This window comes from Zea mays, chromosome 9, assembly GCF_902167145.1.
Source record: "Zea mays cultivar B73 chromosome 9, Zm-B73-REFERENCE-NAM-5.0, whole genome shotgun sequence".
Taxonomy (NCBI): Eukaryota; Viridiplantae; Streptophyta; class Magnoliopsida; order Poales; family Poaceae; genus Zea; species Zea mays.
Genome location: NC_050104.1, coordinates 147,171,620 through 147,243,708, shown reverse-complemented (window position 1 = coordinate 147,243,708; position 72,089 = coordinate 147,171,620). Strand labels below are relative to the sequence as shown.

The window sequence follows — 72,089 nt, the reverse complement described above, 5'->3', positions numbered from 1 at the left end:
TAACATGAAACACTTCGATATCTCCCTTTTGCTGGTGGTCTCTCAAAAAGTGATGCCGGATGTCTATGTGCTTTGTGCGGCTGTGTTCAACAGGATTCTCCGCCATGCGGATAGCACTCTCATTGTCACATAGGAGTGGGACTTTGCTCAGATTGTAGCCAAAGTCCCTGAGGGTTTGCCTCATCCAAAGTAGTTGCGCGCAACACTGTCCTGCGGCAACATACTCGGCCTCAGCGGTGGATAGGGCAACGGAAGTTTGTTTCTTAGAGTTCCATGACACCAGGGACCTTCCTAAGAATTGGCACGTCCCCGATGTACTCTTCCTATCGACCTTACATCCAGCATAGTCGGAGTCTGAGTATCCAACTAAGTCAAAGGTAGACCCCTTTGGATACCAGAGCCCGAAGCAAGGCGTAGCAACCAAATATCTAAGAATTCGCTTCACCGCCACTAAGTGACACTCCTTAGGATCGGATTGAAATCTAGCACACATGCATACGCTAAGCATAATATCCGGTCTACTAGCACATAAGTAAAGCAAAGAACCTATCATTGACCGGTATGCTTTTTGATCAACGGACTTACCTCCTTTGTTGAGGTCGGTGTGTCCGTCGGTCCCCATCGGAGTCTTTGCGGGCTTGGCGTCCTTCATCCCAAACCGCTTTAGCAGATCTTGCGTGTACTTCGTTTGGGAGATGAAGGTGCCGTCCTTGAGTTGCTTCACTTGGAACCCAAGGAAGTAGTTCAACTCGCCCATCATCGACATCTCGAATTTCTGCGTCATCACCCTGCTAAACTCTTCACAAGACTTTTGGTTAGTAGAACCAAATATTATGTCATCAACATAAATTTGGCACACAAACAAATCACCATCACATGTCTTAGTGAAAAGAGTTGGATCGGCCTTCCCAACCTTGAAAGCATTAGCAAGTAAAAAGTCTCTAAGGCATTCATACCATGCTCTTGGGGCTTGCTTAAGTCCATAGAGCGCCTTAGAGAGCTTACACACATGGTCGGGGTACTGTTCATCCTCGAAGCCAGGGGGTTGCTCCACGTACACCTCCTCCTTGATTGGCCCGTTGAGGAAAGCGCTCTTCACATCCATTTGGTACAACCTGAAAGAATGGTGAGCGGCATATGCTAGCAAAATACGAATGGACTCTAGCCTAGCCACAGGAGCAAAGGTCTCCTCAAAGTCCAAACCTGCGACTTGGGCATAACCTTTTGCCACAAGTCGAGCCTTGTTCCTCGTCACCACCCCGTGCTCGTCCTGTTTGTTGCGGAACACCCACTTGGTTCCCACAACATTTTGCTTCGGACGAGGCACCAGTGTCCAAACTTCATTGCGCTTGAAGTTGTTTAGCTCCTCTTGCATGGCCAACACCCAGTCAGGATCTAGCAAGGCCTCCTCTACCCTGAAAGGCTCAATAGAAGAGACAAAAGAGTAATGCTCACAAAAATTAACTAATCGAGATCGAGTAGTTACTCCCTTGCTAATGTCACCCAGAATTTGGTCGACGGGATGATCCCTTTGAATCATCGCTCGAACTTGGGTTGGAGGTGCCGGTTGCACTTCTTCCTCCATCACATGATTATCTTGTGCTCCCCCTTGATCGAGCGCCTCCACTTGAGGTACCTGTTCGTCATCTTCGGTTGGGGGATGCACCATAGTTGAGGAAGAAGGTTGATTTCGTTCATCTTGTTCCTGTGGCCGTACTTCTCCAATCGCCATGGTCCGTATAGCGGCCGTCGGAACATCTTCTTCATCTACATCATCACAATCAACAACTTGCTCTCTTGGAGAGCCATTAGTCTCATCAAATACAACGTCGCTAGAGACTTCAACCAACCCCGATGATTTGTTGAAGACTCTATACGCCTTTGTATTTGAGTCATAACCTAACAAAAACCCTTCTACAGCTTTGGGAGCAAACTTAGAATTTCTACCTTTCTTCACTAGAATGTAGCATTTACTCCCAAATACACGAAAGTACGATACATTGGGTTTGTTACCGGTTAGTAGCTCATACGACGTCTTCTTGAGGAGGCGATGAAGGTAGACCCTGTTGATGGCGTGGCACGCTGTGTTCACGGCTTCCGTCCAAAAGCACTCGGGGGTCTTGAACTCTCCTAGCATCGTCCTCGCCATGTCGATGAGCGTCCTGTTCTTCCTCTCTACCACACCATTTTGCTGTGGTGTGTAGGGAGCGGAGAACTCGTGCTTGATCCCTTCCTCTTCAAGGAACTCCTCCACTTGAAGGTTCTTGAACTCGGACCCGTTGTCGCTTCTTATCTTTTTCACTTTGAGCTCAAACTCATTTTGAGCTCTCCTGAGGAAGCGTTTGAGGGTCCCTTGGGTTTCAGACTTATCCTGCAAAAAGAACACCCAAGTGAAGCGGGAAAAATCATCAACAATAACTAAACCATACTTACTTCCCCCTATGCTTAGATAGGCGACGGGTCCGAAGAGGTCCATATGCAGTAGCTCCAGGGGTCTTGAAGTGGTCATCACGTTCTTGCCGTGATGCGCTCCTCCCACTTGTTTACCTGCTTGACAAGCTGCACAAGGTCTATCTTTTTCGAAATGCACGTTAGTCAAACCTATCACGTGTTCTCCCTTTAGAAGCTTTTGAAGGTTCTTCATCCCCACATGTGCTAAGCGGCGATGCCATAGCCAGCCCATGCAAGTCTTAGCCATTAAGCATGCATCTAGACCGGCCTCTTCTTTTGCAAAATCAACTAAATAAAGTTTGCCGTCTAGTACACCCTTAAAAGCTAGTGAACCATCACATCTTCTAAAGACAGACACATCTACATTTGTAAATAAACAATTATATCCCATTTGACATAATTGACTGACAGATAGCAAATTATATCCAAGACTTTCCACTAAGAATACATTTGATATGGAATGCTCATTAGAAATTGCAATTTTACCTAGCCCTTTTACCTTGCCTTGATTCCCATCACCGAATATAATTGAATCTTGGGAATCCTTATTTTTGACGTAGGAGGTGAACATATTCTTCTCCCCCGTCATATGGTTTGTGCATCCGCTGTCAATAATCCAGCTTGAACCCCCGGATGCATAAACCTGCAAGGCAAATTTAGGCTTGGGTCTTAGGTACCCAACTCATGTTGGGTCCTGCAAGGTTAGCACAAATGTCCTTAGGGACCCAAATGCAAGTCCTGTCTCCCTTGCATTCTGCCCCTAACTTCCTAGCAACTATTTTCCTATCCTTTCTACAAATAGCAAAGGAAGTGTTTAAAGCACAATAAATTATAGAAGGTTCATTCACTACTTTCCTAGGAGCATGAATAACATTCTTTCTAGGCACATGAGCAATATTTCTCCTAGGCATATCCCTATCATGCTTATAAGAAGAACTAGAGGCAAACATGGCATGAGAATCATAAACATGTGAATCAAAATCATTATAAGCATTTCTAGCATTTCTCCTATCATAATACATAAAAGCATGGTTCTTTTTAGCATTACTAGCCATAGGGGCCTTCCCTTTCTCCTTGACGAAGATGGGAGCCTTATGGCTTGTTAAGTTCTTGGCCTCTCTCTTGAAGCCAAGACCATCCTTAATTGAGGGGTGTCTACCAACCGTATAGGCATCCCTTGCAAATTTTATTTTATCAACTTCATTCTTGCTAGTCTTAAGTTGAGCATTAAGACTAGCCACTTCCTTATTTAATTTGGAAATTAAAACTAGATGTTCACTACAGGCATCAACATCGAAATCCTTACACCTAGTGCAAATCTTAACATGTTCTACACAAGAATTAGATTTATTTGCTACTTCTAACTTAGCATTTAAATCATTGTTAACACCTTGTAAAGTAGAAATGGTTTCATGACAAGTAGATAGTTCATAAGAAAGCATTTCATTTCTTTTTACTTCTAAAGCATATGATTTTTGTGCCTCTACAAATTTATCATGTTCATCATACAATAAATCCTCCTGCTTTTCTAAAAGCCTATCCTTTTCATTCAATGCATCAATCAATTCATTGATTTTATCTATCTTAGATCTATCTAAGCCCTTGAACAAGCATGAATAATCTATGTCATCATCACTAGACTCACTATCACTAGAAGAAGCATAAGTGGAGTCTTGAGTACTCACCTTCTTCTCCCTTGCCATAAGACATGTGAGACGCTCGTTGGGGAAGAGAGCCGATTTGTTGAAGGCAGTGGCGGCGAGTCCTTCATTGTCGGAGTCGGACGAGGAGCAATCCGAGTCCCATTCCTTGCCTAGATGCGCCTCGCCCTTTGCCTTCTTGTAATGCTTCTTCTTTTCCCTCTTGTTCCCCTTTTCCTGGTCACTATCATTTTCAGGACAGTTAGCAATAAAATGACCAAGCTTACCGCATTTGAAGCATGATCGCTTCCCCTTGGTCTTAGTCTTGCTCGGCTGTCCATTGCGACCCTTTAGCACCGTCTTGAATCTCTTGATAATGAGGGCCATTTCTTCATCGTTGAGTCCAGCCGCCTCAATTTGTGCCACCTTGCTAGGTAGCGCCTCCTTGCTTCGTGTTGCCTTGAGAGCGAGAGGTTGCGGCTCGTTGATCGGACCATTCAAGGCGTCGTCCACATATCTCGCCTCCTTGATCATCATTCGCCCGCTAACAAATTTCCCAAGAACTTCTTCGGGCGACATCTTGGTGTACCTGGGATTTTCACGTATATTGTTCACCAAGTGAGGATCAAGAACGGTAAATGACCTTAGCATTAGGCGGACGACGTCGTGGTCCGTCCATCGCGTGCTCCCGTAGCTTCTTATCTTGTTGATAAGGGTCTTGAGCCGATTGTATGTTTGCGTTGGCTCCTCGCCCCTTATCATTGCGAACCGTCCAAGCTCGCCCTCCACCAACTCCATCTTGGTGAGTAAGGTGACGTCGTTCCCCTCATGAGAAATCTTGAGGGTGTCCCAGATTTGCTTGGCGTTATCCAAGCCGCTCACCTTATGGTATTCATTCCTGCACAAGGAAGCTAGAAGAACAGTAGTAGCTTGTGCATTCTTATGAATTTGTTCATTAATGAACATGGGACTATCCGAACTATCAAAATGCATTCCACTCTCTACAATCTCCCATATACTAGGATGGAGAGAGAATAGGTGACTACGCATTTTGTGGCTCCAAAATCCGTAGTCCTCCCCATCAAAGTGTGGGGGCTTGCCGAGTGGAATGGAAAGCAAATGTGAATTTGAACTATGCGGAATACGAGAGTAGTCAAAAGAAAAGTTAGAATTAACCGGTTTCCTTTGTTTGTCGTAGTCGTCGTCCTTTTGGGAAGAAGAGGACTCATCGCTGTCGTAGTAGACGATCTCCTTGATACGTCTTGTCTTCTTCTTCTTCCCATCTCTTCGCTTGTGGCCCGAGCCCGAGTCATTGGACTTGTCATCCCTTGGCTCGTTGACGAAGGACTCCTTCTCCTTGTCGTTGATCACAATTCCCTTCCCCTTAGGATCCATCTCTTCGGGCGGTTAGTCCCTTTCTTGAAGAGAACGGCTCCGATACCAATTGAGAGCACCTAGAGGGGGGGGGTGAATAGGTGATCCTGTAAAAACTTCAAACTTAAGCCACAAAAACTTGTTAAGTGTTAGCACAATTATTGCCAAGTGGCTAAGGTGAAGTCTCAACAAAACACAGTACCACAAGAGAATCAAGCACAGAGTGACACAGTGGTTTTATCCCGTGGTTCGGCCAAGACCAACGCTTGCCTACTCCACGTTGTGGCGTCCCAACGGACGAGGGTTGCAATCAACCCCTCTCAAGCGGTCCAAAGACCCACTTGAATACCACGGTGTTTTGTTTTCCTTTCACTATCCCGTTTGCAAGGAATCTCCACAAATTGGAGTCTCTTGCCCTTACAAGTATATGATCACAAATGAAACACAGAGTAAGGGAGGGAAGCAACACACACAAATCCACAGCAAAAGCGCACACACACGGCCAAGAATCGAGCTCACAAGACTATCTCAGAGTTCTCACTTAGAACAGAGCTCGAATCACTTAGAAACACAAACGAATGCGCAGAGACTTAGTGTGGATGATCAAGAATGCTCAAAGGTTGCTTGTGTGTCTCCTCCATGCGCCTAGGGGCTCCTTTTATAGCCCCAAGGCAGCTAGGAGCCGTTGAGAGCAAATCCGGAAGGCCATCCTTGCCTTCTGTCGTCGGGGGCACCGGACAGTCCGGTGCACACCGGACACTGTCCGGTGCCCGATTTGTTTCCTTAAACGGCGAAGACGACCGTTGCAGACCGTTGGCAGATCTGGCGCTGTTGGCGCACCGGACATGTCCGGTGCACACCGGACAGTCCGGTGCCGTCTTCCGACCGTTGGCTCGGCCACGTGTCCCGCGCGGATTGCGCGGCCAACCGTTGGCCCTGGCCGACCGTTGGCTCACCGGACAGTCCGGTGCACACCGGACAGTCCGGTGAATTTTAGCCGTACGCCGCCGGCCAATTTCCCGAGAGCGGCCAGTTCGAGTCGCGCCAGCCTGGCGCACCGGACACTGTCCGGTGCACACCGGACAGTCCGGTGCTCCAGACCGAGCTGGGTCTTGGCAGCACACAGCCAAGTCCCTTCTCCTTTTCTCTATTCTTCTTCTTTCTGTTTCTAACACTTAGACAAATATATTAGTACTTAAAACCAATGTACTAAGGCTTAGAAACATACCTTTACTTCATGATTTTCACCTTGTTCATCCATGTACATAAATTCACATTTAGGCCCTTGTGTTTGCACTCAATCACCAAAATACTTAAAAATGGCCCAAGGGCACATTTCCCTTTCACATCCCCAATGGACATGTTCCTTAGCGCGATGCATGGGGCCTCTTCAATACCTGTCTCATCAAGATCAACTTGCTCTACTTGAGAGCCGTTAGTTTCATCAAACACAACGTCACATGAGACTTCAACTAGTCCAGTAGACTTGTTAAAGACCCTATATGCCCTTGTGTTTGAGTCATAACCAAGTAAAAAGCCTTCTACAGTCTTAGGAGCAAATTTAGATTTTCTACCTCTTTTAACAAGAATAAAGCATTTGCTACCAAAGACTCTAAAATATGAAATGTTGGGCTTTTTACCGATTAGGAGTTCATATGATGTCTTCTTGAGGATTCGGTGAAGATATAATCGGTTGATGGCATAGCAAGCGGTGTTGACAGCCTCTGCCCAAAACCGATCCGAAGTCTTGTACTCATCAAGCATGGTTCTTGCCATGTCCAATAGAGTTCGATTCTTCCTCTCCACTACACCATTTTGTTGTGGCGTGTAGGGAGAAGAGAACTCATGCTTGATTCCCTCCTCCTCAAGGAAGCCTTCAATTTGAGAATTCTTGAACTCCGTCCCGTTGTCGCTTCTTATTTTCTTGATCCTTAAGCCGAACTCATTTTGAGCCCGTCTCAAGAATCCCTTTAAGGTCTCTTGGGTTTGAGATTTTTCCTGTAAGAAGAATACCCAAGTGAAGCGAGAATAATCATCCACAATAACTAGACAGTACTTACTCCCGCCGATGCTTATGTAAGCGATCGGGCCGAATAGATCCATGTGTAGGAGCTCCAGTGGCCTGTCGGTCGTCATTATGTTCTTATGCGGATGATGAGAGCCAACTTGCTTTCCTGCCTGGCATGCGCTACAAATCCTGTCTTTCTCAAAATGAACATTTGTTAGTCCTAAAATGTGTTCTCCCTTTAGAAGCTTGTGAAGATTCTTCATCCCAACATGTGCTAGTCGGCGATGCCAGAGCCAGCCCATGTTAGTCTTAGCAATTAAGCATGTGTCGAGTTCAGCTCTATCAAAATCTACTAAGTATAGCTGACCCTCTAACACACCCTTAAATGCTATTGAATCATCACTTCTTCTAAAGACAGTGACACCTACATCAGTGAATAGACAGTTGTAGCCCATTTTGCATAATTGAGATACAGAAAGCAAATTGTAATCTAAAGAATCTACAAGAAAAACATTTGAAATGGAATGGTCAGGAGATATAGCTATTTTACCAAGACCTTTGACCAAACCTTGATTTCCATCCCCGAATGTGATAGCTCGTTGGGGATCTTGGTTTTTCTCGTAGGAGGAGAACATCTTCTTCTCCCCTGTCATGTGGTTTGTGCACCCGCTGTCGAGTATCCAGCTTGAGCCCCCGGATGCATAAACCTGCAAAACAATTTTAGTTCTTGATTTTAGGTACCCAAACGGTTTTGGGTCCTTTGGCATTAGAAACAAGAACTTTGGGTACCCAAACACAAGTCTTGGAGCCCTTGTGTTTGCCCCCAACAAACTTTGCAACTACCTTGCCGTATTTGTTAGTTAAAACATACGATGCATCAAAAGTCTTAAATGAAATGTCATGATCATTTGATGCACTTGGAATTTTCTTTCTAGGCAACTTAGCACGGGTTGGTTGCCTAGAGCTAGATGTCTCACCCTTATACATAAAAGCATGATTAGGGCCAGAGTGAGACTTCCTAGAATGAATTTTCCTAATTTTGCTCTCAGGATAGCCGGCAGGGTACAAAATGTAGCCCTCGTTATCCTGAGGCATGGGAGCCTTGCCCTTAACAAAGTTAGACAAGTTCTTAGGAGGGGCATTAAGTTTGTCATTGTCTCCTTTTTGGAAGCCAATGCCATCCTTAATGCCAGGGCGTCTCCCATTATAAAGCATGCTACGAGCAAATTTAAATTTCTCATTTTCTAAGTTGTGCTCGGTAATTTTAGCATCTAGTTTTGCTATATGATCATTTTGTTGTTTAATTAAAGACATGTGATCATGAATAGCATTAACATCAATATCTCTACATCTATCACAAATAGACACATGCTCAATAGTAGATGTAGACGGTTTGCAAGAATTAAGTTCAACAATCTTAGCACGTAATATATCATTTTTATCTCTAAGATCGGAAATAGTGATATTGCAAACATCAAAATCTTTAGCCTTAGCAATCAAATTATCATTTTCTATTCTAAGGCTAGCAAGAGAAGTGTTTAATTTTTCAATCCTAGCAAGCAAATCATCATTATTATCTCTAGGATTGGGAATTGAAATATTGCAAACATGTGAATCAACCTTAGCATTTAAACTAGCATTTTCATTCCTAAGGTTGTCAATCATCTCACGACAAGTGCTTAGCTCACTAGATAATTTTTCACATTTCTCAATTTCTAGAGCATAAGCATTTTTAACCTTAACATGCTTTTTATTTTCCTTGATTAGGAAGTCCTCTTGGGAGTCCAAGAGATCATCCTTCTCATGGATGGCACTAATTAATTCATTTAATTTTTCCTTTTGTTGCATGTTAAGGTTGGCAAAAAGAGAGCGCAAGTTATCTTCCTCATCACTAGCATTATCATCACTAGAGGATTCATATTTAGTGGAGGATTTAGATTTAACCTTCTTTTTGCCGTCCTTTGCCATGAGGCACTTGTGGCCGACGTTGGGGAAGAGGAGTCCCTTGGTGACGGCGATGTTGGCGGCGTCCTCGTCGTCGGAGGAGTCGCTAGAGCTTTCGTCGGAGTCCCACTCTCGACAAACATGGGCATCGCCGCCCTTCTTCTTGTAGTACCTCTTCTTCTCCTTTCTTCTCCCCTTCTTGTCGTCGCCCCTGTCACTATCACTTGATAATGGACATTTAGCAATAAAGTGACCGGGCTTACCACACTTGTAGCAAACCTTCTTGGAGCGGGACTTGTAGTCTTTCCCTCTCCTTTGCTTGAGGATTTGGCGGAAGCTCTTGATGACGAGCGCCATTTCCTCATTGTCGAGCTTGGAGGCGTCTATAGGTTGTCGACTTGGTGTAGCCTCCTCCTTCTTTTCCTCCGTCGCCTTAAATGCGACGGGTTGAGCTTCAGATGTGGATGGATCATCAAGTTCGTTGATCTTCCTCGAGCCTTCGATCATGCACTCAAAACTTACAAAATTCCCGATAACTTCCTCGGGGGTCATTTTAGTATATCTAGGATTACCACGAATTAATTGAACTTGAGTGGGGTTAAGGAAAATGAGAGATCTTAGAATAACCTTAACCATTTCGTGGTCGTCCCACTTCGTGCTCCCGAGGTTGCGCCCTTGGTTCACCAAAGTCTTGAGCCGGTTGTACATGTGTTGTGGCTCCTCCCCTTTGCGAAGTCGGAACCGACCGAGCTCCCCCTCGATCGTTTCCCGCTTGGTGATTTTGGTGAGCTCATCTCCTTCGTGCGCGGTTTTGAGCACATCCCAAACTTCCTTGGCGTTCTTCAACCCTTGAACTTTGTTATACTCCTCTCTACTTAAGGAGGCGAGGAGTATTGTTGTCGCTTGAGAGTTGAAGTGCTCGATTTGGGCCACCTCATCCTCATCATAGTCTTTATCCCCTACGGATGGTACCTGTGCACCAAACTCAACAACATCCCATATACTTTTGTGGAGTGAGGTTAGATGAAATCGCATTAAATCACTCCACCTAGCATAATCTTCACCATCAAAAGTTGGTGGTTTGCCTAATGGGACGGAAAGTAAAGGTGCATTTTTAGAAATGCGAGGGTAATGTAGGGGGATCTTACTAAACTTCTTACGCTCTTGGCGTTTAGAAGTTACGGAGGGCGCATCGGAGTCGGAGGTCGATGTTGATGAAGTGTCTGTCTCGTAGTAGACCACTTTTCTCATCCTTTTGTGCTTGTCCCCTCTCCGATGTGGCTTGTGGGAGGAAGATCTCTCCTTCTTCTCTTTGTGGTGCGAAGAAGATTTCTTCTCCTTCCCTTTGTTGGAGGAGCTCTTCTTCTTCTCCTTCCTCTTGGTGCGGGACTCTTCCGATGAAGTGCTCCCGTGGCTTGTAGTGGGCTTTTCGCCTGTTGGGGTCGTGCTTCGGTACGCCGAAGGTCTCACACGAAGAAGCAGCTTCGGCCAAAGTCGTTTCTAAGAGATGGCCGAAGGTCCCTTTTCATGGAGCTTCGGCGTTTTAAACCGACATAGAGGCAGAATGACCTTTTTATACATGTATGTCCGAGTCAATGTTGTAAACTTCCGCAAGGGGCATAATTGTAATTTGTCACAGGCTGCGACCTGTGTCTATAAATAGATGAACAGTACCTCTGTACTGTTCACGCGAACCTGCTTTTTGCCTTCGCATCACATTCGTACTTTTTGCCTTCCGCAAGACCGAAGGTACATTTGTACTTCAAAGTCATTTATATTCATTAATACAAGTAGAGATAATTCTATGATAATATTTACATGTTTATTTCATGATTTATGTGAATGCTTTATTCTTCGTTGTTATGCTTACGAAGGTATGTTCTTTGTAACCTTCGTCCGAGATGCTATATATCCCGAAGGGATATATCGTTATGAAGGACGAAGGACCTTAATACTTAACATTTTCCGTGTTGCCTTGTTCTTAATTCGAAGCATTTGAGAACAAGTCCCCAACATTGGCGCCCACCTCCGGTCAACTCACTTCCACCTTTCTGAGCTGATGGCTTCGTTCAACACTCAAGCTGGAGCTGCTTCGGCTTCGAAGCTGGTGCTCCCGATAACAGGCGGTTCTTGCTCAGAGCCAGCTAACAAAAAGCAGAAGAAGGAGGCTCAGAGAAGGGTGCAGCATGTTGGAGTGCAGGGACCCTTCATTAAGTCAAAATGGTCTCACATTCCAATTACCTTCTCTCAGGAAGATCTTCAGCTCAAGGACTATCCTCACAATGATGCTATGGTCATTTCTTGTGTGATCAAAGGGTTTCTGGTTCACAATGTCCTAGTTGACACAGGCAGTGCAGCTGACATTATATTTGCCAAAGCCTTCAGACAGATGCAAGAGCCTGAAGACAAGATTCATGATGCTACGCACCCTCTTTGTGGCTTCGGAGGGCGGCAGATTGTGGCACTCGGGAAGATTACCATGCCGGTAACCTTCGGATTTGTTAATAACACAAGGACTGAGCAAATTGTGTTTGATATTGTTGACATGGAATACCCCTACAACGCCATCATTGGTCGTGGTACCCTAAATGCTTTTGAAGCAATTCTTCACCCAGCTTATCTCTGCATGAAGATACCTTCGGACCAAGGGCCTATTGCTATTCATGGGAGTCAGGAAGCTGCCAGAAGGGCCGAAGGAAGCTGGACTGATTCCAAGGCAATCCATAATATAGATGGAGTTGAAGCTTGTGAACAGTACAAGTTCAGGAGGGAAAAAGCAGCTTCGGCTGATCAGCCGAAGCCCATGCTGCTGTGTGAGGATATAGCAGAGCAGAAGGTGCTATTGGGCTCGCAATTATCTGAAGATCAAGAGAAAACCTTGATAAGGTTTTTATTCAACAATAAAGATGTTTTTGCATGGTCAGCCAATGATCTTTGTGGAGTGAATCGGGATGTTATTGAACATTCGCTCAATGTTGACCCATCCTTCAGACCCCGCAAGCAGAGGCTTCGGAAAATGTCTGATGACAAGGCCGAAGGGGCTCGCAACGAAGTAAAAAGACTCCTAAGTGCAGGAGTTATCAGAGAAGTGAAGTATCCAGAATGGCTAGCTAACACTGTTATGGTGAAGAAGGCCAATGGAAAGTGGAGAATGTGTATTGATTTCACAGATCTCAACAAGGCTTGTCCGAAGGATGAGTTCCCGCTGCCAAGGATAGACTCTTTAGTTGATGCAGCAGCTTCTTCGGAACTCATGAGTCTCCTGGATTGTTACTCAGGCTATCATCAAATCTGGATGAAAAAGGAGGATGAGCCGAAGACTAGTTTCATAACCCCAAGTGGTACATATTGCTATCTTCGGATGCCTGAGGGGCTTAAGAATGCTGGAGGGAGTTTCAGCAGGATGACTGCGAAGGTTCTCCAATCTCAGATAGGCAGAAATGTGTTGACCTATGTTGATGACATTATTGTAAAAAGCACGAAGCAAGAAGACCATATTGCTGATCTGCAGGAGACCTTCGCCAGCTTCAGACAAGCTGGTCTGAAGCTGAATCCAGAAAAATGTGTCTTCGGAGTAAAGAAGGGTAAGTTCCTTGGATGCTTGGTTTCAACAAAGGGAATTGAAGCTAACCCAAATAAAATCGAAGCTATACTTCGAATGGAGCCACCAACCACAAGAAAGGGGGCCCAAAGATTGACAGGAAGACTGGCATCTCTTAACAGATTTATATCCAGATCAGCGGAAAGAAATCTACCCTTCTTCGAGGTGCTAAAATCAGCTGAAGTCTTTCAATGGGGCCCAGCTCAACAAAAAGCTTTCGAAGAACTCAAGCAATACCTGATAGATCTAACAACATTAACTCCACCAATGCCAGGGGCTCCTCTGTTGTTGTATGTGGCAGCTTCGCACTCAGCAGTAAGTGCGGCACTTGTGCAGGAGAAGTTTGATGGACAAATCAAGAAGCAGGTCCCAGTATATTTTGTATCTGAGGTCCTTAGTGTCTCAAAGAAAAATTATACAGAACTGGAGAAGGTGTTGTATGCCGTTCTAATGGCATCCAGGAAGCTTCGGCATTATTTTCAGGCATATAATATTATTGTTCCTTCTTCGCAGCCGTTGAAAGATATCATGAGAAATAAAGAAGCTACTGGCCGAATTGGAAAATGGGCTGCGGAGCTTAATGAATTTTACATTGATTATGTGCACAGATCCTCGATCCAGTCTCAAGCATTGGCAGATTTTATTGCCGACTGGACGCCAGGGGCTCAGGGCGAAGAAGCGAATAAAGATGCCGAAGCATGGACAGTGTTTTGTGATGGCTCCTGGGGAACCTTCGGAGCAGGAGCAGCTGCTGTTTTGGTTTCACCGTCCAAGGTTAAAACTTGCTATGCAGCAAGACTGGACTTCAGCTGCACGAACAATATTGCTGAGTACGAAGCCTTGCTCCTGGGTCTTCGGAAACTAAAGGCGATGGGGATCAGGAGGGTGATCCTTAAAACTGATTCTCAGATTGTTTCGGGTCATATTGACAAAAGTTGCAAGGCTAAAGACCCGAAGCTTGAAAAATACCTAGACACAGTCCGAAGGATCGAAGCTTCCTTCGAAGGATTTTCTGTTAAGAATATCCCTCGAGGGCAAAATGAACATGCTGATTTGTTAGCCAGGTCTGCAGCACAGGGGCTGCCGCTACCTTCGGATGTATTCTTCGAAACAATAAAGGCACCTTCAGTGGAGTTACTTGAAAGAGCAGTTCTTACTATTTCTCCTGTGTACAGTGAAGATTGGAGAACTGAAATAATTTCTTACCTTCAGGGCAACTTCCTATCAGATGACGAAGCTTATAATAAAAGAATAGAGGCAAGAGCTCGTCCGTATATCATTATAGAAGGGGAGTTATACAAGCATGGAGTTTGTGCCCCGCTGCTCAAGTGCTTGTCTAGAGCCGAAGGTATAGAGTTGATGAAGGAGATACATGCAGGCCTTTGTGGATCCCACATCGGATCCAGGCCGTTACTTGGAAAAGTGTTCCGTCAAGGATTTTATTGGCCGAAGGCAGCTTCGGATGCAGCTGAGTTAGTTCAAAAGTGCGAAGGTTGTCAGAAATGTGCAAGAGATCAAAAACAACCTTCGTCTTTGACACAGCTAATACAACCCATCTGGCCATTGCAAAGGTGGGGCCTCGATTTGCTGGGCCCATTACCACCGGCTCAAGGCAATCTGAAATATGTTGTAGTTGCTGTGGAATATTTTTCCAAGTGGATTGAGGCGAAGCCATTAGCTACAATAACTTCGGCCACTGTCCAAAAATTTTTCTGGCAGAATATTGTCTGTCGCTTCGGAGTGCCGAAGGCTATAACTGTAGATAATGGAACACAATTTGACTCCGAAGAATTCAGAAATTTTTGTGATCAAATTGGCATGAAGATCCACTTTGCGTCAGTCAGGCACCCGGAGTCGAATGGGCTTGTTGAAAGGGCCAACGGCATCATAATGACAGGAATAATGAAGCTAATCTTTAATCAACCAAGGGGAAAGTGGCCAGATCAGCTTACCAAAGTGGTATGGAGCCATAACACAACAACATCAAGATCTACAGGCTTTACCCCATTTAAGTTGTTATTTGGTGACGAAGCAATAACCCCGGAAGAAGCCAAAGCTGGATCAATAAGAGTGGTAGCTTCGGCAGAATCAGGTCCCGAAGATACTTGTCTCGTGGAAAAAGATGCCTTAGAAGGGATCAGGCTTCAGGCCGTGGAGAATATCAATAAGTACCAGGCTGAAACAGTTAAATGGCGAGATAGAAAGGTCCGGCTAAAAAATATTGAGCCAGGACACTTGGTGCTTCGGAGAGTGGCCAATCCGGATACAGTGGGCAAATTGCAACTGAAATGGGAAGGGCCTTTCTTAGTAGCATCTTCGTCAAGGCCTGGTTCGTACAGACTGAAGGACATGGATGGCAATGAAATTCCAAGATCTTGGAATGCGGATGAGCTTCGGCGGTTTTATGTATAACTCGATGTAATTTTGACTTTTCTTTTCTTTTTCATGGCACCCTTTTCCTTTCTAAAGGGGGAGAAAGGTTTTTAATGGGGCCATCATATGTAATTTCCTTTTTAGATTTATAAGAGCAAAATCCCCCAAAGAATGTAAATGTAAAAGCTGAGAGCGCACCATCGAGTGCCGAAACTAAAAAAGAGAAGAAGCTCCAAAGACGTCCCTAAGGGGATGCAGAGCTCACAGCGAAAAGTCAACGCTGATTCCGCCGAAAGTAAAAGGCGAAGAAGCTCCAAAGTCGTTCCTAAGGGAATGCAGAGCTTATACCGTCTAAGTAAAAGACGAAGAAGCTCCAAAGACGTCCCTAGGGGGATGCAGAGCTTACAGCGAAAAGTCAACGCTGATACTGCCTAAGAAAAAGGCAAAGATGCTCCAAAGTCGTTCCTAAGGGAATGCAGAGCTGACGTGTGTTTGCTCCTAAGAAAATGATGGATGAGTGTGGCTTCGGACATACGCTTCGGACATTCATTTGCACATTACATCATGGCATTTGCATGCATAAGCATTCATTCATAGCATTTGTGTTCCTAAATGGTTGCTTCGGCACAGAGAAAAGTTTCGGATAAATGGTTTGTTATGATTCGTTATGTAAAAGAAAGGTTTCGAAGAAGTGGTTTTTTATGAATCGTTGTGTATAAGAGTAGCAGTCTTTTATGTTTTGTTATGTAAATAAAAGCTTCGGCAGATAAGAGTAGCAGTCTTTTATGTTTTGTTATGTAAGGAAAGGCTTCGGCAAAAAGAGGAAGCGGCCTTTTATGCTTCGTTGTGTACGAAAAGAAGGGAAGGTGTTTTTTCGCCTTCGGCTCAAAAAACTGATTTCGTCCACATCAAAGCACCTCAATCGAAGGGTAAGAATATATTACAAGGTATGTACAAAGTTCCTTGAAGAACAGTTTAATTCTATTTACAAGAGTTGTTACAAAATTATCCTGAGTTTTTCTAAAGCACACTTCTGCTAGTCTTCATTAAGCTTCAGCTTCGACGACAACTTCGGCGACATATCCTAGGCATCATCTTCACCTTCGTCATCCTACATGAGTCAAGGAATCATAAGAATCAAGCCCAAAGGAAAAGGTAAGCACGAAATGTCATTTCTTACTGGTTCAAGATGACTTCGGGCTTCGTCTCCAGCTTTCTCTCGCCCGCCCTTTGTCCATACCATTTTTATAAATCTATTGGAGATACTTCGGGCGAGGTCGGGCATATCATCCAGGATTGATGAAGATAAGGTGAAGTTGGGCCTGTTGACAACCTTTCCATGTTCGCAGCCGGCCTTCAGAAATGCAGCAGCGGTACCCCGAGAAGCTACCCAGGCACAGAAGTCGCCGTGCCCGGCTATAACTTCGTCAAGCTCTTCGATTTCAGCTTCAATATGATCGAAGGCCTGGGGTAAATTTTCCGCCGAAGGGTTAAATTTCCCACTGCTGGCTCCAACAGAGTAAAATATCTTCTTTAATCGTCCAATACAATTATTGCCAAAGTTCAAGCATTTGTCTTGAAGGCTTGTTAATGCTTTCTTCAATTCTGAGCTGGTCTGGACTTCGGCTTTAAGCTTCGAATTCAGTTCTAGCTTCTCCTGATCAAATTGTTTTGATTGATTGATAAGCTTCGAATTTAACTCTAATATTTTAGCCTCAGTTTCAGCCAGCAAGCCTTCGGTCGATTGGAGCTCGAAGTCTTTCTTTTCAATGATGGCAGATTGCTCTTTTATTTTGCTTTCCAAGTTTTCAATTATAGCTTCGTGCTTTTTGTCCTCCAAGTCTTGTTGCATCTTCAGAGCTTTGCTCAGTAGCATGCTCTGAACAGAAACAACTTATGTTAAGTAATATTTTCATTGTTAACGGCAATAAAAACCAGAGAAAAAGGTTGTTTACCTTGAAGTTAGAATAAAACAAGCTGCCGACGATATGTTGTCGTCGGTAGCGGCTGATGTCTGTCTCTAACTTCGGAAAACCGATACTCTTCGATAGAGTACAGATTACCTTAGCTCCAGTCTGGTCTCGAATACAGCCTAGTTTTTCATCATCTACACCCCCAAATAGAAGGGCTCCTGGCTTGTAGCCGCAAGATTTGGCATAGTCTTTGAGTTCTTCTATTTCGTCCTTCGTCAGTTTCTGCCCAATTAGATTCTGGAAAGAATAGGCTTCGTCGTCCGGAGTTTCTTCGACTATTTCTTTCCCTTTCCCTGGCACTGTGGCCAGGATTTCTTCAGTAACGGTGGCAGCTTCTTCAATGTTTTCCGTCAAAATTTTGTCAATATTTTCAAGAGTAGTTTCTAAATTTACATCTTCGGGTGTGGCAGCTTCGGTAGCCGCGACTTCCGAAGCTCTACCTTCAGCAGCTGCCGTTTTCTGAATTGACAACCTAGGTGGAGTTTTGTCGATAACCTCAGTTACCGCAATAATTCTTTGCCGTTTGGGTTTGTTTATCTTCGGTTGATCCGGCTCGTCCACCTTTTCAAAAAGCTTCGTCAGTTGGAGCCCTAGTGGACTTAGCTTCGTAGGCATGGGTTCAGTCATTACCTTTAAAATTTCCTCCACGTCGCTGGTAGAAGGCGGTGTGGGGGTCTCCTCTTCTTCGGGTGATTTGCGCTTCGGAGCAGATATTTTTCTTTTCTTGAGAACTTTCTTCTCCTTTGCTGGTATTTCTTCATCCCTGATCAGAGCTTCGGCTACTCTTTTTCTTTTGAGGCCCTCGGCGCCCTTGTTCAATTGTTCGTAGTCTGGGTATTCGAAGCCTAGGGCGTCAAGCACTCGGTTCAGCCTTCGTTTCGGTCGGGCACCGAAGGCTGCTGTCATTAGTTGATCCTCTTTTTTGGAGTAATTCCCCAGGATTTCGTTGCACATCACCTCAACAGTGTCTAACCATTCTTTGCAGGGTTTTTTGAAGAACTTCTTGAACTTGAAGTAATAGGGAAGCCGGACAAGCTCCCCCTTCTTCTTCTCTCCCTCCAGCTTCGGCATCTCCCACTCTTTTAGAGTAGGGAAAACTCTGAATGCCAAGAACTCTTGAACTAGATCCCTGGTGCCAATATGTTCTGAGATAATTTCAAATTCACCCAGAGCAGCCCAGGTGGGACCTTTTAGGTCGCCAATGCGGCATTGTGGCCTTGTCTCTCCGAAGATTAACTCCAGAGGGCTTTGTACCAATTTTTCTTTGTCTTCATCGACTTTTACATAAAACCACTCAGATTTCCAACCTGCTGGCCATTTGCTTCGGTAGCTGATGACAGGACACTTTGTTGTCTTCCGGTAGGCAAAATTATAGCAACCGAAATTATCATGTAGCCCATCTTTTCTGGCCTTTGTTTGGTAATGTAATTCGTGAGCTCGGCAGAAGCTGTCAGCAAATGGTTCCACAGCTTGGCTTCGGAGGGCCCAGATATAAACATTGAGCCTAACGATGGCGTTAGGAGTCAATTGATGAAAGTAGATACCAAACCTCCTTAGTATCTCCGCAACAATATCGTGGAGAGGGAATCTAAGCCCGGCTTTTAAAAAACTCTTGAAAATAACAATCTCATCCTTCCTTGGCTTCGGGGTGGTTTCTTCTTCCCCGAAGCGGAGTAGCTTCTTCTGGTCCTCATTGAAATAACCTGCTTTCACCATCTTCGAAAGGTCAGCTTTTGAAACAGTTGATTTCCCAAAATCCAGGTGACTGGGCTTGCTGGGCATAGCAAGGTGATAGTCATCTTCGGAGTCAGTCCCTTCAATGTTTTCTTTTCCTTCGGCAGTTGTTGGGCCTGCTTCAGCAGCAGGCATTTCTTCTGTAGTCAGTAGACCGGAACGCTGCATTGCTTCGGAGATGGGCACAGTGTCTGAACCTTCGGCTTCGTCTCCCTCACGTACAACTTAGGCAGTAGATCGTATTCTCGCCATTTGATTCTAAGTTTGGGAAGTCAAAAACTTTTTCCTTTTTTCTTTTCTCCGAAGCTCTTCTTTCTGACGAAGCGGACGTTGAGAAGCACCTTCGTTCGATTCTGAGACTTAAGCTTCGGCTATGGTGAAAAATTTTGGCAGCGAAACAGTGCAAATAGCAATGAATGCTGTGGTAACTTCACACCCACCTGTTTGTTTATATAGTGCTGCAGGTAGGAAGGCGAAGCGGTGGAACTGTTACACCAGGCGCGCAGTAACTCATACCCGCTGTGCAGTGGACCGCAAAGACCAAACAGTAACTCTACAAAGTGGGCTTGGCACGCGCTCGGAAGTCGGATCGTTTCTCCGCAACGAGCTCAGGGAAGGTGTTTTTTGGACCTTCGGCTTCCCGAAGCTGAAGAGGTTTTTTTTCACGGGCCAAGCTCGTTACGAAGAACGATCTAGCACCGCGAAAGGGGCTACTGTTGGGGTCGTGCTTCGGTACGCCGAAGGTCTCACACGAAGAAGCAGCTTCGGCCAAAGTCGTTTCTAAGAGATGGCCGAAGGTCCCTTTTCATGGAGCTTCGGCGTTTTAAACCGACATAGAGGCAGAATGACCTTTTTATACATGTATGTCCGAGTCAATGTTGTAAACTTCCGCAAGGGGCATAATTGTAATTTGTCACAGGCTGCGACCTGTGTCTATAAATAGATGAACAGTACCTCTGTACTGTTCACGCGAACCTGCTTTTTGCCTTCGCATCACATTCGTACTTTTTGCCTTCCGCAAGACCGAAGGTACATTTGTACTTCAAAGTCATTTATATTCATTAATACAAGTAGAGATAATTCTATGATAATATTTACATGTTTATTTCATGATTTATGTGAATGCTTTATTCTTCGTTGTTATGCTTACGAAGGTATGTTCTTTGTAACCTTCGTCCGAGATGCTATATATCCCGAAGGGATATATCGTTATGAAGGACGAAGGACCTTAATACTTAACATTTTCCGTGTTGCCTTGTTCTTAATTCGAAGCATTTGAGAACAAGTCCCCAACATCGCCGGTCTCCATCTCCTTCTTGGCGTGATCTCCCGACATCACTTCGAGCGGTTAGGCTCTAATGAAGCACCGGGCTTTGATACCAATTGATAGTCGCCTAGAGGGGGGGGGGTGAATAGGGCGAAACTGAATTTTACAAATATAAACACAACTACAAGCCGGGTTAGCGTTAGAAATATAAACGAGTCCGCGAGAGAGGGTGGAAAAACAAATCGCAAGCAAGTAAGAAGTGTGACACGCGGATTTGTTTTACCGAGGTTCGGTTTTCGCAAACCTACTCCCCGTTGAGGAGGCCACAAAGGCCGGGTCTCTTTCAACCCTTCCCTCTCTCAAACGATCCCACGGACCGAGTGAGCTTTCTCTTCTCAATCACTTGGAACACAAAGTTCCCACAAGGACCACCACAAGTTTGGTGTCTCTTGTCTCAATTACAAGTGAGTTTGATCGCAATGAAAGAATCAAGAACGGAGAAAGCAATCCAAGCGCAAGAGCTCGAAAGAACACAAGCAAATCACTCTCTCTAGTCACTATTGTGTTGTGTGGAATTTGGAGAGGATTTGATCTCTTTGGTGTGTCTAGAATTGAATGCTAGAGCTCTTGTAGTAGTTGGGAAGTGGAAAACTTGGATGCCATGAATGGTGGGGTGGTTGGGGTATTTATAGCCTCAACCACCAAAAGTGGCCGTTGGGAGGCTGTCTGCTTGATGGCGCACCGGACAGTCCGGTGCACACCGGACAGTCCGGTGCCCCCTGCCACGTCATCACTGCCGTTGGATTCTGACCGTTGGAGCTTCTGACTTGTGGGCCCGCCTGGGTGTCCGGTGCACAACGGACATGCACTGTTCCTTGTCCGGTGTGCCGGAGTGGGCGCGCCTGACATCTGCGCGCGCAGAGCGCGCATTTAATGCGCGGCAGAGAGCCGTTGGCGCGGAGATAGCCGTTGCTCCGGAGTTGCACCGGACAGTCCGGTGCACACCGGACAGTCCGGTGAATTATAGTGGACTAGCCGTTGGAGTTTCCCGAAGCTGGCGAGTTCCTGAGGCCGATCTCCCTTGGCGCACCGGACACTGTCCGGTGTACACCGGACAGTCCGGTGAATTATAGCGGAGTCACCTCCGGAAATTCCCGAAGGTGGCAAGTTGGCGTTGGAGTCCTCTGGTGCACCGAACACTGTCCGGTGTACACCGGACAGTCCGGTGCTCCCAGACCAGAGGGCCTTCGGTTCCCACTTTGCTCCTTTGTTGAATCCAAAACTTGGACCTTTTACATCTGTGTAATCTATACACTTGGGCAAACTTAGTTAGTCCAAATGTTTGTGTTGGGCAATTCAACCACCAAAATCAATTAGGGACTAGGTGTGAGTCTAATTCCCTTTCAATAATTACTGCTCTAATTTGATCAGAAATGTTTTATTTCTTTTGGTCGGAAAATAGTTCGAAAGTGTTGAATTGCATTTCTTAGCATAGTTCAGAATTAGTTTCTAGTCAACAATTATTTCACATCAACTGAAAATTGTTGTTTAATAGCATCATTGCATATGATTATATAGTTGCATTGATCACAACTCATTGTTTTGAAGTAATCATTTTGTCTCAAACTTACATAATGTGTCCATCAGTCTGAAGTCTGAAGTCTGAACTAAAACCGGTTTCTTTTCAGAAATATACATAGGTATGATCTTCTGCGTGTTCCTGACGGAGTCGATGCGGCTGCGGAGCTCGCGGAGGGAGCACCACACCACGAGGCCCGTGCGCGAGGCGGAGCGCCGCTGGGTTGAGGAGGCGCCGCTGGCGAGCGCCGATGAGGACCAGGCGGTGGAGAGGTGGGAACACGACATGACTACTAGCCCCCGGCAACGGGGGAAACGGAAGTGACAAGGAGCGGGCGGAACGGGATGCCACCACAAGCAGCTCCTTGCCGCCACCTCCTACTTCGACATGCTCAACGGCGCCTCTCGCAACCGCGCGTACCGCCTCGCCATCGGCGCGACGGTCACGGACCCCACATCCCATGTCCTCGACATCAGGTGAGCTGTGTCCCATGCAAAGTTTGCTGAAAATTACCGTATGTACTCCTGTAGCCACTTTGTTAAAGGACTGGAATTCTTGATATTTATATCACCAATATAGTATTAGTGTTACGGTGATATTTTGCCACGGATTTTGCATATCATATTGATGTTTGTCGTTCCGTATCTATGTTTTGTACTAATTTATAACTTTCGTGGCAACGCACGGGCACATTCCTAGTGCCCTAATAACTAAACAACGCCGTTTCCATCGTCGCCTAACAAGTAACAACTAAACAACGCCGTTTCCACCGTCGCTGACTTGGACTTGGACTTGACATGCGTCTTTCTTGTTGTGTCGGCTACGTGGGTTTTCGGAATCCTGACTCACTACAACCTGTCTATTTCGCACTTGTTGGTAGTCGGAGGCCCAAACAAAGGCATTTCTGAGGCGCAAACGACTGCTGCATCAGTGCAAAGCGGTGGAAATTGGCTCGGAGCCTCACATGGGCACTTTTGGCCTGTTTGGGTTTGGCAGTGCGTAAGGATTTTAGCTTGTGTTTGGTTAGCAGGTTAATGTGGGTAGAGATAACAATGGATACCTACTACTGGATTTTTGCTTTATTAGAATATGGGTTTGGATCAATTTCTTTATCCATGGGTTTATTAATAGGTTCAAATGGAAACTCAACGGGTACGTGGGCATAAGTTTGTTCTTTCACTACTCGTACCTGCAAACCCATGAGTTTTTAAAACCCGTCTTAAAATCAACACATCTTATAAATATGTATTATAATATTATTAATTGAATATATTTAAATTGAAATAAACTCAATGTAACAAAGTATAAGTTAAAATTAGTTATCATTTGTTCCTTTTATTCTGGCTTATTAATACATTGACTATCATTTACATGATGAATTATTTTTGTGTTGATGTTAGTGGGTATGGGAAACCCGTTGGGTACCCGAAACCCGCATGGGCATGGGTTTGGACAAAATTTTATACCCGTCATGAGTATAGGTTTTTTAGCGGTCATATTTTTTCTTCGCGGGTATGGGTTTGGGCAAGTAATATCCAACGGGTTTTTACCCATTGCCATCTTTAGATATGGGTTGAAACGGGTTCGACCCACAACAACCCGCGTTTTGTTCAAAAGGCTCGCGGGTTAGGCTAGTTCTAGGTTGAAATACTTTTTAAAAATGTGGGTTATAGGGATTCCTCAAAAACAAGCAAACCATTTCGACCCACTTCCTCTCCACCCTCCTGTCACACATGTCTTATCCACTCAAGACCAGCATAGGGACGCACTGCCGACGTGCTAGGACGAGGGACCCCACCGACCTACCCGCCGATGTTAATCCCCCGCCTGCCTCCCATCGTCAGTCCCCCACTGGCCTGCCCTCAAGCGTGCTAGCCTCTGTCAGTGCCATCGGACTCTTCCACCAGCTTACTGTGCCTCCCACCGTCGGTCCGCCGCTGGCCTGCCCTCAGATTTTGGCATGTTCTCCCCTAAACCCTAAACCCGTAGGCACAACCCATGAGCCTTGCTAGTGCTATCATCGAACAGGTAAAGGTTAGTGCTCGTCATCGCCTAGATAAGCCTGGTAGTCATGACAAATGTTACAAATTCACTGAAATGTATCTTGACTGAAATGTAACAGTGAGACCTCATCACTAAAAAATTATGACTTGGTTAATAATGGCTTTAATTTATGTATATCTTGTGCTTATGGATTTCTCAAATACTATAATAGTGTCGGTTTTATTTACTTTGAATGATGTCATCTTATTGAATTGAAGATATCATCCTGAGTGTGGTAATATGACCAGGAAGGTGACCATATTCAGTTCATCCCTCATCACAAAACAAACAAGAGATGGTGTAGCTCCAACCCACTTTAACCCTGTAATCAAACAAGAAATTAGGTTTAACCTATCACTGAAACCAAACAAGAAACGAGTCTGACCCAACCTAGAAAAATGGTGTTGGGGGCCTTCCTCTTCCGAAGGTCCTCAAAAACGTGACTAACCATATGTTTTCAGTATGACATAAACTATTATAGGAGGCTTCAGCTTTGGGATGAAAGCTCTCTCATGATAAAGGCGTGCGTGATATGAAGATACAACTCGAAGGTGACATGGATGGATGCCGAAGCTATGGCTAAAGGAGCTTCGGCTTGGCATGATAGCAAAGATGAAGGACGAAACCAACCTAAGGGGGGAAAGACTATGTTGGGGCGAAGGCGAACACGCTACCCTTCGCTGATGCCTTCGCGTCCCACCGCACTGACGAAGACCATATCCACAGCGCGCCCGAGCAAGCCGGAGGCACCGATCGGATGAAGACCGGCGCGGACCCCCTTCGTCCTCTCCATGGCAAGGCGAAGGATCTGTCGAAGCCTACTGGCCCCGCGCCCTCACCGCGGCCGGGAAGCCCAGGTGGGATCCGGCCCACTATGACGGCCCCGCGCGAATAAGTGTATTACGGGCCACGTCTGTAATAGCCTTTTGCGTAATGATAGTCTGTAACCCCCACTTGTGGGAATGTTCTGGGGATAAACCGGGTGCTCGAGGGCAAGAACGTCTTTGGCAAGGGACGGTTGGCCGCTCGAGCGCCTATAAATACCCCCGTACTGTGCCCTTGAGAGGGCAGATTAACAGAGCTATTGGCGTTCCCTGTTGAACATTGCAAACACTCTCTCCATTTTCCTGTTGGATCTACTTGCTCGAAAAATCAAGTGCCAACATTTGGCGCCCACCGTTCGTGTAATACTCAAAAGTGCAATAATGAGAATAGAGATAATCTCAGTAATTTGTGTCCTCTACTTATCATCACATGTGATCAACCCTAGTTATAAGTGGATAATTAACACAAAGAACACATAGATAACCTGTGCATCATGCTGGAGTTTATTTGATTGTGCATTTGTGGATAATAAAAATAAAAGCGTCAATAGCAATGTAATAATGTGCCCATGACATCCAAACCCTAAATTGAAAACAAAACCATGAAAATGGAGAAGGGAAGGAATAAATATTGTACAATGCAAAATAAATATATAAATAAATAAATTCCTCTCATTTTTGGGTATGTTAAAATTGCACTTATAATTTGTGGATAAACTTGACACAAGTTTGAATTCAAAATTTTAACTCAAATTGAACTAGGAAATAGAGAAAAGAGGATAGATAATAAAATAGAAAAGAATAAAGGACTTCATGGGCTGACAGACCAACATTCCAGCCCAATTCACGTTTTCACGCGCGTGGCCCAACTCTGACTGTGCGCGGCGCGCCGACAGAAGGGCCCCACCGGGCAGTCTGACGCGCTCGCACTCCTCACCGCTCCGCCACTTACGCGTAGGGCCCGGGGTCAGTCGCTCGTGTTTCTTTCAATGGGTCGCGCACACATCACTGATTTGCGGGACCCAACGGTCAGCTCATCTTCCCCTTCCTTCGCCGCACAACTCGGGCACTCTGTTGTCGCGCGGAATCCGTGGCAAGCGCCACCATAGAACTTGCCAACGCGGATACGGGCGTGGCCGTGCCCGTGGACCATAAAACGCTCATGTAGCCTTCTCCTGTTCCCCTCTCCTACCCTCTCACGCGGACCCGAGCATCGAAATTAGCCGCCGCCGCGCGCAGTTAGCTAAGCCGGTCCCGCCGCCGTTGCCGCACGCCGTGGGGTCATCCGAGGCCTGTGGATCGGGTCTAGGGTGATCGTTGGACCACGTGCGAGCCATACGGGCGCTCGGACCAGAAAACCACTACTCGGCGCAACCGGAATTCCTCGTCGTACCTCGCCACCGCTGTAACTCCGCCCCGCGCCGTGGACTGGGTACCGTCGCGGCCAAATCCCTGGTGAGCCATCCCCTATCGCACTCACGCTAGCTGCAATTTCATTTTTTGCACATCACCGTAGGATAGCTTCACCGGATCGACGGATTGGGTGGCTCTCCGGTGAGCGCGCCGTCGTGGGGGGAATGTCGATCCGCCGTGACGAGTTCTCGGGTTAGGGAGAAGCAGCGTGCGCCGTCAGATCTTGACGGGCGGTCAGGATTAGGTCGAGCTGTATCCTTCCGCGCGATGCATTGTGACCATAGATCTGGTAGCGTACGTGTAGGATTGGATCGCCCTTCATAAAATCTGATCCGTTGATTTAGTATTGGACGGCGTGGATTAGGTACCGGTTCGCGAAGGCGCCGATCTAATCTGGGCCGCCAAGGTTCGATCGGATGGTGGACATATCACGATACCCCTTCACTCGTCCGTTTTGCAGAAGACTCCTCCGAGATTTCTGAAAATAACCCGCCATCCTGCGCTGTATGACTTAGTGTCTTAGGAAGAATTACCCTGTGACCCCTGCGTTTCTCTGTTTTAGTGCACGCAGTCCAGAGAGCAGTAAAAATAAATAAATAATTATAGAAAATGATTTCTAGTATATAAATAATTCCAGAAACTCATTTTATTCATAGAAAATTTATACTAACTCCTTTTTAGTCCATTCCAGTTCCTATAATTTTGTATTAATATTGTCTACCAACTAGTAGTACTGTTTAGCCGTGAAACTTGAATTAAAATTATTCATTTGGATTAATCTATTCTAAGCACTAAATAATTTCTGAAATTCATAACTTGGTAACCGTAACTCCGATCTTAGTGGTTCTCGTTCCCACGATCTCGTAGCGACACGTAGATCATCATTATTTAGTTTGTACTTATGTTTGGTGTGATGTTAATTTTATCTATACCATGTTTGTTTGTATTGCTACGACTAGCGCGAGGACACGTGTCATCTGAAAAGCAAGTTGGTACCTGGAATCTCAAGTGCCAGGCAAGTTGTGCCCTTGATCACTTACTTTTCCCAGCCATATTCTTATTAATTTTAATGATCTGCATAGGTTAATTTTGATGGGATCCTTTATGTTACCCCAGTTTTGATTACCTCTATACCTTGTTCACCCCTGAAATATTTTTGGGTAGTACTTGCTATTGCTTTATGTGGTTTGGGTATGGAGTTACACTACACATGATTACCCTGTTATTATCTTGTTATTATTATTGTTCATGTTAAGATCATTAAATTAATGGGAACATGGAGCGACCACCCGGGAAAACAGTGCTACCACAAGGGTTTAATGGGACGCCCTTGGCTGATTAACTAGGAAAGCTAGTGGAGGTCTTCCTTACTCGAAAGGGGCAAGGGCAGTAGGGGAGTGGTCAGTGTAGGGAGGTCCTTGGTTGATTTTGCTGCAATGGCGGTCAGGCAAGAACCCTGCACTGGAGCTTCCTATAAACTGTAGCAGGATTTCTGAAGCTAGTGGAACTTTGTAAAGGCCTCGTAGTGTTACCCTGCCTCGCCTCCTCGGTAGAGGTGTATGGGATTGGCCGTCTCTTGGCAGATGGGTAACATGACTTGTGGGTAAAGATGCGCAACCTCTGTAGAGTGTAAAACTAGTATACTAGCCGTGCTCACGGTCATGAGCGGCTCGGACCCTCACATGATTAATTATGGAACTTAAATTCAATTTGACATTTGCATCACATTTGGGATTATTTTACTATTACTGTTCTTTATTATTATTAAGGTTTGGTATTTACTTACACTTAGTAATTGCTAATAAAATTTTGACCAACTTATAAAAGCAATGCTCAGCCTCAGCCTTTATTTTATTGATCAACCTTACACCTCATGAACTCCCACCTTTGGTGAGTTCATGTCACATTATTCCCCACGACTTGTTGAGCTATGAACGTATGTGAGCTCACTCTTGCTGTCTCACACCCCCCCACAGGAGAAGAACAGGTGGTCGAAGAGGAGCCGCCTAACACTGAGGAGTTCGATCTGATCTAGGTGGCGTTTCTCAGTTGACATTGGCGCCGACGATCCTTAGTTCGGTTTATATTTATCTTTATTTTGTAATAAGTCTTCCGCTATGTAATAAATACTCTGATGTTTTATGACATTTATCTCTATACACCCTGTTATTATATATGTTGTCTTCTTGGCGCATGTATGAGATGCACCCGGCTTTGTCCTTTAAAGCCGGGTGTTACAGTTCGTGCTACGAACAAGCAACCCGCGATGGCCCCCAAGCGAGCTAGTTTGAAGGCAGCCCCATCCATCGACGAAGCAGCGAAGGTAGCACTGCTAGCTGAGAAAAAAAAGGCAAAGCCCTAGCGGACAACACCCCCTAAGAAGCCTCCGAAGACGAAATTGTTAGCAAAAGACAGCGCCAAGAGCACCCCACCCCCGAAGGCACCGTACACACCTACAGCTCTGGAGGACTACCGCAAGCACCACCAGACTTCACTCCACCAGAGGGCGAAGACGCAATAGAGTACGGTGAAGTCATCGGCATCTTAGCTGAGGAACAGCTACAGCTGCGGGCCCTACGCCTCAAGAACCACAACCTCCAAAAGCAAAAAGACATCCTCGAGGCCAAGCGCCAACGTGTCACCGTGTAGGCCAAGGTGCGCCAGATGATATGATATGAGGAGCAGAGAGCTCAGGAGCTCGAGCAAGAAATCGTGCTCATGCAGAGCGAAGGCCAGTACGATTTGCAGCACGGACCACCCCTCCAGCGGCGCGTCCCAGCCGAAGACCCATTCATACCTCAGCGCGGGCCCTTCCCTCTGCATGTCACAACTTTCCAAGGGATCAACTACCTTGATGAGCGAAGCCCCCTGGCTCTGCAACTCCAAGCTTCACCTTGGCCTGTCAACTTCAGGGCAGGCACCTACCCCAAGTACAACGGCAGCACTGACCTAGCACAATACATCATGAGCTACCAAGTCGCCGTCGCATCGTCCGGAGGGGACGACGCCACGATGGCCAAATCGTTCATCATCGCGCTCGAAGGCCTGGCCCTAACCTGGTACACTAGGTTACCACCTCTGTCCATTGACTCCTAGAAAGGACTCCGAGACAAGTTTCTGCTCAACTTTCAAGGGTACCGACCCGATACCGACGCCCTGGCCGAGCTGTCTCTCTCCAAGCAGCCGGAGAAGGAAACTCTTCGCGAGTATTACAGAAAGTTCTTGACTCTCAAGTCTCAACTGCCATCGGTCGACGACCACATCGCAATCCATTACGCCATCAGTGGCCTTTGGGCTAGTGTCCTGTACAGTCACTGCATCAGGGATCCACCTAGAAATCTCCAAGAGTTGTACCAGCTATTCGAGAAGTATGCCAGGTCCAAAGAGTTACATCAACGAAAGGTTGAATCTTAGAGGAAGCCCAAGGACCCTCCGCAGTCCAGCAGAACCTAGACTAGGCCTTCACAGCCAGACTCCAGTCGGGATAGCAGAAGCCAACAACAGGTGCATAACATAGCCAACCAGCACCCAGCCGGAGAAACCGCCCACCGTCAGGAATTCCCCCCCAAGTTCACGGCAACGTCACAAGAGGGAGAGGCTGGGGACAGACGCAACAGCCGCGCAGATTCTACTGCCTGTTTCACGGTAAAGACTATGCGCACCCAACAAGAGACTGTCCAGAAACGAAGGCCACAAAGGACAGGATGTCCAGAGCACAGCCAGCCGACAACCAGCAAGTTGTTGCGCACACATACCACCACCATCAACAACAACCTTATAACGACCACGTCCAGCACCCACCCAACAACGCGTACCAACACCACCAGGAAGTACAAATCCTCCCACCCCCGCCTCCACCTCCGCACCACCCAAATCAACACCACCATAATCACCCCAAGCACCAAAGCAGGAAGACTTCGCCAAACAACCATATCGCGGAGTCATCCATATGATCACCGGAGGGTCCAGCGTGGACTTCGAAATGAAGCAACAGAAGAGGGACCACTACCGAAGTGTCAACCACGTCGCCCTCACCGGCCCAGTCGTACAGACAAGGTGGTCTCATGTGCCACTCACCTTCGACACCAGAGACGTTGATCTGCGCAGTGCCCCTCACGTCGATGCCATGGTGATCAACTGCAGCGTAGCAGGCTAGGACCTACACAAGGTCATGGTCAACAACGGCAGCCAAGCAGACATCATTTTCCTGCACGCCTTCGACCGCATGGGCATTAGCCACAGTCTGCTCAAGCCTTTAGACAACCCCCTTTATGGCTTCGGCGGGAAAGGCACCTTTCCCGTTGGCAAGATTGAGCTACCCCTGTCCTTCGGTGTAGCACCCAATACCTGAAGTGAGCAAGTCACCTTCGACATAGTCGACATGGTATACCCATACAACGCCATAATGGGCCAGGGCTCCATCAACAAGTTTGAAGCGGCCATCCATGGACTTTACCTATGCATGAAAATCCCGGGTCCGCAAGGTGTGATCATAGTCTACGGCAACTAGCAGACCGCACGCAACATTGAAAGAGACTTCGTCCCATGGCAACGGAACGTGCACTGCCTCACGGCACAACGCTGTTCATGCTGGATGTAATCTTATCCAGGCTAACTTGGATTATAATTAAGAGTAAATGTCAGGGGCATGGATGTAATCTTATCCGGGCTGCGTCCCGTGCCCATAAATAGATGAACAGTAACATCGTACTGTTCATGCTGGATGGTAATCTCTCTCGCGTCATCTTTGTATTCCTACCTTCTGGTGAGCCGAAGGTATCATTGTATTATAAATATCATCAATGTTAATTCTTATATGTGAATATAAATATGAATAATTGATGAGAGGATCTGATCATTATCTTTCGTTCTTTAATGTCCTTTCATATTCTTGTTTATATTTATATTTACACTCATACTTATATACCGAGATGATGAAGGTACATCCTTCATGACCTTCGTCTAAAGATCATTATATCCAAAAGGAAATAATACTTTGAAGGACGAAGGTATTTAATCATTTGCAATTGTGTTGCCTTGTTCTTCATCTATAGCATTTGAGAACAAGTGACCAACAAATGGGTTGGCTCCGACCCGACCCACGTCGTTCTGAAACCAAACACATGCTTATTAAGCTTCTGTTAGCGGGCAGAGTATCCAATAATATACTACTGTCTTCTGTGGTTCTGTCATGCCATCTCTCTGCACATGAGACATGGCTAATCAGTGGATTAGCTAGGATTTTAGTGATAGATGATCCAATTTATTTTTTCATAATATAACAATTGACAAATAAACATGTAATAAAAATTACTAAATATAATAATATGATATGATCAAATTAAAAGCTCCTACAATCATCTAACATTTTAGAAATAAAAAAGTATACAAGTTATTTCACATCTCAAAAACAAAAAGTATAAAAATTAACAAAAAAGATTGTATGTACTGTGAACGTACTTATAATTGTATAATAATTGATTGATCAGGTGTTGTCGATTAAATTCATGGTACTTGCCGGTGAGCGTAACTTTCTACTACCTCTAAGGTCATCTCCAGTAGACTGTATAAACGGTCGTGCAAAGTACCGTTTTATACTCTATACTAGGTGAGTACCCGTGCGTTGCAACATCAACATATAATACCATGATGAATTATGTACAAATGTGTGTTTCATTGTTATAGTACTATGTCCGTGCTTTGCACACAATCATATTTGATACCCATAAAAATATATGTTCTATACACATTTGGATCTTCTATACACATTTAGATCTCGAGATGTCTCATTCCCTCCAACGAAATAAGTCCATGAAATTCTGTTTGAGGCCTAAATGACCTCAGAACAAATGTTTACATTCTGACAAATCTTTTTAAGATGCTAGAACAATTCGATCTTTAAAAATAACCATAGATTCCAATCTTAAAAATCAGCTTGCTGACATTGCCTTGGCTCCACGGTGTCGTTGTCACCGCCACATAGGAACATCGGTCCCTCGTAGCCGCCACAATACGCCCTCCCTACAACCACGTGCACAACAGCGCAACAAAACGGCCCGACATATAGCAATAAAAGGCAATAGTCAAAGACATTTACTAAAAACAATGTTGATGCACTAAACACTTTTGAAAAAAAAGAATGAAGGTAGTAAATGAAAGGCATAAACGTTGAGCAATTAGATCCTGAACAGAAAAAAAATATCAGTAATAACTGGCTTTTTTCATGAGAATGCTAGTCTTCACCTTTGATTGGGGTGAAATACTTATTCTCCATTATCTCCTTGTCGTTGCACTCTAGCTTCTCTAATCACCAGTCATACGATCCACAAATCACCAATCAAATCCCATTCTTCCAAATGCAAACCTTTCCTGAAGCACAATGAAATGCAATTTTAAATGCTAATAGCACAAGGAAAGATATACTAAAATAAGATAAGCTGCTCATGTTATAGGGTAAATCTACTGAATGACTCCCCTCTAAAAAGCACAAACCTGATTTTTTTCATACAACATGTGGTTTTTTATGAAATATTTGTAGGTGTGGCGTCCCTGTGCAAGCATAGCTTGTTCTATGGAGCCAATGGTGCCCATCACACGAGCAAGTAATGTTGTAGGCGAATCATTTTGGAAAAGGGACTAAAAAGCATATAGAACACACTCATCAGCTTCCATGCACCATAGAAGCATATGACAGAAAATAGATAAAAACAAATATCTTGAAATCATAATAAAAAACAAGATACATAGTTTCTAAGCATCACCTTCACTATGTCCCAAGTCCCTACTCTAACTATCAGTATCCTGTTGTACGTTACCATCTTAGCAATGGTTGCACCTTCATCTTTCTGCAACAGAACTATAACTTCATCCAAGACTAAGGCCAGATTCTGACAATGGCCACACCATGGCGCATAAAACTCAAGCAACACTACATAAAAATATATCAAGCAATTATAGAATAGTTGATGCTCCCTCCCATCTACAGATTCTGAATAGCTGATAGGCTAAAGCTAATGTTCCCTCCCGTCTGCTGATATCTACAAACAAATATCAGGCACAACCAAGGAAAACATACAGCAATGGGTACAAACACAAAGATACCAAGAATGAAGAGGCTAAACGCATCCACGCCCACCAGCTGCGCCACCATCGCCACTTGCCCGACCAGAGCCATTATCGTCCTCCGTTCCTTCTTTCTTGCTTTGGACCTGTGGTAGTAGGAGCGGTGAGCAACAAGACAGGTGTGGTGAATGACATAATGAGCACCCATAAAAAAGATACCAAGGTCTGGGAGTGGCAGAGAAAGTCCAAGACACTGACCGATGTGGAAGCTGACTTGGTTGAACAAACCCGTAGAGGAGGGGCGGTTTCCAGGAAGCTTCAAGCTTGTACACAATACCAATGATTTGAGAGAAAAAATTGGAGACTGAACTGTCAAACTTTGAAAGATTCAACTTATCATTTGTCTGGTTCCTCACCAGTCATCAGTCTTTGCCGCACATTCTACATCAATGCTAGCCTGATATTTGTCTAGCACCAGCAGGGAGGTGAACCACATGCCCATGGAGTCAGTCACTTCATCTCCAACTTAGACCAAATTAACAACACCATGGAGCAATTTGCATTCCAACCAAGCACAATTTATTAGCCACAACGTTCAAGTAAGGTGCATGCCAAATATTTCACTGACTAATCTCCGTGATGTTTACACAATCATGCATGAGAATGCACATATTATCTCGCCTACGCAAGGGGAAAATAGTTGAGTAGAGCTCATTAATTAGTTCACACTTCCATCATTCACATCTATCCCTTTGTGGGTCTTGCAAAGCTACAACTATCCCTTTGATGCTGCCATGCTAAGCATGGTGACAACTTCTAACATGATAGGCCGATGCTTGGCACGATATGGTCAACGCATAACTGCGCCACCCTCACACATTCCATAATCTGAGCCCGTTCATGCTTGTCCACGCGCAACAATGGATCAACAAGCTTGTGCAGCGTCTTTGGGTTGGGTTGTATTTGTGTGCCTGAAACAAAAAAGAAATAGCGGGAATTCCATATTGTTAGCATTAGTGACTTTGGAGATTGTAAGAAAACCACTCATTAATGACATAATGAAAGAGACATATATGATTGAAGGGAACAGACGGATGGACAAAGGAGGTTATACTATATGGCCCTATGCACGGAAACAATGCTGCCATAAGCAGGGTATGGTAGCTCTCGAGTGCCCTCTGCCTTCATATAAGAATGGATCAACCTTCCACTTATTATCTCAAAAAGTACTATGCCAAATCCATATATGTCTGCCTTCTCCGAGATTTTTCCAGTAGCAATATATTTAGGATCTGCATAGCCACTAATGATGCAGAGGATTATTATACCAATATAATGCGCATGCTAAACACTTGAAAACAAAAAATAAGATGGTTGATTATATAACTTCATTTTTGTATCAAACAAGCTCTTACTATGTGCCCATAACAAGAACCTCTGCAGTCGATTTTGGAACCAACATTAATGTCAGACCAAAATCAGTAATCTTGGCATTCATTTCATGGTCCAGCAGGATGTTGCTTCAACACACTAAACGATCGTAAATAGCCTCAGCACTATGCGATCAACATAACCAATATAACTACAAATACTCGAATTGGATCATATAAACAACTAAAGTTCCCGGTGGCCAGGCGAGTAGGAACTAAATCGAAAGGAATTTGAGTTGTAGAGGAAACCACTCGCTGCTACTGCTAGTATCTAACGAGAGGGAGAGAGGGTAAATTAGACCGTGGCACTCGCTGCTACTGCTTAGACCAAATTTGAGTTTTATGATAAAGCTTAAACAACTTATGATTGGAATGGGCAAGTTAGACCGCGACACTTTCCATAATTTTATCTGTCCTAGCCTTAGTTGATGGAAACAAAAAACCGATGAATTAAAAACAGTTTGAAAGAAAGCTGCTGCAGAAAAGTTAGTCGTGTATGAGGGGGAAATGAGTCAACACTGTTTCACTATCTTGAAGGAAAACTGCGAAAGTATAATCTCCATAAGTATATATGAAATGAGCATAAAAATTCTAGCAAATCATTGTTTTTTGAATATAACTGTGCATGTATACCCAACTAGATGCATTTATATGTATTGAAAAGTTTTTATGTCTTTTTCTCTATATCAAAAAAATCGTGTGACATTTGTTTCTGCGGGTGTTTAATAGTGCTTAACTCTGTATAAATGCATTAGGTATCATTTAGTGAATGTCAATAACAATGTGTTCGTATACATCAGTTACCTGCCTCAAAAACCTGCTTATTTGAAAGAGAAGTGGTTCAATGAGATTGTTTTTGTTCTAGCCAAAGTATGACATATAGCTTCTCAAAACTGAAATGGGTTTTAATTGACAAATTTTCATCAGGTTTTCGCGGGAGCAGTAGTGGGCCTCGTGTTCATTTTATGTTTGAGCGACAAATTGACTAACATATCGTAGGCTACTAAAGAACAGTTGCAGCAACAAATTCGCTTGAAAGCTTACCTTGGCCTGAGAAGCTGCGGTAGCCGTCGTTGCGTTGCAGCGAACCCCTGACTATGTCCTGCCATCCGATCTGGGTCAACCAAGCGCCTCTCCCTTCCTTCTTCCGCACCCGCTCGCTAGCTGAAACAACAGGTTACTAAAGAATGAACTGAAAACAAAAAAGGCATACAATCTACCACATCTGGTGTGCAAACAGTGGACATTGAAAAGAAGTTAGTTCCTTTTAATTTAAAATATGCCCTTGTATATATACATTTGAAACCATGAAAGGAAGATGACCTCTCGATCAAGACAATGATACTCAGGTGGATTATGATTTTAATAAGTTTGTTTGTTTTTCCTTACTGAAGGCATTGTCCAAAATTATAGCTATTTGTGGTCCATACCATCGACTGACGGCTAATCTCTTGGTCCAAATCTCTTAGTTACATCGACTAACGGCTATCATCTTTGTCTAGATGAAGGTTGATTACCTACAAACCTAGCATGAAAGTGGCAGTGCAGCTAGAGATGATGTAATCATCAGAACCGATTCACTTGCCTACAAAAGAGTCAAGTTCGAAGGGTAGTTCAACATGCCTGAATATGATCGATACCAGCGCAGAATTAATTTTGCAGAGAAATATTTGCGCTTGCGCTGTAATATTGATAAATTGCACCAAGGTTCAGTCTTGAAAACTACTGGAAACTTGTCAAGACTGAACCACAGTTCCTATGAGATCAGTGGAGTATCTTAGAATACACTGCATGAGAACCATGTAGTGCCTGTAGCTCATTCCACTTTAAGTCTTGAGAAACAGTATGGACAAACCACTGGAAAAATATGGTAAGACTTTCATATGTTTTGCTTCTCTAAAAGGATTAATTAATATTGGGTGGTTCTGATCTGTGCAATATTTGGTGATATATTGTGTAGAAGTCACTGCAAAATGAGTACAGTGCAAGTGTGCAATAAGTAATAATGGCTTCAGGATTCGAGATGCTACATGCCTGAATATGATGGATACCAGTGGAGAATTAATTTTACAGAGAAATATTTGCGCTTGCACTTTAAAACTGTACAACATCAAGTTAACATTATGTATATCAAATTCACTTGACAAATGTAGTGACTTAACAAATGTCCGAATAACTTGACAAATGCAGTGAAATACATAATGAACACATCAGCCAATAAAAAATGGGATAGTCTCATGACAGAGAGAAGCATTAAAATGGTATACTAATAAACATTATGTATTTCAAATTCACAAGACTCCCAACATAAATCAGTGTTCATATTTTTGCAACGACATAGTCTCGTATTGTCATTTAACAAAGGAAAACCAATGAAACATTAGACAACATAAAAACTGATATACACATTCAGGCATGTTGAAACACTCAGGCTGGTACACGCAACGCAGAAATTCACGCAACACAGGTACCATCCACGCAACACTTACAACATAATAACTGATAAACAAATGAAATATTCAGGCATGTTGAATCACAAGATCTGAACATATCTGGCAGAGAACTGACCTCACTGGCGAAGGCGTTGAAGCCCACTACGATCGTAATGGGTGCTGAACAGACAACGAACGTCGAAGTTTGATGGGGGATTTGTCTACATCCCTCACAGTGGTCGTGTATTTTAATAGGAGTTGACAGCGTTGAGGGAACCGAGTCTGCACTGGAAGGTGGGACTCGACGATGAACGCTGATTGCGGTGGGGATTTGGGTTTCCATGTTAGATGGAATGGGGTGGATGTAGGTGAAAGATACGCGTGCTGATGTAGGATATTGGGGGCACATGGATGGAGGACGAACCAACACAAATGTGCGGAGATTGCTCGTTCCCAGATCCAGAGCATGGGGATTGCAGGATGCTGGCACATACCAGCCTACATCGCGCCATGGAGCGGAGGTGGAGGGGAGAGCGGTGCATCGCGCAGAAGATTTCGACGATCCAAGGTCTGAGGGCGAGCAGAGAAGAGAGAGGGGGGGCACAGAGATGGCGGTGAGAGAGCGCGCAGATGGCGGGCGAGAGAGACAGCAGAGAGGAGAGCGGGGTCGGACCTTCCATGGAACCACACAGACCTTCCCTGGTTGGAGATTCTCCTTCCATGATGGCGGGCGAGAGAGCGGGGCCGCGGGAGAGGAGAGCGCGGGTCTGGCGGCGGACAACAGGGGGCGCGAGAGAGGAGAGCGGGGGCGACGGCAGAACCGCAACCGTGCACTAAAAATTGTGGACGCCTACACTAGCGGCTTAAGTAGTAGTAAAGATTATACTGTTTACAGGGTGAAATTTGAAATAAAGAGTGAGATAGAGAGTGGGATAAAGAGTATGTTAGAGATAGTTTAAGCGACTTGACGCGGACAACAAACATACAACATGTAAGAACACGCGATAGACATAGTTATGCTAGATCTTTTTGAAGCGTCACTTGGTACATTTAGAACTAGTGCGGCTAAGGCTAATATTACCGGAAAAAGCTGGCTAAATTTTAATTTTGTGACGTACTTATATCTCTACTACATATTAAGACTGCAAGAGTAGTCTGCCATTCCGTGTTCTGCCACCATTTCTGTTCTGCCATTCCCGTTCTGCCACCATTCTCATTCCTTGTTCTGCGTTTCTCATTCTCATGTTCTACCATCATTCTATGTTCTCTCATTCCCATTCTTTGTTTTGTCTTTCTCATTCCCCCCTCCCCGCAAAGGCCATTCCCATTCTCATTCCCCCGTACAGCCCACGTCTAGCTAAAATTAAAAAAACACATATGTCCTCAAGGGGATTTGAACCCGTGACCTCTCAAGCAAAGGCCAAGAGTAGCTACCTCTAAACCACATGTGTGTTTATGTCTACATCTATGACAGGAAACACATCTACTACATCTCTCACCAAGCTCACTTGCTACCCTTGCACAATGCGTCTTGAATTATATTTTTGGATGGAGGTAATATTATTTAAAGAAGAGCTTTGTATGCAATTTCTTTTGTTTGAATAATGTATTATACTTAAATTCCCTTTTTTGCATGTGTGACATTTGTTCTTCATAATATTTTTTTTCATGGATCAGACTTGTGAGTCATTTTTATAAACCAACGCCAAGCATGAATCCATGTTTCTTACTTGAAACCCCGAACAAACACCATGAGCAGGAGCACTCGCGTTGGCGTCGCTCATCGATGACGAGAAGAAGCTTGGCGACTGTCAATTCGACCTCTAGAAGCAGTCTTACGTGGTTGCATGCGCCGCTGTGTACGACAAGCTCCCGCGAAGCCGCCGCTTGGACGCGGTCTAGAGCAGCTACACCACGCTGTCCATCGTTAAGCAGGGGGCCTCATGGTTGGCGCCAACGTCGATTACTCTCGAGTTGTTCTGGACACCGCATCTGACGACGACGCCATCACGCCGTCTAGCTCATCGTCCACCTGAAGCCCAACCTACCACGTAAGTCACTACTGACCGGACATGAATTCTTGTGCGCTGGGACGATGGACGTTGCTGACGTTGTGTGAGTGTCCTCAAACATGATGTATGTAGTGGAGTAGCACATCTGGTGGTGCAACGGCCAGGGGTACTACCTCACTGATGAGCCCGGGGTGCACTTCGTTTGGCAGCCCAACCAAGAGTCATCGGTACTCGTCATGACGCGTGCGTTCGGCGACTACTATATTGAGGATCGTGGCGTCATCTTGGCGCCGGAGGTAACGCAGAGGAGGATCGACAACAGTGACCAGTTTGTCATCCTCGCCACCGTCAGGGTAGCTTTTGTGCCGGTCTGCTTTTAATTCTCTTCGCAAACACACGCACACTTACCTTTTTGTTTAATCAAGAGTGTATGGTGGTGCATGTCTAATGACTAACGATGTACGAGGGAATTTCTTCCGGCATGTGTGGAACGTGCTCACCAATGATGAGACCATACAAATCGTGACATATATCGAAGTCTGCATGATACTGATGATTGCAATGTAGTGGTGAAACAACTAGATTAAAATAACAAAATTTATGTATGGCTAGGTTCACAAATTGATTATGAAACATTTTCTCATAACAATATAACACACATTTTGTATATAAGTTATCGTAGTATACTGGTATTATATATTCCCGTTGCAACGCACGGGCATTCAGCTAGTATATATATTAAGACAGTAAGGGTCTTTCTCATTCCTCCTCCCGCGAAGCTCATTCCCACTCTCACGTGCATCCCACGCCTAGCTAAAATTAAATTAAAAAACACAAATGTGACCCCAATGGAATTCGAACCCGTGACCCCTCAAGCAAATGTGCTTGTAGCTACCACTACACCACATGTGTGTTTATGTCAATAACTGTTACAGTAAAAATATCTACTACATCTCTCCCAAAGCCCACCTACTACCCTTGCACAATGTGTATTAGTAGATAATTATCAACGAGATTCCTGAATTATATTTTTGGATGGAGGGAGTAGTATTTAAAGAAGAGCCTTGCATGCAATTTCTTTTGTTTGAATAATGTTTTCAACTTAAATTCCTTTTTTATATGTGTGACATTTATTCTCCGTAATATTTTTCCATGGATCTGACTTATGATTTATTTTCATAAACCAACGCCAAAGATGAATCCATGTTTCTTACTTGGAAACCCCGAACAAACACCACTGGCAGGAGGCGCTCGCGTTGGCATCGCTCATCGATGACGAGAAGAAGCTTGGTGACTGCCAGTTCGACCTCTGGAAGCAGTCTTACGTGCCCGCATGCGCCGCTGTGTTCGGCAAGCTCCATCGCAGCCGCTGCTTGGACGCGGTCTAGAGCGACTGCACCGCGCTGTCCATCTTCAAACAGGAGAACCTCATGGTCGTCGCCAATGCCGGTGACTCTCGGGTTGTTCTGGGTACCGCATCCGACGACGGCGCCGTCACACCGTCCAGCTCATCATCCACCTGAAGCTCAACCTGCCACATAAGTCGCTACTGACCGGCCATGAATTCTTGTGCGCTGGGACGACGGTCGTTGCTGACATTGTGTGAGTGTCCTCGAACAAGATGCATGTAGAGGAGTAGCACATCCGGTGGTGCAACGGCTAGGTGTACTACCTCGCTGATGAGCCCGAGGTGCACTTCGTTTGGCAGTCCAGTTAAGAGTTATCAGTACTCGTCATGTCGTGCGCGTTCGACGACAACTATATCAAGGACTGTGGCATCATCTTGGCGCCAGAGGTGATGCAGAGGAGGACCGACATCAATGACCACTCGCCATCGTTGGGATAGCTTTTGTGCTGGCCTGCCTTTAATTCTCTTCGCAAACACATACACTTGCCTTTTTTAAGCAAGCGTGTATGGTGGTGCGTACCTGATGACTGACAATGTACGAGGGAACTTGTAACGGCAGTTGTGGCACGTGCTCTTCAATGATGAAACCATACAAATCATGGCATATATCGAAGTCTGCATGATACTGATGGTTGCAATGTAGTAGTGAAACAACTAAATTAAAATAACAAAATTTATGTATGATCAGGATTACAAATGAATTATGAAACATTTTCTTATAACAATATAAGACATATTTTGTATATAAGTTATCATGTTATTATATGTTCCCGTTGCAACGCACGGGTACTCACCTAGTATATATATAAGTATATATATATTGTGTTAGAATGTTTTACAATTTAGAATAAAAAGAAATAACAAATTAACTATTAGTCCATGCATGTTTATACTCATTGGGTAATTGGTGTATGTATGCATGCAATTTTAGTTTTGGATAAGTATTTTTTCTAAATTTAATCAAGTTTTATAAAACAACGTTTATATATTTAATTAAATTACTATAATATATACATATCATAATTTATCTAATAATATTTATTTAATACATAAATATTTGTGCTTTTCCATATTTTAATTGATTTATAATTGTTTGATTCTTTGAAAATGAAAATTGTATGTATTGGAGGTGGGAAAGGGGGACACAGGGAGTAGCTAACTGTCGAGTATCATAATTAAGGGTACCCATACCACAACCTAGAAGTGCCTATACGCTTGGGTACGGGGTATACCTTCCACAGTGGACCGGTCTGTTGGGCGGCACGTGGCCCGGCACGCCCCCTGTGCTGTGCTTGAGCCAATATGTCGGCCCACGGTGATGGCACGAGCACAGACCTGGTAAACGGGCAGGCCCGACAAGGGCCTGACTCGGCGATGGGATATTTCCTAGTCCACACCACGCCTAGTCGCCCCCTCGCACATACGTCGCCCTTGCCTTGCCGATTCACGAAACCCTAGAGGCTCTCCCCTCGTATACGCCGCCGCCTGGTAAGCGCTCCACTGGTCGTCTTCGTCTGCTCCATTGCCGCCACCTTCGCCTCACCTCCGGTCCCGGTGTTGATGATTGGTGGCGAGTCTTCATCGTTGTACCGCTCTCTGCCTCTGTCGTTCTTTTCTCTCCATATCGTTTCCGTGACCGCTCGTCCACTGCCCTCATCTCTCGATATGCTCAGGTTCAAATGTTATGATCCTTGGTGGCTTGGTTCGGTACTCCGGTGACTGGTGTCCTATGGCCGTAGTCGGTGGATATGTTGCTCCCTCACGTTGTTTCCTCTCTGGCTCTCCTAGTCATTTCTGTAACCGACAATTCGCTCCCGGCTCCCCTCATCTCTCAATCTGCTCAAGCTCAAGTGTTGTGCCATGACACCATCCTTGGTTCAGTACTTTGGTGTCCCATAGTCGGTGGATCTGGTGCTCCGGCACTGCTGGTTAAACGTTCGATGCCCTAACCTTCTAGATCTTATACCTTTAGCCCCATATCCGTTACTCATTTGTTTTGCTTTGATTTGGTCTTTGGATGAAGATCTCGGTTCAGCGCTTACCGTGAGGTAGCCGGAGACGCCGCCTACATGGGTGGTCCGGTGCCGGTGGCAATGTCCATGGATGATGATTCCATGGACGACGAGTTCGCTAAAGCCGCAGAGGCTGAGGAACGGCTACTTGAAGCTCAGAATGTGCAAGATGATGCCCAATGTTTCCTAGTTGGTAGTAGTTCAGTTGCTGCCATCGAGGTTGATGGCACCGGTGCCGATGAGGGAACGGAGACGGGATTGGGCACAACGAATATGTGCAACGGATCCACTAGCCCGATGGCGACGACCGATGCTAGCACATCTATTGTTGCCTCTAGTAAGCGCTCCAGGAGGAGGGAACCTACCTCCAAGGTTTGGTCGCATTTTGAGGAAGTTACTGAGAAGCTAGGAGTTAAGGAGGTAAGGATTTCCGCCATTTGCCTTCACGGCAAGCACACCCTGTGTGCTAAATCTTTTTTTTGGATAAGGACATTTGAGGCGTCACCAAAAACTTTGCCCTGCTAAGAAAGAAAAAGAAAGAACCAGTAGATCTCAATTCCTACTTAAGTTTAACGCTGATAGATCTGTTGTGCACTGGGAGTACTCTCCATTTGTTGCAAGGACTGAGTACTCTCCAGTGTTTTCTGGTTACATTGGCCATTTGATTACTATGCCTAGTAGAAATGAATATGATTTGAGTGATATTTTCTTGCATCAGTGTTGTGGTTGCCACATAGTTAATTTGATTGTTAAGAGTTGTTTGAAACATCTGCAACCATATCTTGAAGATTTTAGGACTGCAATGACATCCTTGAATGCTTCAAATCAACGTATTGCTTCTTATAAACAATATAGTGTTGGTGTCCGCCCTCATAAATATGGAGTGGACATGGATGTAGATGGAATTCCACTTTTCTTTTGCTCAAGCATTTGGTTCCTTGTCAAAGTACTTTCTCCGTTTGGATGAGAACCAACCATCCTTGCATAGTTTATGGGTCATTTTTACTGAGCGATAATCACTGGTCTATTACAAAAAAGTTGTTATCTTTTCTTCAGTTATTCTATGATTCAACTGTGCCATTGTCTGGCGTTTATTACCCTACTCACCCATGATGTTGCATCATATTCTAAAAATTGCTAGGCATCTTAATGCATATGAGAACCATGAATTGTTAAGAGATGCAGATGTTCCTATGAAATCAAAGTTTCTAAAATATTGGAGAGAAATACCCATTCTCTATGCATTTGCTTTCATTCTTGATCCTAGAGCTAAGATCAGAGGGTTTCATAAAGTTCTTCAGAGGTTATCTACTCTAAATGGTACAGATTATAGTAGATTCCCATCATCTATTCGTACCAAACTAACTAAGATGTTTCCGATTTATGAAACCAAATTTGGTGGAATTTGTTTGAATACTCAACCAATGCTAGGTGCTGGTTCAGGTAAGGCCACAAAGGCTTGGGATGATATATATGGTGATGATGAAACTTACAATACTAGTTCTGGTACTTGTACTGGTTATATACCTGGTGTAGGTACACCTGGTAGTTCATCTTCTCTATCTGAGCTCACTTCTTACCTAGATGGTGATAATGAAACTAAGTTTGGTCTAGATTTTAACATACTTAGCTGGTGGCAATGCCATAATCAGACTTATCCAATTCTTTCTATACTTGCTAGAGATATTATGAGTGTCCTTGTCTTTACTATATCTTCAGAATCCAGTTTCAGTCTAGCTAGCAGGGTGCTCGAGGAGCGGCGACGATGGCTGACAACGGACATGGTGGAGGTGCCCTCATGCATCAAGGACTATGAACTAGCTGACCAACACAAGCAATATACCGTGGAAAAGGATACCAAGGACCTTGAGGTAGATTTTGAAGCTATGTATCTCGATGATGAGCAACAATTACACCTAGGAGCAAGAGAAAGGGTCAAGAAGGAAGAAAAGATTAGCAAGGGGAAGAAGGAAGGAAAAAGCTTGAACTTCTTTTGGTTTTATATCTATGTATGCTATCTTGTAATAAACATGAACATGGACTGTGAATTGGACTATAAACTTTATGAGGAGCTGGCTGTACTCTTTTCCTTCCTAGGGTTTTCTCACGAGGTGTGAGTTCTTACCTAGGAAGGTTTTTAATGAGGCAACATTGCACTAAGGCTCCAATTAAATTTTATATTACCTATTTGTCTTATTTTATGTGATGTTCTGAGTTTTGTGATGTTTTGAGATTTTTATATGTTTGTTCCAATATTATGTATACTATTCTAGTATCTTGGAGAGCCGAATTAAGATGTATTTATGTGTATTCCAATGTAAAGTTTCTGTGTATTTATACGGTACATTTCTATGTACTTGTGTGTATAAATGAGAAATTTCTGACACGGGGCCGGCACAAACTGATGGGCTTACCGTGCTCCAAGCCTAGCCCGACCCATCTAACATCTGGCATGCCGGGTCTGGGCAACCCCAATAGCCTACGGGTCAGCCCGACCCATCATGATGGTCTAACTGTGTCATGCCTGGGCACGCCATAGTCAGGCCGGGCCAATGCGTGCTCGAGTCGGGCTAGCCTGGCACGCCTAGTTGGACATGTATATATAGTAAGGGGTCATAAGCAAACACGCTCCCCACTTTACCAAGGCACGTGGAACCTAAGTCACGACTCGTCCGAGGCTAACCTCAGGCCGGAAACACAGTCACGACTTGCTCAAGGACAACCTCGGACGAGAAACACATTTCTAACTCGCTCGAGGGCGTCTCGGGCAACGCTCTAGAGCATGTCCGCCTCGGCCAACCACTCTGATACCAGAACGTACGTCCGTACGACCACCTGCTCCACTGAAGGTGCGAAAGCCAACAAAGGACGATGCGACCATGGTCTAATCTACTTTTACCACCCATGACGATGGCTAGGGCGCGAATATAGGGCACTATTCCCCCACTCCAACCACTATTTCAACCGCCCAGAGCGTGACTACATGCAACCTCTAATCTCGGCCTTGGCCTCAGAAGAAATCTTTGCCTCGCCTGAGCTTGGTCTCGGCCAACTGCTCCAGCAGGGAAGCACGCACATTAAATGTCACCCGCTCTCCCGTGAACCTCGCTGAAGACCATGTCAAGCACTGCTTCAACCACTCTGACACTACACACTTGGAAACATCTCATCTGCACCCCTGTAGAGACTAGGGCTTGGACACATGCCCATATTCCCAAACCCAGCCTCAGCTCTCTACCCAGTCAAAGGAACAAGCTACAGGGATCAAACGTCCTTCTCTTGACCAAAGACAACAACAAGGACGAGGGTCGTCCCGTCGGCCATACCACTACAGAGCTCGGTCACACTTCCTCTGACCACAACAATAGCATAACAACCTTTGTACACATGGGCCTCCTTCTTGCGACTCTAAAAGGAGTAGCCTGGTGTGGGGGACAGATATCCTCTGGGTCCACTAGAAGGCGAGAAGGCCTCGCGTGGGACCTTGGGCTAGTTACCCTGCAGGTCCATCCCTTCGTGGCCTAGGCTAGAGCTATTGGTGGAATGGGCCGACCCGAGAAGGCAATGGACTCAAGCCCAAGCGATCCGTCGACTCGTGTGCTATCTGCAGAAACCACTGACTTTCCCGCGCATGGCGTCCTCGAATATCGGGACAGATTAGGGATAAGTCGGCAAGATTGTAGGGAGATCAGTTCAGTCGGTTCACTATTATTTAGGAGACATATGATCCTCATGAACGTATGGAGTGCCCCACGGTTGTGTATATAAGGCCCAAGGGGTACCCTGTCATCTATCGTCGACCATCTACCTATCTCATTAGCTTTTCTCCACTCAGGAGACCCCGCTTGTAATCCACCACATATAGATCCACCCTAGGAAGTAGGGTATTACACCTCTCTAAGCGGCCTGAACCTGCAGAAAATCGCCTGTCCCTCTCTCGTGCGTCTAGCACGAACCATTGAGTTACAGTCAACAGCACCGTCCTACCAAAAGCACCGCAAGGGGTAACCCTGGGTGTGCGGTCGGACTCTAAACACCGACAGCTAGCGCGCCAGGTAGGGGGTGTGTCATTGATGCAAGCTAGCTCAATGGCCATCACCTCCAAGCGCAAGATCGCCCTTCGCCTTGGGACCATGTTCTGCTTTGGAACCATCTCATCCATAGCGGATGAAGAGGGAACTCTGCACCGCGTAGCAGACCCACCAGAGAAGAAGCTTTCCTCAAAGACCCCGAGGGGAGTCGGAGCAGAACAATGGGTAACACCACTACCCGCATCTCGAGCAAAGAAGACCTCATGCAAACCGAAGGTTGGGAACTCGCCTACCCGAAAAACTCTGTTGTCCACTTCGCCCACAAAGGAGTGGACATGGATTACCCGAAAGAAGGAAATGAATGTCCTGGGTCAGAGGAAGAGAACACGCCGAGCCATCTTTTCGATGCCTCTGCCCTCAAAGGAGGACGAAAAGAAGAGCGCCACCAGCTCCTTTCTACCTCGACGTCCTCTTCATTAGGGGGAGATTGGAGTTAGTACCCGTCTCTGACGATGAGCCAACCAGGAAAGGGGAGGAACCTCCCCAGCGTGAGGCGCGGTGACGGAGAAACAGACACCGGAACGTGCAGCGACATCACGAGGCTAGGGAACGGGATCCGGCATGGCCCATATCCCGGGATGAAGCCTCAGAAGTGGGAGAAACTCCCGACGAGCGAGTACACCAGGAAAGGCAGAACTCTCACCGTAGTGATCGCCGACAAGCTTAGGACCGAGAGCGAGAGCAAGCTGATTAAGGTGCGAGGCTGCGCTGAGAAAACCCTCTCTTTGCTCGGAACTTGTACCCCAATTTTGCTCATGCAATGAACACACCAAGTGAAGTTGGAGGGGTGCTGGCCTAGATAGCTGATGGCCTCCCGCGAACTCCAAACGCGGAAGGCTACTGGTGGCTGCTTACTCGAGCGGCCAATCACCTTCTACCCATCGCTCATTCTCTGAGCGACCTATGCCATGCCATCAATAGCCGGCGAGACGCGCGGAGCTCCATCAACGCTTCGTGGGACCGACGACACGAAAGTGAGATGAGGCACCGGGAGGAGTATGACCAGGATCATGGTGTCCTAGATCGAAGTCGCGCCACCCAAGCTGAGTCGGCTGCGACCTCGACTAGTGACCCGTTCTAGGGACGGTCGAGACGACACACTACCAGCTCCCCTCCCTGGGACCGACCTCACAAATGCCGATAGGAAGACATGTGCGAAGTCTCCGCGCTAACTCCGCAACTTCAAGGTCTCCAACGTCGACAAGTACGAGCCCAAGCAGGACCCGAGTGGCTGGATGGCCGTCTACACGACTGCCGCCTGGGCCGCCGGAGCGATAGAAGATGTAATGACGACATATTTGCCCATTGTCCTGGGGCAAGACGCATTGTAGTGGCTCTGACATCTGCCACGACACTGCATCGATGATTGGAGCGATTTCAGTCGGTGTTTCATCGCCAACTTCTAGTCTCTCTTTGACAAACCGGTGCAGCCATGGGACCTTAAATCCATCAGGCGCCAGGGGGACGAAACACTCCGGTCGTACCTCAAGAGGTTTCAGACCATGAGGAACCGTATCCCTGAAGTCGGTGAGGCAGCGATGATTGAAGATTTCTACCAGGGATTCAATGACTCAGCTTTCGTCCGAGCCATACTCCAGAAAGCATCGACCACCTCCGAACAATTGTTCCGAGAGGCAGACCTCTACATCACCATGGATGAACGGGCCTAGGACCTCATCGGAGGTAAGAAGTCCGCGCCACCCGCGCCACAGCGTGACACGAACCAGCAGCCAGATAGGCGCTGGGAGAAGAGGCCTCGCAAGGAGGTGCACGCCGCTAGGCCACCTGCCGCTCGAGCCCGTAGTGCACCACACGGAGGGGAACAGACACTGGATGAAATCCTCGACGCCCAGTGCCCGTACCACAAGGACATGCACCACACCCTACAGAACTGCAAGGACTTCAAGCACTCTATCGGGCATGGCCGACCATTCTAGCCTCTACCGCCCCGCCCCCACCGCGAGGAGGGCCTGGCGAGCCCCGGCAGCCTCATCAGGAGGAAGGGGGAGGGGGCAGAGCTTTTCCACACGTTGACAGGGAGGTCAACGTCATCTTCAGAGGGCACAGAGCACAAGAGAACCGGAGACAGCAAAAGCTCAACGACTAGCAAGTCCCGGTGGCCACCACCAATGTCCCAGCTCCTTACCGATGGTCGGAGCACGCGATAACCTTCAGCCGAGCTAATCAATGGCTCAACTTTGATCACCCCGGTAAGTACCCACTCCTCATTGATCCAGTGATCCGAGAGAGCTAGGTGAAGAAGGTGCTAGTGGACGGGGGAGCAGCATCAACGTCACCTTCCCCTGGACGCTCCTGGCCTTGGGAGTCGCACTCAAAGACCTCACCGAGTCAGATACTCTTTTCTTCGGCATCGTGCCGACTGAAGGGGAGTACCCACTCGGGCACATCTACATGCCCATCACCTTCAGAACCCTAGAGAACTACAGAACCGAGTTGCTGAGGTTCGGGGTGGCACGCTTCGATTGCGGATACAACGCCATCATCGGAAGGCCGGGACTAGTGAAGTTCATGGATATTCCGCATTACTCGTACATGATACTAAAAATGTCGGGACCTCAAGGAATCATCACTGTGTGCGCTGACTTCCAAGGCGCCACAGAATGCTTTCGGGGAGCCATTCAAGCAGCTCTCGCTACTGGGCCCTCAACAACTCCCTTCACGCAGGCGAAAACCAGGCTAGAGGAGGAAGGTCTCACGATACCCACCAATGAAGCTCAAGTCGTGACCTCTATACGGCTGAGTGAAGAGACTAAGAGGATTAATCTAGGATTCGCTGATGAGCGCAAGACCACCATCATCAGTTCCACCCTTGATGATAAATAGGAAAGCGCGCTCGTTCGGTTCCTGCAAGATAACCGAGACGTATTCGCATGGCAACCTGTAGATATGCCGGGAGTCCCGAGAGAACTGGCCGAGCACAAACTGAAGGTGTATCCTCAAGCAAGGCCGATTAGACAGAAGTTGCGCCGTTTCATGCCTGACAAAAGGGAAGCTATTCTCGCCGAGTTAGCTCGCTTAGTGTCAGCAGGGTTCATTAGGGAAGTGCTGCACCTCGAGTGGCTAGCAAATCCTAATCTTGTACTCAAAAACAATAAAGTTGATTGGCGCATGTGCGTCGACTATACTGATCTCAACAAGAATCGTCCGAAGGATCCCTTTGGGCTCCCTAGAATAGATCAGGTAGTTGACTCGACTGCTGGCTGTTATATGCTTTCCTTCGTAGACTGCTACTCTGGATATCATCAAATCAGCTTGGCAAAAGAAGATGAGGAGAATACTGCTTTCATCACCCCATTTGGAGCTTTCTGCTATACCTCCATGCCATTCGGCCTTAAGAACGCTGGAGCAACTTACCAGAGAGCCATCCAAACATGCTTAGCCGATCACTAGAGCAAGCGGGAGGAAGCCTATGTCGATGATGTGGTTATTAAGACAGAAAATTCAGAAAACTTCATCGAAGATCTGCAGCTGGTCTTCAATAGCCGGAGGCGCTACCGATGGAAGCTGAACCCAGAAAAGTGTCTTCAGAGTGTCGGCCGAAAAACTACTCGTATTCATTGTCAACCACCGGGGAATTAAAGCGAATCCAGAGAAGATCGAGGCCATCATGAGAAAGGAAGCGTCACTGTCGCAGAAAAGGGTGCAAAGGCTTACTGGATGCATGGTAGCTATGAGCAGGTTCATATCAAGGTTCAGTGGACAAGATTCAGTGGACCTTAGAGGCACAGGAAGACCTAGATGCTCCCAAGAAGTTCTTGACTACACCACCAGTACTCAAGCCACCGCACCGAGCTACGCCTGGTCAGCCGGTAGAAGATCTGCTCATGTATATCTCCTACACGACTCACGTGGTAAGCACCACATTAGTAGTCGAGCGGGTGGAGGAAGGACATGCATACCTGGTGTAGCATCCAGTCTACTTCATCAGCGAAGTCCTCGAGCCCTCAAAAATAAGGTATCCTCAAGTCTAGAAGTTGTTGTATGCGGTACTTCTAACCGCTCGCAAGCTCTGGCACTACTTTGACGACCACAAAGTCATCGTAGTCACATGATTTCCGATAGGTGATATTCTCCACAATAAAGAAGCTATTGGAAGGATAGCCAAGTGGGCATGTGAGCTCGGTTCTACGACATAGTGTTCCGGCCCCGCACGGTGATAAAAACTCAGGCACTGGTCGACTTCATATCAGAATGGACTGAGCACCTGGTCTCGGATAGCCCAGAAGTTGCTGAAGTGTGGAGAATGTACTTGATGGCTCGCTGAAGCTGCAAGGAGTGGGTGCAGGGTTTCTTTTCATTGCTCCCGGAGGTGAACAACTTAAGTACGCACTCCAGCTGTTGTTTCAGCATCAAATAATGCAGCAGAGTACGAAACACTGATCCATGGGTTGAGCATCGCTGTATCACTCGACATCAAGAAGCTGATGGTATATGGCGACTTGCTGGTGGTTATAAGCCAAATAAACAAAGATTGGGACTGCTCAACCGACTCAATGGGCAAATACTGCGTAGCTGTGCGAAAACTGGAAGATAAGTTCGAAGGATTGAAGTTCCATCATGTGGAAAGGGATCACAATGCAGCAGCAGATGCATTGTCGAAGCTAGGATCCAGTCGAGCCCAGGCTCCATTTGGGATCTTTGTCCAAGAGATATCGCAACCGAGCATCATCAAAGATCAAATGGAAGAATGCAATGCCCTGAGTCACTCAGATACAGACCCCAATGGCTGGAGAGAGCCTATCATCAGGTACATAAAAATGAAGAAGAGTCGGATGACAAGGCTGCGGCAGAGCACATTGCAAGGCAGTCAACCCACTACACCATCATAGGAGACTTGCTGTACAGAAGAGGCGTAGACGGAATCTTCATGAAATGCATCCACTCGGCCACCGGGCGATAGTTATTAGATGAAATTCATGCTGGGCAGTGTGGTGTGCACGCCACATCAAGGACTCTAGTGGGAAAAGCTTTTAGATCCAGTTTCTATTGGCCAACTTCGAAGAGTGACGCTGCCGAGTTAGTCCAGAAGTACAAGGCATGCCAATTCTTATCAAAGCAGCAACATTTGCCCATGCAGCAGTTGCAAACCATTCCTGTAACCTGGCCGTTCGCATGTTGGGGGCTAGACATGATCGAACCATTCAAGAAAGCTCAAGGAGGTTATACTCATGTACTAGTTGCCATTAACAAATTCACAAAATGGATAGAGTACAAGCCAATCGCTTCCCTGACCTCAGCAAAAGCAGTGGAGTTTATCCAGGATATAATGTTCAGGTTCAGAATATCGAATAACATCATCACCGACCTAGGATCCAACTTCACCAGCTCGGAGTTCTTCGATTTCTGCGAGCAAATGAGCATCCAGATCAAGTACGCATCAGCGACACATCCAAGAGCTAATGGCCAGGTGGAAAGAGCCAACGGAATGATACTGGATGCACTTAGAAAAAGGGTATTCGACAAAAGCGAAAAGCTTGCATGGAAGTGGATCAGAGAGCTGCCATACGTGGTCTAGAGCCTGCAAACTCAGCCTAGTCAGGCTCTGCATGGAAATACCCCATTCTTCATGGTGTATGGGTCGGAGGCAGTGTTGCCTGCCGATCTGATCTTTGGGGTGCCTAGGCTGACCTTTGAAAGCATAGCTGAGGCAGAGGCAACCAGGCTGGAAGACATTGATGTGCTGGAGGAGGAACGATTGAACACGGTAATTCAATCGGCCAGGTACCAGTAGACCTTGAGGCGCTACCACGACAAAGCTGTGCGGCACCGATCCTTTATGGTGGGAGACTCGGTCGTCCGCCGAGTACTAACGGGGGAGGGACGACACAAGCTATCACCACCATGTGAAGGACCGTTCATCGTAGGAGAGGTTACACGGCCAGGATCCTATCGGCTTACTCAGATGGACGACACAGAAGTGGGGAGCTCATGGAACATTGAGCACCTCAAAAAGTTCTACCCTTAACGATGCCTCAAAAGTCATGAAGGAAAGTTGTACTCTGTAACCAGAAGGTTTCATCATCAATAAAGCTTTCATTTTCCAAAGGCGTTCAAACTCTTGATTGACAACTAACTTAGATTGGGCTCGACTCGAAATCGGCATGGCTTGACTTAGGGTGATCACTATACCCTACTAACAGAGCAATTGACTTAAGTTAGAAACGCCTTAAGTCGATGCGACATGCTCACGCTTACATGACTTAGGATGATCATTATACCCTACTAACGGTGCAATCGGCTTAAGTCAGAAACGCCTTAAGTCGGTGCGACATGCTCACGCTTACATGACTTAGGGTGATCACTATACCCTACCAACGGAGCAATTGGCTTAAGTCAGAAACGCCTTAAGTCGGTGTGACATGCTCATGCATGCTTACTTGACTTAGGGTGATCACTATACCCTACTAACGAAGCAATCGGCTTAAGTCAGGAACGTCTTAAGTCGGTGCGACATGCTCACGCTCACATGATTTAGGGTGATCACTGTACCCTACTAACGGAGCAATCGACTTAAGTCGGGAACGCCTTAAGTCGGTGCGACATGCTCACACTCACATGATTTAGGGTGACCACTATACCCTAGTAGCAAAATAGACTACTCAAATCAGGAGTACTTCGAAAAAGAAATATTTTGCTTACAGTGCCAGGGATGCTTTTCAGCACCCTACCCACGGAACAGTCGGTTCAAACATAATTGTTGTGCGCATACAATAACTCATATTACACCTTTTCTCTAAAAGATGCTAACTCGATAAACAAGTGCTTTTCAGGCAAATCATTACGCTGAAGTGTCCCTGCAGGCAGCATCTTTTGCAGGAGCAACAGAGGAAGATGGACGGCTTGCGGCGTCAGGCGTGACCATGACATTGGTAACGACGTCGTCAGGCACCATGACGCTGGGTCTCCTCATCAGGATCCGCCTAGCATGAATGACCTTATCCATGGCCTTGTCGCGTTGAGCCTTCAAGATGACACAATCATCCTCCAAGACCTTGATAGTGAGATAGGCAGCCTCCAGCTCCTGCGTGGCAAGCTTCTTGGAAGCACGCAGCTCCTTGATGGTGGAATCCTTGGTGGACAATAGCTTGTCGAGTCGGGAGACTTCATCTAGAGATGCCTGTAGCTCGTTGCAATGATGGTCTAGGTCAGACATCGTGAAACGATGGCTCCTCTCCAAAATGGTCACAGAGGTGCTAGCATCACGATACAGCCTGTCCAAACTATCGCGAGATGCAATGAGTGGTCGTTTTTCCTCCTGCAAGCAAGAACAGCACTAAGCAGTGAATCAAGGAGAGCAAAGCAGGAGTAGCCAAGAGAATTTACCTCATGTGCCATTTTCTCGGAGTCGAGCTGTGCCTTCAGAGAGGAATTCAGGGAGCGTGCACTGTCTAAGAAACCAGAAGTTTGGGCTAAGTCGGCCTAACTCTGAGAATACTTCTCTTCAACGTCAGAGCACCACCAAGCCAAATCTGATAAAGCAGCAGAAGAAGAATGCAAGACTTAGAATAAGCTGAGTAATAAAAGCAAGTAGGGAAATTGTGGGTTCACTAACTAATATTTGACGCCCTCAGGTCATCTATTTGTTTTGAAGCCACAGAGGGTTCCACTGCATTAGAGATGAAACTTGATCGGGGATGGGAGCACCGCAGGACCTCAGTTGAGCAGATACACCACCAAGAACATCATATGACCATGGAAAGATAAGTAAAAAAACTAGTTTGCCAGCATGAACAGTAAAAAGCAAAAGTCAACTCACCTGAAGATTAGAAAGGAACAGGGGAAGACCCAAAGCAGGAAGAGTTGATACACTACTTGATGAGGGGAGATCAGCAGCAACAAGATCCAAGGCGCAACTGAGAGGAACCTCAGCCTCGTCAGCAGGTGGCAGACTCCCGGCGTCTGGAACACTGGCCTCTAAAGTGACCAGACGAGCGAGAGCCATAGAAAGGTGCGACACCACAGTCTCCTTGGACTGGACTGGTGGCGATCCAACGTGGACATCCAGGGAAACAGCAGAAGGGGAACCTGCCCCAACACCCTCGGGGGTTGGGTCGCTACCAGCACCATCTTCGGGGGCTGGGTCCTCCACGGCTACCACCTCTAGGGCTAGAGATCCCTCAACCATGTCCATAGGTGCCAGGTGACTCGGATCAGCATCTCCGCAAGGAAGACCGCCCTCTAAGGTCAACGAGGTGCGAGAAGCTACCCGGGTTATCTCTTGCCCAACAGAATCATGCGGTACAAGACCATCATTTGGGACCTCTAAACAAATGGTGGGGTTGTCAGTTTCAGGAGGCTCTGATAGAAGGTCTTTAGGGATGATCTCTTCTAGCGCCTGGTCAAAATCAGATATTGACAACCCTTGAAGGCTGACAAGTGCTGACAAGGCGTGCGTGGGAATGTCGCTGCCCCTATGGTGACAACTATTCTTGTGGATCAGCGGAATTTCCTCTTCTTCCTCTTCTTTCTCATCAAGCACACAGCCAGTAGCCTGAACATCATTGCAACCTCCAGCATTGTCCTCAGGGATGGTGCTCGCCCGGTCACCGCCAAGAAATAATGTTGAAGGACCAGCGTCTTGTTCCAAGCATGACAACCGCCAGAGTCGCCTTTTCTTCTTCTTCTCCTCAGCGGGTGCAACTAGATGGTTCACTCAGCGTGAACGTTTCCGACGAGCACCCTCCGGTCTCTGAATTTCCTCGTCTTCACCAAACTCTTGCCTAGTCGCAATTGTCATCAGCTCAGTGCGGGCAGAGTCAGATGATTCTTTGGCCAACAGGCTAAGAACAGTATCCATCTCAGCATCCATCTCGAAGTGAGTTTGCTTCTTAGCCTCGAGAAGATTCTAGAGGGGAGCAATTAAGGCCTCGATGTCCTCTAAGGAGGGTCGCACTCTATGGCCCAGGCTACCATATTGGAGACAAAGTCAGAGAAGGGACTATGCGAAGGCAGATTCTAGGCAGAGTAAGATAAGGGATAACCAGCATTTGAAACCCTACCCCTCAGTATCATGTCAAGTCGGCTTAGCAGGTCTTCATTGGAAATCTACCTATTAGTTACTCAGGTAGAATCGTTGATGCCAGTGTACAAGTAAGCAGGGTAGACTCTATCCTTCAAAGGTTGAATGTTCTTGAAGACAAAGTCGACAACCATGGCCTCCGTAGTCAGACCTCTGTTCTTCAGTGAGCAAATTTCAGCAAGCAGCACCTTAGCTTCGGCTGCCTCTGAATAAGTAGGGTACTCCACCCAGTTAGGCGTGTGAACGTCGGACTGCCTTCCTGATCGAGGGGGGAGGGATTTATTGTGATTCTCCATGGTGAACCACTCGAGACGCCATCCCTCGATGCTGTCTTTGAGGGGAATGTCAAGGTATTCCACTTTCCTCCCCTAGCAAAGTTCCAAACTTGCGCCGTCGACGAGTTGATGTTGTCCTCCAGCCATGCAGGGCCGATAGTGGTAAAGATACTTCCAGAGTCCAAAGTGGGAGAGAATTCTAAGATAGGCCTCGCACAGGTGTACGAAAATGGCAACATGAAGAATGAAGTTAGGATTCAAATGTGTAAGATTTAAATCATAGAAGTCAAGGAGACCGCGGAAAAAGGAAGAAACAGGAAGAGCAAGTCCGCGGATGAGGAATGGCACATAAACAACAGACTCGTGGGTGTCCTCTATTGGAACAGTGACCCCACGCCAGATCCACCAAGAACATAGTTCTTGTGGCGGCAAAACCCCAGTCTCCACAAGATGAAAAGGTCTGATTCAGAAATTACGGACATACGATTACCAGCGAATGGAAGCTAGCTGTTGGGATCGATGGGTGGAATGATCGGAGCGACGACGCCTTGTCTCTTCCTCTTGGGCAGGGGCGGATTCAGGCCTGTGGCCACTAGGGTCCAGGCCCTACTCTTAGGCCGAATAATTATGTAACAGCCCAGCCCAACTAATTTGGTTTAGGGTTTGGGACTTTGAAGATTGGGGCCTTACGGGCGGCGGTGCGGCTGCTGTCTGGTGCTGTTTCGAGCCGAGTAGCAAGCAGCTAGCAGGCAAGCAGATGCCGCCACGCCGGCCGCCGGCAAGCAAGCAGCCAAGCGCCTAGCGGCCCAGGCAACGCAGCCGCAAGCCGAGCAAGAGCAGCGCACGCCCGAGCAGCAAGTAGGAGCGGCAAGCAAGCAGCGCGTGCCCGAGCAGTGAGCGGCCGAGCGGGCAAGCAGGAGTGGGCAAGCAAGTAGCGCTGCGCAGCCGCACGGGGGCCGGCTGGGCAAGCAAGCAGCCAAGGAGGCAATCAGGCAAGCAAGAGCGGCCTACAGCCCTGCAAGCAGCGGCCAGCAAGCAGCGATTCGAGCCACGCAACAAGCAAGCAGACCAGCGCAACAAGCAGCAAGCAGGTCTGTTGTTGTTGTTTGACACCGAGAAAAACATGTTGTGTTTGTGTCTAGAAAGTTTCATAATTCATAGTGATTTGTGTTACAATTACAGTGTACAATATGAAGAGAGTTCGAACAATTGCATCATTTTATCAAGTCGCGTCAAATCAAGAATTGAATGAAATCATTCAAAACGTACAAATTGGGACTAATTTGGATGAAAATGAAAACAATCAAGAATCACTAGATGTTGGGACTGCACAAAATAATACGGAATCAATAGATAGTGAGATTATTGGTGATCCTGGACTTTGGAAACCAATTGAAGAGTTAGATGTGAACATTCGAGATGTTGTTAGAAGAGAGTATTTATTGTTAAGTCCTTGTCAACCAAAAGGTCACATATTTCCCAAGAAGCGAATAGGAGATAGACAAAGAAGTTTTCAGGAATCATGGTTCAAAAAGCATGAATGGTTGGAATACATTGTTGCTAAAGATGTGGCCTTTTGCTTTTATTGTTTCCTTTTCAAGCAACCAAGAAGGGAAAACTTTGGTGTTGAAAGCTACACTGGTGCGACAGGGTTTAACAATTGGAAGAGTGCGATTAAGTCATTTGACGTACATGTGGGTAACATTGATAATGCTCATAATAAGGCTAGAAGATGTTTTGATGATTTTAAAAATCAAAGACAGAGTGTGTCACATGTAATATCACAAGTGAGTAGGAAATAATAAGAAGAATATTTGAGACGTCTTATTATTGTCTTAGGTGTTATCAGATTTCTTCTATTGCAAGGTCTGGCTTTTCGTGGTCATGATGAGTGTACTAGCTCAAATAATAGAGGCAACTTCTTAGAAATGTTTGAATGGTACAAAATGAAGGATTCAAGTGCTAAGAAATTGTTTGATAGCACTCCTAAAAATTGTATGTTGACTTCACCGGAGATTTAAAAGAAAATTTGTGAGGCTTATGCAGAAGAGACCAAAAAAGTCATCTTAGCTGAAATTGGGGATAAGAAATTTGCTATAATCATCGATGAGGCCCGAGACACATCTATCAAGGAACAAATGGCTTTGATTTTGAGGTAAGTTATTGTTGTAATTATTAAATTTTTATAAACAGTGCTGGTAATTTATACTGATTTACTTTCCCATGTAGATTTGTCAACAATCAAGGCCAGGTGATTGAGAGATTTCTTGGAATTGAACATGTTACAGATACAAGCTCATCTTCACTTAAACAAGCTTTAGATGGTATGCTCTCTAAACATAGTCTCTCTATAAAAAACTTACATGGGCAAGGATATGATGGAGCATCAAACATGAGAGGAGAATTCCATGGGTTACAGAGAAATATATTGGATGAGAACCCCTATGCCTTTTATATTCATTATTTTGCCCATCAATTACAATTGGTAGTTGTGTCTGTGGCCAAGTGTTGCTCTTCAGTTATGGATTTCTTCAACTATATCAATTTGATTGTCAACATAGTTAATGTTTCTTGTAAGAGACATGATCAACTTGCCCAATGTCACCATGATAATCTTGTTCAAAGGCTAGAGAATGATGACATGTTAAGGGGGAGAGGGAGAAACCAAGAAACTAATTTAACAAGAGCTGGGGATAGTAGATGGGGATCACATCATAAAACCTTATGTCGTCTTCAACTCATGTGGAGTGCTGTCTTAGAGGTGTTAGAGAATGTATGTCAAGATGCCACTAATCTAGCACAAAGAACCACATCGACAGGTTTATTAGAGAAAATGGAGAGCTTTGAGTTTGTTCTTGTGTTACACCTCATGATCAAAGTTTTGGGTAAGACTAATGACCAGTCACAATTCTTGCAAAAGAAAGATCAAAATATTATTCGTGCCATAGGATTGGTTGGTGTCACATTGCAAAAATTAAATGAGATAAGACACCATGGTTGGGATGCTATTTTTGAAGAGGCCAAGGATTTTTGTCTCAAGCATAATATTGTTGTCCCGGATATGTCAGCGGAAATAGTTAGAAGAGGATGTTCTAGAGGTCATAGAGGATAGTTGGTTACTAATTATGAGCATCTTCATCATGAAATATTCAATGTGGTGTTGGATCAAGTTATAGTTGAGTTTAACAATCGTTTTGCTGAAAGGTCTACTCAACTCTTGAGATGTGTTGCTTGTCTTGATCCTAGTAATTCTTTTGCCAACTATGATGAAGATAAGCTTGTTGAACTTGCACAAATTTATGTTGATGACTTCACAGAATATGATTGTATAGTTCTTAGAGACCAACTTGATACATTCATTACCGAAGGAAGAGAAGATTCAAGTTTCCTATCATGTTGTGATCTTGGTAATCTTGCTATGAAGATGGTTAAGACAGATAGACATACTGTATTCCCATTGGTTTATCGTCTAATTGAATTGGCTTTGATTTTGCCTGTTGCAACTGCAACTGTAGAAAGAGCATTTTCAGCCATGAAAATCATCAAGACAGATTTGCGAAATAAGATGGGTGATGAATGGATGAGTCATTATATGATTTGCTATATCGAGAGGGATATATTTGCAAGTATTGAAGATCGTCAAATTATAGAGCATTATCAAGCCATGAGAACACGAAGGGAGCAAATACCAAAGACAAGTAAGAGTGGTACATTTAGTTCGAACAATTCTATACTTTGTAGTTTGTTTTCTTTGATTACTTATGTAATAACGTAATGTCATTCAATTTCAGGAAATATTTCTATTGTTGATGAAAGCAACCTAAGTAATTGATGAATTGGTCATTGAGTCAAAGATCTATCATTTTCTTAATTAGGTAACCACTTGTTTTAGTCAATTTTACGTTATTTTAGAATTGTTGTGTTCATATGAATCTTATATGTGTCATTATATATGCGTTTTTATGGTTTAAAATTTTTAGCCGATACAAATATTTTTTAGTGTTATTTTTGAACCTACCCTTAGAAGCATCCTGGCTCCGCCACTGCTCTTGGGAGCATGTAACACTATAAAAATCACCAAATAAAAATAATACAGTTAGTTTATTAATGGTAATTATGGTAATAAATTTTTCATTGAAGTGTTTGTTATTTATTTCATTTGAAATAATTTTTGATTACGCATGATTGATTTTTAGATATTTAATAAACATTTCTTCTTAAATGAAAATCCTAGTAAATAATATATATAATAATTATTAGTACAAAAATAAATATTTTATTTATAAATAATTTTGGTTTAATTATTATGAATTTTAGGGTTATTTAAAATTATATTTTGAATTTAGAAAAGGAAATAGAAAAAAGAAAAAAACCTAACTACCCTAACCCTAAAGCCCACTAGGGGCCCATCAGGAAGCAAGTCGCGCCCCTAACCCTAGCCGCGCCGCCACTGCTCCCTGCACAGCCACCGCCACCCTACTTTCTCTCTCCCTCTCCCCTGCTCTCTCCCAACGCGCACACCGCCCAGGCGACCCGACCGCACCAGGACACGCCAGGACGCCGCTCGCCCTCCCCCGACCATGCCTCGACGCCAAGGCCCCGCGCAGCAGCCCCGCGCGCACAAGCGTCGACGCTCCACCCGCACCGGCCGAGCCGCCAGCCGCCCCGACGCCTCCAGCTGGCCAAGCGCCCGACGCCCCGCGTTCCCGCCACGCCGCGCCAAGGCGACCCCGCGCGCCAACACTATCGCCGCGCCCAAGGACCGAGCCCCTGCGACCCAACTGCCTAGCTACCCGCGCCGTCCGTTCATTCGTTAATGGAGTTCAATGCAGCCGTTTCTCCCTCTCTCTCTCTCTCCATTTCCTCCCCGTTATGGTGACCCCCCATTGATGGCCATCAATGGTGCCATGGCCGGCCACCTCCCCCTCGGCACCTCTCCCTCCCTATAAAAACCGACGCCCGAGCCCTCTCCCTTTCCCTGCCCGAGCTCTCTCTCTCACTCCCTCCTCGTTCTCTCCCTCGCCGCCGGAGCTCACTGTCGTCACCATTGTGGACCAAAGCCAGAGCAACGCCCTGCTCACTGCCGAAGCTCACCGTCATGCCTTGCCGGAGACGTGCCCGAACCTCGTCCAAGCCTCGCTGATCCCGCCGTGCCAAGCCTTCGCCTAGTCGCGCGCTCGAGCCCGTTCACCGTCGTCCGTTCACCCAAGGTTGAAGACAACCCAAAACAATTGGAATTCATTTCTTAAATCATGTTTGAATTAATTTATTAATTTTGTGAATTATTGTTGTGATATCGAGATGATGTGATTTGGTGATTCACGCGTATGATTTTAGAGATTTCGATGTATACGTGTAGCCAAATCGAATGCCGCGACAATGCTTTGAATATGTGTGTGATTTTATAATTTTAAAAATGAATACGGTCACTATTTACTACTTTAGTGATTTTCATACTAGAAATGTTTATAATTAATTTCGCTTTAGTGTGTGTGGAATGATATTGGTTAGCATTAGTATAAGTATAATTTTATTGATATAAGAAAAATAGAAGAAATACTAGGCCACATAGTTCCGGGCAAATGAAAATATAGATGTTACTAGTCATAATAAAAGTATTCATAAGTATAGCACTTAATTACTTAGAATTAGTAAAATATATATCTATGTCATAATAACCATGAATATGTTATTAAAAGTCTCATTTAGTAATTTACAAGTACTTCTTAAAATATTAATGTTAGAAGAATTAAATAAACAATTTTTAGTTATATGTATAAATTCTATTTAGAAAAAAGGAGAAAACCAAAATAGTAGAATTTATAATAATGTTAAAATGACTTAACTAGGTACTCATACTTTTCTAATAAAGAAATTAATAGTTATAAACATAGGTTTCTTACTAAAAAATTAGATAACTTGTTTCTAACTTTAAAATGACATTTTTAATAGATATCATGTTTTTGATTTAATAAGGTTCGTTATAGATGTTTATGTATAGCCGTATTAAATAGAAACTTAAAAGAATATGTAGACCATATGTTTCTTAATAAAAATAGAAGATAAATATATGTTCAATTAATAGATTATTTATATTTTCTTAATTAAAGATAACAAGGGTCATTGCTTTTATAAACTAAAATCATAGTTTATACATAATTTCCTTTCTAATGAATTAGATGATTTGTTCCTACAATAGAATTAAAGATAATTAATAGATTAATTATCCTTTATCATAATTTATTAATAAAACCTATAGTCAATTTGTTCTTAACTAAATTTATGGCATTATTAATGATTTCATAGAATTTAGTTCACATTATATATGAATCACTTAGCTTTTCCTAAAGGATAAAATAAAGTAATAAGAGTTTAAGTTCTTTTATAACTTAAAATGTTACTTTATATATTGACTTCGAATATAATAATGTAGGCCATGTAATTTCTAATAAAAATAAAATATAGTTGTTTGTTCATTGTCTTTTACATAAAAGTTCATTTAAGACATATATCATATTTTTTTATAAAATAGGTATTTAATAATAGTGATCTTTTCATATAAAACCTATTTAGACTTATATCTTAGTTTATCATAAGTGAAGGTTTAACAATGAATTATAATACGTTCTATAATGCTTCTAAAATTAATAACGTGTTTCATAGCCCATTAACCTTATATATATAACATATATCTTTTATAAAAAGTTAAGGTTTAATATCGTTATAATGTGTTTTACCGTCTTATAAACTCTTAATCTTAGACATATCACGTATGACGTTTTATAAAGGATTAATTTGGTGAACCTAATATTTGTATATTTTAATTAAGATATTTTTAAGCTTATGTCTTGTTTTATAAAGTATAGATCACACATTTTTGGAAAGAATACCTTTTATTATAACCATTACTTGCGACGTTTTTGAAAAGCGAACACTCTTTTCGTTAGGCTTTCTTTTAGCTTTACGTATGGTGAATGTGGTATGTTATTGAGTGGTGTTTGTTCTTCTTATTGTTTGTGTGATATTCAGTGGTTGAACTAGTAGTTAAGAATCAAGATCTATTTCTATCCGTGGAAGAACCTCAAGTTTTCAATAAGCAAGACAAGTGGACTTCTCCCTCTGCATACTCTGTTTGATCCCAAACAATACATTTAATAAAGTTTATTCTTGGATATATATGCATAATTTGACGGGTTACCTATTTGGATACACCTAACCTTTTCTACCGTATTCCTTGATCAAACTTGGGTATTATATTTTACCTTCGTAGCTATGCTATTGCTACAACTTAACTTTATGCGGTCACTCTTGTATGATACTAATGTTCCAAATGGTAAGTTTACATTATTGTTGTTAACCCGATGGTTAAATAAGAATATTGCATATTAATTGGAATATGGAGTGACCACCCGGAAAAATAGTGCTACCATGAGAACTATCATGGCTCTGGTCTTGGCTAAATAACTAGGGAAGTCTTATGTTGGGTGCTGGTCGTGGTCGACCGAAACGGGGGCATCTGGCAAGCGCTTATAGTTCTGGCTCAGATAGATTGGATACGAGCATAGTTCCCAAAGCTTTACCCTGCAGTCTAGACTATAGGTTGGTTATGTTAGGTGTGCTTTATGCAGTTTGACCATTTCCAGCATGTGTGTAATGAGGACTCTAGGGAGAAGCCTCGTAGTGAGACCCTAGCCATTCACCTCGGAAGTGAATATGGGTCTAGCTAACCCGAGCTAGAAGGGAATCACGACTCATGGGTAAAGATGCGCCACCTCTACAGAGTGTAAAACTGATATATTAGTCGTGCTCACGGTTATGAGCAGCCTAGACTCCTCACATGATAATTGAACTTGAAGATGGAAATAAATCGAGATCCGATGATCTGCCAATGGTTTGCTTAAGTGGTTTCACTTAAGTGTTTTTGATATACTCTTATACCTTTGTTTAATGGGAATACTTAGGATTCACACTTATTAGTAAGACAGGTGTTGTTAATAAAATGTTGACCAACTAAAATGCTTACTACTCAACCTTAGCTTCACCTTGTTAAACTTGCATTAATTTTTCCCCCACTTGCTGAGCCCCGACCATAAGTGAGCTCACCCTTACTTAAATTTTGATCAGAAGTTTACATATGAAGTTATGATGTTGAGCTCCATGGATGCTAGTCTGGTGATACCCCTGGTCATCTTCTTGTGGATGGATGTCCATGTTTCGCTGTACTTTGATGAATAAAGGTTAAGACATTATGTCTGTTCAAAGTGTAATATGTTAATATAATCTTTATTTATGCTTTTATGCATTGTTCTTTTGATATATTACACTTGTGACGTCAACATATGTGTGGAAATAGATCCTAGAACACATATGTGATGCACCCGGCTCTGTCCCTTTGGAAACGGGTGTGACAGGGCCATCACAATCTCTCGGGCAAAGCGAGCGGGCTCAAGGATTCAGAAAGCGAAGAAGTGGCAGAAGTAAAAGCGAGAGTTAGGGTTCGGAACTCAAGAAGGCATGTCGGCATGTGTATAAGTGGACTCCTTAGGTCGAGCATTACCTCTAAAGTGCCAAATCACAACTCGGAAAAGTAAAGACCGCAATCGTCACTCGGGCATTACCTCCAAAATGCCATTACTGTCAAGCGCACGGGCAAACTTTCAAGCACACAAATGAAAAGCAAACAACAGTGATTAAATGGAGTTACTTCATCCTTCATTTGTAACAGGGGAAGTAATACAAACTCGAGGCCGGCTCATTATGAGTCAGCCTCTTCTACCCTTGCCACTACATTACATTATATTACTCTACTACTTACACTACACTACGCTACTAACTAACACTATCTTATTCTACTACTACTTACTACTACTATTATTATCTATACTAATATTTAAACCAGTGGCATTGCGCCACTGGCCCTGCCGCTGCTGCCGCCGTCGCCCTGTCACCGTCACTGTCGCCTTGCTGTCGTCGCCCCTGTCGTCACCGTCGCTGCCGCTGTCGCCACCGTCGCCCTTGCCGTCATCGCTGCTGCCATCACCGTCGCCCTTGTCGTTGTCGCTACTACCGTCACCGTCGCCCTTGCCATCGTCGCCCTTGCTGCTGTCACTTCTGCCATCGTCGCCGCTGATGTTGTTGTTGCCCTTGTCGTCACTGTCGCCGCCGCTACACTCCTCGGAGGAGTTAGAGGAGTCCACCTCATCCGAGGAGACCCCCGACTCATCCGACCCACTGAGCCCGCACGCGCTTGATGGAACGCTAGTACGCCTGGGCCGTGGTGGACAGCCCCATGGAGTCATCCGAGTCCTCAGATGACGTCGGGGGAGAAGCCAGAGCCAGCGATCGCTCGGACTTGGAAGAGGCCTCCTCCGAGTACTCTGAATCGCTGAAGTCCTCTGAGGGAGGACTCGAAGCGCGCTTGCGCTTTCCGCCAGCACGGCGAGGCAAACCTTTGCCCCTCCTACCCTGCCCATCGTCGGTTGGAAAGGGAGGGAGTGAAGAAGAATACAAAGAAGAAAGCAAGTGGTCAATGAACGAGTGAAGAGAACAGCCGAGACAAGCATGCTATTTATAGAGGCCGGGGGTGACCGTCCAGTTCCTACCCCGCTCGTCGAACAGTCGCAAGAATTCAATAAGCAATTCAAGCCGCCTGAAAATGAGTCAGGCAACAGGTGCCGCTTCGTGTAACACGGCACCGGTTGGACCTAAGTCATCTGCTCAGGCAAATGATTACACCTCTCGGTCACATCAAGTTACTACTTTAGGACAGTGCGGTAAACACTCTGCGTACCAAGACACCCCTTGGGCACACCCATTGGGTGTGTCGCCCATAATTTTCAAAGATTTTCTGAAGGAGTCATATCCACAAAATATACGCAATGGATGTACCACGACAAAAGAAGGAGATCGGCTGAGATGGAAGGAAGTCCAAATGTGGCTACTGAAGTGCAAGTCTAATCAACAGAAGCATTGAAGCATAGAGCGGAGTGATGTCCAACTGAGAACCATCTGCTTCAACTAGCCAGACGTCCAATCTATCACCGATCAAATTGATTCCAGGCCTACAAGGCATGGACATATGGCATCATTTGGATTTCTAAAGCATAAGATGAAGACCTTTGAATGGATTATTTCCAAAATCCACTCAAAGCTCGGGGGGCTACACCCATTCGGTGCACCCAATAGATTTTTAGTATCATGAAGATAAAATGTTGATTTCTAAAGCATAAGATGAAGACATTTGAATGGATTATTTCTAAAATCCACTCAAAGCTCGGGGGCTACACCCATTGGGTGCACCTTCAGTGCACCCAATAGATTTTTAGTACCATGAAGACAAAATGTTGATTTCTTAAGCATAAGATGAAGACCTTTGAATGGATTATTTCTAAAATCCACTCAAAACTCGGGGGCTACACCCATTAGGTGCACCTTCGGTGCACCCAATAGATTTTTAGTCCCATGAAGACAAAATGTTGATTTCTAAAGCATAAGATGAAGACCTTCGAATGGATTATTTCCAAAATCCACTCAAAGCTCGGAGGCTACACCCATTGGGTGCACATTCAGTGCACCCAATAGATTTTTAGTCCCATGAAGACAAAATGCTGATTTCTAAAGCATAAGATGAAGACCTTTGAATGGAATATTTCCAAAATCCACTCAAAGCTCGGGGGCTACATCCAATGGGTGCACCTTCGGTGCACCCATCTGCAGAAGCAGAAATCGTGTCATATAATAAACCCATAGGCTGGACCAAGAATCTTTGGGCTGATTATTTCAAAATCAACTCAAAGATTGGGGGCTTGTGGGGGACAGATATCCCCCGAGGCCACTAGAAGGCGAGAAGGCCTCGCGCGGGACCTTGGGCTAGTTACCCTGCAAGGGCATCCCTTTGTGGGCTAGGCTAGATATATTGGCAGAATGGGCTGACCTGAGAAGGCAATGGACTCAAGCCCAAGTGATCTGTCAGCTCGTGCGTTATCCGCAGAAACCACCCGACTTTCCCGCGCATGGCGTCCTTGAATATCGGGACAGATTAGGGATAAATCAGCAAGATTGTAGGGAGATTAGTTCAGTCGGTTCACTATTATTTAGGAGACATATGATCCTCATGTACGTATGGAGTGCCCCGCGGTTGTGTATATAAGGCCCAGGGGTACCCCATCATATATCATTGACCATCTACCTATCTCATTAGCCTTTCTCCACTCAGGAGACCCCGCTTGTAATCCACCAGATATAGATCCACCCTAGGAAGTAGGGTATTATGCCTCTCTAAGTGGCCCGAACCTATAGAAAATCGCCTGTCCCTCTCTCGTGCGTCCAGCACGAACCATTGAGTTACAGTCAATAGTACCGTCCTACCCAAAAGCACCGCAAGGGGTAACCCTGGGTGTGCGTCGGACTCTAAACACCGACACCTAGGACCTTCTACTGGGGATGACATTTCATAGTTCACTACTCACCCACTCCTGATATTGGCATTTGCCTCAATCATATTCAGAGACTTGGGACTCACTCCCTCTCTCAACTTGTTTGTATCCCCTACTACGAGCACTTAGGTGCAAGATAATACAAGTCTCCCTCCCCTACTGGATGTAGGGCCTTCTATTACCCGAACTAGGATAAACCTTGTGTGTCTTCTTGCATCAACCATCTGGGACAAAGGGCACACAACACAAATTTACTAGTTGGTTAATGAAAGGGAAATAGGGTCACACTTTTTCCTAAATAATTTTGGTGGTTGAATTGCCCAACACAAACATTTGGCCTAACTAGTTTGCTCTAGAATATATGTTCTATAGGTGTCAAAGGTTCAACACAAACCAATACAAAGTCAAAAGAAAGGGTTCAAAACAAAGGAGCAAAGTAAACCGAAGGCTGCCCTAGTCTGCCGCACCGAACTGTCCGGTGTGCCACCAGACAGTGTTCGTTGCGTAGGGTGGATCACTCTGAACTCGCTACCTTCGGGTTTCTAGAAATTGCTCTCCGCTATAATTCACCGGACTGTCCGATGTAGCACCGGACTGTCCAGTGTGCCAGCGGGAGCAACGGCTAGCGCACCAATGGTCGTCTGCAAAAGGTGAACAATGAGCTATAGTGTGTGGACTGCGCACGCAGAAGTCAGCGCAGGCGCAGAAGGCGCACCGAACAGTGAACAGGACCTGTCCGGTGCACCACCGGACTATCCAGTGGCCCCACAAGTCAGAGCTCCAACGGTCGAACCCTAACGGTTGGGTGATGTGGCTGGCGCACTGGACAGTGTCCGGTGGCGCACCGGACTGTCCGATGCGCCCGTCGACAGCAGAGTTCCCCAACGGCCATTTTGGTGGGTGGGGCTATAAATACCCCCAACCACCACACATTCAAGGCATCCAAGTTTTCAGCCATTGCATTCAATACAAGAGCTCTAGACTTCACTCCAAGACACAAACAAGAGATCAAATCCTCTCCCAAGTCCAAAGATCACTCCAATCAATTAGTGACTAGCGAGAGAGAGATAGTTGTGTTCTTTTGAGTTCTTGCGCTTGGATCGCTTTTCTTCTTCCTTCTTTCTTGTTCCCAAGACACTTGTAATCAACACAAGAGACACCAAGTTGTGGTGGTCCTTGTGAGGGGTCTAAGTGACCCGTTGATTGAGAAGAGAAGCTCACTCGGTCTAGGTGACCGTTTGAGAGAGGGAAAGGGTTGAAAGAGACCTGGTCTTTGTGACCACCTCAACGGGGAGTAGGTTTTCAAGAACTGAACCTCGGTAAAACAAATCACCGTGTCACTCTTGCTATTTGCTTGTGATTTGTTTTCGCCCTCTCTTTTCGGACTCGATTTTAATTCTAACTCTAACCCCGACTTGTAGTGTGTGCTTAAGTTTATAATTTTTAGATTCTGCCTATTCACCCCCCTCTAGGCGACTTTCAATTGGTATCAGAGCACGGTACTTCATTAGAGCCTAACCGCTCGAAGTGATGTCGGGAGATCACGCCAAGAAGGAGGTCGTGACCGGCAAGAAGCCCGCCACAAGCCACGGGAAGGCTCCATCAGGGGAGTCCAACAACAAGGGGAAGGGATCCCCTTCACACACCAAGTCGCATCGGAGCGGCGACAAGAAAAAGAAGATGAAGAAGGTGGTCTACTACGAGACCAATTCTTCGTCGCCATCCACCTCCGGCTCCGACGCGCCGTCCGTCACTTCTAAGCACCATGAGCGCAAGAAGTTTAGTAAGATCCCCCTACGCTATCCTCGCATTTGAAAACACACTCCTTTACTTTCCGTCCCACTAGACAAACCACCCGTTTTTTAGGGTGAAGATTATAACATGTGGAATGATAAGATGAGGCATCACCTAACCTCACTCCATGCTAGTATTTGGGACATTATTGAGTTTGGAGTGCAGGTACCATCGCCGGGGGATGAAGATTATGATTCAGACGAGGTTGCCCAAATCCGGCACTTCAACTCCCAAGCCACTACTATACTCCTCGCCTCTCTAAGTCGAGAGGAGTATAATAAGGTGCAAGGGTTGAAGAGCGCCAAAGAGATTTGGGACATGCTCAAGACCACGCATGAAGGAGATGAGGTGACCAAGATCACCAAGAGGGAAACGATCGAGGGGGAGCTTGGTCGTTTTATGTTCAACCAAGGAGAGAAGCCACAAGCTATGTACAACCGGCTCAAAACCTTGGTGAACCAAGTGCGCAACCTCGGGAGCACCAAATGGGATGACCATGAAATGGTCAAGGTTATTCTAAGATCACTTGTTTTTCTTAATCCTACACAAGTTCAATTAATTTGTGGTGATCCTAGATACAAGCTAATGTTTCCCAAGGAGGTTATAGGAAAATTTGTGAGCTTTGAATTGATGATCAAAGGCTCCAAGAAGATCATCGAGCAAGGCGCCTCCTCCGTACCCGAGGTACAACCCATCGTATTCAAGGCGACGGAGGAGAAGAAAGAAGAGTCTACATCAAGTAGACTCCCCATCGATGCCTCCAAGCTCGACAACGAGGAGATGGCGCTCATCATCAAGAGCTTCTGCCAAATCCTCAAGCAAAGGAGGAGGAAAGACTACAAGCCCCGCTCCAAGAAAGTTTGCTACAAGTGTGGTAAGCCTCGTCACCTTATAGCAAAATGTCCTATTTCTAGTGACAGTGACAGGGGCGACGACAAGAGGGGGAAGAAGAAGGAGAAGAAGAGATACTACAAGAAGAAGGGCGGCGATGCCCATGTTTGCCGGGAGTGGGACTCCGACGAGAGCTCCACCGACTTCTCCTCCGACAAGGACACCACAAACATCACCGTCAACAAGGGTCTTCTCTTCCCCAACGTAGGCCACAAGTGCCTCATGGCAAAGGACGGCAAGAAGAAGAAGGTAAAATCTAGATCCTCCACTAAGTATGCAACTTCTAGTGATGAGGATAATTCTAGTGATGATGAGGATAACTTGCTCACTCTTTTTGCCAACCTAAACATGCAACAAAAAGAAAAATTGAATGAATTAATTAGTGCCATTCATGAGAAGGATGAACTCTTGGATACCAAGAAGACTTCCTTATTAAGGAAAATAAGAAGCATGTTAAAGTTAAAAATGCTTATGCTCTAGAGGTAGAAAAATGTGAAAAATTGACTAGTGAGCTAAGCACTTGCCATGACACTATCTCTAACCTTAGAAATGAAAATGCCAAATTAATTGCTAAGGTAGAGAAATTAAATGTTTGTGATGATTCTCTTGTCAAACTTAAAAATGATAATGCTAGTTTGATTGCTAAAATTGACAAGTTGAATGAATCACTTTCTAGCCTTAAGATTGAGAATGATAAATTAATTTCTAAGGCTAAAGATTTAAATGTTTGCAATGTTTCTATTTCCAATCTTAGAAATGAGAATGCCATGTTACATGCTAAGATTGATGAATTAAAAGCTTGCAAACCCTCTACATCTACTGTTAGTCATGTCTCTATTTGCACTAGATGTAGAGATGTTAATATTGATGCTATTCATGATCACATTGCTATGATTAAACAACAAAATGATCATATATCAAAATTAGATGCTAAAATTGCCGAGCATGAATTAGAGAATGAAAATTTTAAATTTGCTCGTAGTATGCTTTATAGTGGGAGACGCCCTGGCATTAAGGATGGCATTGGCTTCCAACAGGGAGGCAATGTCAAAATTAATACCCCTAAAAGATTGTCTAATTTTGTTAAGGGCAAAGCTCCCATGCCTCAGGATAACGAGGGCTATATTTTATATCCTGCTGGTTATCCTGAGGATAAGATTAGGAGAATTCATGCTAAGAAGACTCATTCTGTTTCTCACCATGCTTTTATTTATAAGAATGAGGCTTCTAGCTCTAGGCGTTCTACCCATGTTAAAATGTCTAAAAGGAAATCTCCTATTGCATCAAATGAACCTAATATTTCATTTAAAACTTTTGATGCTTCATATGTGCTCACTAACAAATCAGGCAAAGTAGTTGCCAAATATGTTGAGGGCAAACACAAGGGGTCAAAGACTTGTGTTTGGGTACCCAAGGTGCTTGTTTCTAATGTCAAAGGACCCAAGACCGTTTGAGTACCTAAGAACAAGGCCTAAATTTGTTTTGTAGGTTTATGCATCCGGGGGCACAAGTTGGATCATTGATAGCGGGTGCACAAACCACATGACTGGGGAGAAAAGGATGTTCTCCTCCTATGAGAAAAACCAAGATCCCCAAAGAGCTATCACATTCGGGGATGGAAATCAAGGTTTGGTCAAAGGACTTGGTAAAATTGCTATATCACCTGACCATTCTATTTCTAATGTTTTTCTTGTAGATTCCTTAGATTATAACTTGCTTTCTATTTCTCAATTATGCAAAATGGGCTACAATTGTCTTTTTACAGATGTAGGTGTTACTGTCTTTAGAAGAATTGATGATTCAATAGCATTTAAGAGAGTGTTAGAGGGTCAGCTATACTTAGTTGATTTTAATAGAGCTGAACTTGACACTTGCTTAATTGCTAAGACTAATATGGGTTGGCTCTGGCATCGCCGACTAGCCCACGTTGGGATGAAGAATCTTCACAAGCTTCTAAAGGGAGAACACATTTTGGGACTAACA

At 45.1% G+C, this 72,089-nt stretch overlaps 3 long non-coding RNA genes across 4 annotated transcripts in view; 2 read left to right on the top strand and 1 right to left on the bottom strand.

The window, feature by feature from the left end:
- The window catches only part of LOC103639331 (uncharacterized), a 29,140-nt gene extending 6,590 nt beyond the window's left edge, over positions 1-22,550 (top strand). The window contains exon 2 of the long non-coding RNA XR_559379.1: positions 22,054-22,550. This is a non-coding gene — a long non-coding RNA (uncharacterized lncRNA). The remainder of the gene's footprint in view (positions 1-22,053) is intronic.
- Positions 22,551-31,914: 9,364 nt separating this feature from the next.
- Positions 31,915-33,488, bottom strand: LOC103639330 (uncharacterized). Of its 2 annotated transcripts, none has more exons than XR_002264958.1 (2): positions 32,717-33,488; positions 31,915-32,593 (listed from the first exon to the last, which is right to left on the bottom strand). It is a non-coding gene; the product is annotated as an uncharacterized lncRNA (long non-coding RNA). The 2 variants fall into 2 exon arrangements; XR_002264957.1 differs by having other exon boundaries at positions 33,326-33,477.
- Positions 33,489-58,033: 24,545 nt separating this feature from the next.
- Positions 58,034-59,862, top strand: LOC118473409 (uncharacterized). Its single transcript, XR_004852806.1, has 3 exons — positions 58,034-58,141; positions 58,216-59,684; positions 59,778-59,862. It is a non-coding gene; the product is annotated as an uncharacterized lncRNA (long non-coding RNA).
- Positions 59,863-72,089: the final 12,227 nt, after the last annotated feature.